Genomic DNA, 72,089 nt, shown 5'->3' with positions numbered 1-72,089 from the left:
GCATCTGTCATTGAAAATTATATTGTGATCAAGAGAATCAAATCCAAAGTTTTGGCTCTGATGTGAAAACAGAGGAATACCAAGTACGTGAGAGAATGCAGGATGCTGTTTTCCGTGAAGAAACTTGGATAGTTCATGAAATACGCGACAAGAAGAGAGGACATCGTAAATTATCACAGAAATTAAAAGAACTGACGCGACTATTCTCAAAACACAGAACGACTTTAAAAAGGAAATCTGTGGCCATCTTTCTGACTTTATGTCCGACAGTGCTGTTAACTATGAAGCACAAGAACACCTGTTACAAAGTCTTCAGGGCAGACCTAACAGAGCGGCATCTCGGAGTCTTCTAGTAGAGGCGACGATGATGATCTGGTAACCGCAGTTGCAGAGAGTCCCGAAAACAAAGCGCTGGGGCCCGATGGCTTTCCAACAGAGTTTTACAAGGTTTTCCAGGCGCAAATGAAATCTAAATTACTCCTTGTATGTAATGAACTAATGAGTTCTGACAGGGAATCTCAAAGGAATTTCTAGAAGGAAATGTAGAGCTAATTCCGAAACACACACACAGCGTGTCAATAAATAGCCTAAGTCCAATTGCTCATCTGAATAGTTATTACAAAATTATGGCGCTCATTCTTGCCCTAAGACTAAAAACGATAATTCATGAGAAATCGGCCCATATGGGACTTATGTGGGGAAAGATCTAAGCTGTTTGCGAATGTAGGGACATCATAGCGACGACAGACTTCTCAGACTTCAATGCGCTGTCTCGTGATCACCAGTGAGAGTGACGTGGAGAAAACGTTGCAGGTCATCGGAAAATGCGAACTTGCGTCAGGTGCGAAGCTAAGCAAAACTAAATCATGCATCATGCATGTAGGGCATGGAATATCTGGGCGAAACACGGAAGAACTAAATGTGGTCATCCATATGCAAATTCTAGGTATCCAATGCATGTCTAATGTAAAGTATGCTACAGCCGCAGACTCTAGGAAAATCCTTGCAAGCGTGCGAGCCAGCGTCAAAGAACATAGCGTGAGAAGATTTGATGACATCCAAAAGACCACCTTTTCAAATATGTGCATTGCCTCTAAAGTAAACTATGTGGCATAAGTTTTACCCATACCACGTGAAACAGCAGCAAGAATTCTCTAAGTTTTGGGTCATGTTGTAGCTAACGGTAACATTTTCAAAATGAAGTTTAACACATTGACCCTCTCAGCCGAAAACGGGGGACCAAACCCCTCTGACTTCGGTGAAAGTCACAAGCTTTATTCGTGTGTTCCACCTACAAGCTGTGGAAGAAGACACCCACTCTTCCTAGACGAAATTACTCCCACAGTCTTGAATCCACCCATGTACTTATACGTGCGGCACGTCCCCAAAGGCTTTTATCATTTCCAACTATTTTAACTTGAAATCAGTTATATCGAAACCAGAGTCCGTCCATCGACTATGATAAAACTGAAGGGCATATACATGAAATTAGTGGAAGACAAAAGGAGAAATGTGATTGAGCAAAAGTACCCAAAATACAATTGGAAGGTCACTCGAAAAAATTTCAGCAGCCATCACCTACCAAGGAATGTGTAAACTACTTGGTACAAGGCAGTAAACAGGAAAGTAGCATCCAAAGCGAAACTTCATGCCCTTCATCTGGGTGATTCGCCCACGTGTGAGAACTGCGGCCTAATAGACATCAAAGAACATACATAGGTTTGTGTGCACTAAAGTCAAGGACTTCTGGCAAATTATCATACAAATATTAGCCACCATAACACGAATATCTAGCCTGCCGATTGTTTGAATCCTAGTGATGTGCCATACCCACCCATAAAAAGAAGTGCTGTAAACTGGCTAAAAGGCCAAACATTACATCTCGTAACCGAAGAAAATAAAACCGAAGATGATTTCCGGATATATCTTTTCCTTCAGCATCATAACCTAATGAAGACAACATATTACAAGAAAAACTTCACAACATTTTTAGTAAATATAATTATGTGAATCTTTGTGTACGAAGTGAATAGAAAACGACTTAAACTCAAGAAAAAAATAACGTATTCTTGGTTTTGATTTCTTTTTTTCATACGGTGTATTTTTTGGGAAAGAAAACAAAGTTTACTGCGAAGGACACACGTCAAAAGCACCTTATTTTGTGTTGAAGCAATCGCAGAGGAAAACTTTATCCTTACGACAGAAGACGTTGTAATTTTTATGTTATTTTATTCCGTGTGTCAAAATCTCTTTTAACCAAAAGAATACCTTAATTTCTTCTGTTCTGCGATAAATCCATCGTCAACTGTAACATCCAAGATGACAGCTCGTAGCTTCCAGCTTGTGGTGTGCTCGCAAGCGAAAGAGGGAGCAGGTCGTGCGGTTGGCTCCCTGCGTCTTAGCAACAGGCACGAGATGCTACCCAGTGATGATGATAACCCTGAGCCAGCAGGGATACCTCTCCTGTTGGGCCTGCGGCCGATTTTTCTGCCCAGTCCGGACAAATACAGAGGGTGGGTATGCCAGTCATTGGGAGCTCCAATGTTAGGCGTGCGATGGAACTCCTCAGGGAGATAGCAGGTAAGGCGGGAAAGAATTCCAGTCTGCATTCGGTATGTTTGCCGGGAGGTCTCATCCGTGATATGGAGGAGGCCCTACCGGCGGCTATCTAGCGCACTGGGTGCAACCGGCTGCATGTAGTGGCACATGTCGGCACGAATGACGCCTGCCGCTTGGGTTCTGAGGCCATTCTCGGCTCCTTTTGGCGGCTGGCTGATTTGATGAAGGCAACTAGCAATGCACGCGGGATGCAGGCTAAGCTATTTGTAGCATCGTATCCAGGGTTGATCTCGGTCCTCTGGTTTGGAGCAGAGTGGAAGGTCTAAACCAGAGGCTCAGACCACTCTGCGACGGTATCGGATGCGAATTTCTCGACCTCCGCTATCGGGTTCAGAATTTCAGGGTTGCCCTTAATAGGTCAGTCGTGCACTACACACAGGAAGCGGCTATTAGGGTAGCGGAGTACGTGAGGTTAGAGAACCCCTCCCTTGGGATCAAAGATGATTTGCCTGTTAAATCAGACGCAGTGACCTCAGAAAATCTTGGTCCTCGCAGATCAGATAGAGAAAAGATTAATATGATTTTAGTAAACTGCAGGAGCATCCAAGGAACGGTCCCACAATTAGTAGCTCTTACTGAAGGTTATAATGCACAGCATTATTGGGAACAGAAAGCTGGTTGAAACCAGACGTCAACGACAACGCAATAAAGTTCAGATTGGAATGTTTATCGTAGGGATAGGTTAGTCGCCAATGGTGGCGCCGTGTTTATTGCAGTTAAAACTTCGATAAAATCTAGCGATGTTATGAAGGATTGCGATTGTGAATTAATCTGGGTGAAACTGAGTATCAAAGAATGGTCAAAAATGGTGATCGGATGTTTTTATATACCACTTGGGTCAGGATCTGTAGTTGTCGAGCGCTTCAGGCAGAACATGCAGAATATCATTAGTAATTTTCCTCATCATGTCGTTGTAAAAGGGGGTGACTTCAATTTGCCAGGTATAGACCGTCAAAACTAGTGCCAGAGACAGGGATTCGTGTGGCATTGTTCTGGATGTCTTGCCTGAAAATTACCTTGAACAGACTGCTTGGCAACAAACAGACCTGAACTTATCCATCAGTTAACGTAGAGGACAGCATCTATGACGACGGGACCTACAAGAAATGCTCAGCAAGGGTGACAGTATACAAATTTCAGAATATCTCAGCAGTCAGCATCAAATATTCAGTGATAAGGACGCAGATGTGGAGAACAACAGGAAAAAATTCAAAGGCATCGTCCAATATATCCTAGACAAGTATGTTCCGAATAAGGTTTTAACGGATGGAAAAGATCCACCACGGTTTAATAGCCGTCTTAGAAAAGCGCTACGTAAGCAAAGAGCACTTCATCTCAGATGCAAGAGAACTAAAAACGTAGCTGATTAACAAAAGCTGAACGAAACGATAATGAGCGTAAGGAGAGCAATGAGAGAAGCGTTCAATGATTTTGAAAGTAATACGTTTTCAACCGAACTGAGTGAAAGCCCTATGAGATTTTGGTCGTATGTAAAATCAGTAAGTGGGTCAAAATCATCTATTCATTCCCTCAGTGACCACACCGGCACCGAAACGGAAGATAACATAGCGAATGCTGACATACTGAATTCGGCCTTCCGAAGTTGTTTCACCGCGGAAGATCGTAACACTGTCCCTCCTTTCAATCGTCGTACGAACGTTTAAATGGCAGGTATTGAAAAGCAGCTACAATCGCTTAGTAGTTGAAAGGCATCCAGATGAGATACTTACAAGATTCTATGAAGATTATGCGGAAGAACTTGCTCCCCTTCTAGCAATAATCTATCGTAGGTCCTTGAACAACGAAAGGTACCTAACGACTGGAAAAATGTGCAGGTCATTCTTGTTTTTAAGAAAGGCTCTAAGATAGATCCACACAATTATAGACCTATATCGTTGACGCCAATCTGTTGTAGAATTATAGAACATGTTTTATGCTTAACAATTATGACATTTTTATAAAATGAACGTCTTCTCTATAAAAATCAACATGTATTCCACCAACAGAGAACCTGCGAAACTCAACTCGCTCTGTTCCTCCGTGAGATCCGCAGCACAGTGGACAACGGCTCTGAGGCTGATGCCGCGTTCCTTGGTTTCAGTAAGGCATCTGACACCGTCCCCCACTGCCGTCTAATGAGAAAAATGTGAGCTTGCGGAGTATCTGGGCAGACTTGCGATTGGATTCAAGACTTTCTTGCAGATAGAACTCAACACATCGCTCTTAACGGAACAAAATCGACAGATGTAATTTCCGGAGTACCAAAGGAAATGTGATAGGACCGTTGCCGTTAACAGTATATATAAGTGATCTAGTAGAAAGGCTATTCGCAGATGATGCAGTTGTCTATACCAAAGTAGCAACGCCAGAACGACCTGCAGAGAATTGATGAATGGTGCAGGCTCTGGCAGTTGACCCTGAACGTAAATAAATGTAACATATTGCACATACATAGGGAAATAAATCCACTACTGCACAGCTACACTGTTGATGACAAACAGCTGGAGACAGCGTCTGTCGTAAAATATCTGGGCGTAAATATCCAGAGCAACCTTAAGTGGAACGACCACATAAAACAGATAGTGGGAAAAGCAGACACCACACTCAGATTCATTGGAAGAAACTTAAGGAAATGTAACTCATCGACGAAAGAAGTGGCTTATAAGGCGCTTGTTCGCCCGATTCTTGAGTATTGTTCAGGTAGGACTGATAGAGGAAATAGAGAAGATCCAACGAAGAGCGGTGAGTTTCGACACGGGATCGTTTAGCTGGCGAGAGAGCGTTACGGAGATGCTAAACAACCTCCACTGGCAGACGTTACTAGAGAGGCGTTGTGCATCACAGAGAGATTTACTATTGAAATTTCGGCACAGCACTTTTCAGGAGTCGGACAACATATTACTTCTCCCCACATACATCTCGCGTACTGACCACGAGGAGAAAATGCGAGAAATTAGAGTCAATATAGAGGTTTACCGACAATCATTCTTCCCATGCTCTATTCGCGAGTGGTGGTACAGGGTTGGAGGGATGAGATAGTGGTACCGAAAGTACCCTCAGCCACACGCCATTAGGTAGCCTGCAGAGTATGATATAGATGTAGACGGGAAGGCCAATTCATCAAACAAATCTCGAGAAACCGATGCGTTGGATGACTCATAAAGATACTGCGGAATAAATTGGAAAACAAACCTTCGTGAAGTAGAACTTTGAAGTCGTCGCACTGCTGAGATAGTTCTTGTGCAGACATCCGTCTTTGGGTTAGGTAGAACAACATAGAGTGATTATTTATCTTACTATCAAAATATCAGTTTATCTCAACTTACACAAGTAGCATTGAAGCCAGGCCGAGAAGGCAAGTGCAATGAGGGGGGAAAAAGAAAAGAAAAAGAGGAAACAAAACAAAAAAAGGGGAGTTTGATTCTCAGTTAGGGTGCGAGAGGTTCCCAGTTCAAATCCCTAACGAGCCCTTATTTTTGCACAGTTATTGGATGTTCAAATGTGTGTTAATTCCTAAGGAACCAAACTGTTGAGGTCAACGGCCCCCAGACTTACACACTACTTAAACTAACTTACACCAAGAACAACATACACACCCACGCCCGAGGGAGGACTCGAACTTCCGGCGGGAGGGGCCGCACAATCCGTGACATGACGCCTGTAACCCCACGGCTGCTCCGCGCGGCAGTTCTTGGAGGCAAGTGAAATATACGCCTGTTGAAATAAAGTAGATATGCGGTGAGCTTTCCTTTCCGGAAAATTAACGTCTCTTCTCGATGACGTGGACTGTGAAAATCAACAGTCTGATTTAGCGAAACCGTAAGTAGATAACCTAAACACCCTCAAATAACAAAATTTGCGATAGCGTAATGAATAATGTTAAACACGATATTTTCGTTCTGTCGTTGCAACAACAAGAAGACGCGTGTTTTTTTTTCACCAGACGCGTTTCACTTTTTTGATAAAAGCATCATCAGTGTTTAAATTAAAGATATTTATAATTTGATTTCTTTTTCAATCGAAAAACCAACATATTGTTAACGTACTGTTTTTCGATCATACAAAGAAATCAAATATAAATATCTTTAACTACAGACCACTGGATGCTTTACCTCAATAAAGCGAATCAAGTCTGAGGAAGGGAAAAAAACAACACTCGCATCTTCTTGAAGTTGCAACGATAGAACGAAAATATCCTCAGGAATTGTAAAGCAGTATAGCCACACAAATGAAGAACGAATAATTTTTTTTGTAGTTATCGTCACCTCGTTTCTGTCAATATCTCTGGCCGAGGGAGACGAGATATCTAGTTCGGCCACTTTTTGCGTAAATTTTTATCCGTCTTGTAGTAGATCTTTGTTCTGAGTGTACAACCATCTCTTATCTAACACAGCATCATATGATGTCAGACGACGACAGGCTGTGTACTGAGAATGGAGTAAGATATGCAACAAATTATGTCTTAGAAAATTTCCACTTAATAAAGGACCACAATAAACAAATATACAAAATCGGTATTTAACCATTGAGAGACTATGCAAATTTCTGGGTTGTGGTTATTTACTTTGTACTCAGAAGTTATTTTGTCAGTTGTCTAAAGCAATTTCTTGCTGATAAAATCCCAAACGTAACACAACACTCTACATGTGAAAGTCTGCCACTTTATCCACACAGTGATCTATTTTGCCGACTGAACGAATAAGTAGTCTGCAGCAGTCAGCCCATCAATGCGCGAATGCTTCTTCATAACTTCTTAAACTAAGGGTTAATGTAAGCTATGTGTAAGTTATTACGTCTATTTACTTATGATACCAATGCTCTTCGTACAGAGGGACAATATCGAAGACTTTACAGAGATCAGTGTATAAGATGTTACGTGAATAACTGAAAATATGTCGGGAACGCAAATGTATTTACGTACAGTTTACTTTTTTTTATTTAGTCTAAGATGGAAACAACTTCTCAACCAAGATTTAAAAATTCAGCATTCATTTTATCTTCTCCCATTTCTGCAAGAAGCAATGAAGTGACCAGCACGTTTACATGCTACCAGAATTTTCTGATATTTTTGATATTTCTGCATGTAAGACTTAAAATTCAGATTTGTTGAGTGGCACACATATAACCTAGCTTATTATCTTTAATGTTCACTTGACTTTTCGTTTAAAAAGAGACTGGGATATTGCTCCCACCCTTCTTTTTCATTCAGAAGTTTCTGCCCTTGGTATTAAATTGAAACTCATCGTTGGCGACCATCGCAACCCTGGGTTCAAATCATCCCTAAATCGGTGCAGGAACAAACTGGGAAACACTGGTAAAAAGATCCTACCCATTCTTCTACTATTAGTTGTTCAACAGATTGTCTGAAATACTCAGTCTTCAAGCAGTTCTCTCTCTCTGACTGCTGTCCTCACCAATCCATTTTCTTTTTGTCCTTGTTTTGTACAAGTGGGAGTTATTTGTTCCATACATTGAAAAGCCTTGCCCTTGCTGCAGCTAGAAAATCGCATTTCAGTTAATGAAACGAATATTTATACACTTGCCGCAGAAAATGGCTTCAGCAAGAAACTTGTTAAGAGAAAGTTAATTTAAGTTTGAATTACGAAGGAACATTAACGGCACTTCCAGGCAAACCACAGTTGCAGGTTGTAACGACCCATTTAAAAACTTTCGTAAAGAACAACACACCTATGCAGTTATTAAAATTTAAGACCCTGCCAGGATTCGAACCTGGAATCTTCTGATCCGTAGTCAGACGCGTTATCCGTTGCGCCACAGGGCCTAGGTGGTGGTAGCAATTGATTGGTTATATAGAATAGCCAGTACTGTGTGTGTGTGTGTGTGTGTGTGTGTGTGTGTGTGTGTGTGTGTGTAAGAGAGAAGAGAGAGAGAGAGAGGGGGGGGGGGGGGAGTGAGAATAGGGGGGTGGCAAAGCCCTAGGACTGGGAAAAAGTTCACCATTCATTCATTTTATTTCATCATCATCATCTTCAAGGATTATGATTTTTTTGTCTGTAAAGCATCAAAGTTGTTCACACCATCATTTTATTTTACTTCACTTTATATATTTCATTTTATTTAACAAATATAATTACAACAAGTATTTTTACAGAAAGATTATTTACACAATTTAATTTGAAACGTGACAAGCCATTCATTTCACAATTGCTTTGATATTTGGTTCATTTTTTTGTCAATGTACAAGAACGAGCTTTGAGGGACGGGTCGCGGTCTGTGCATCGCTGACCTTGATCTATAATCATCTAGCGATTTCAGTGATACGCGGCTGAAGACAGTACGTAAGGACGCCGCAGTCCAGATACCTGCTGCGCAGCCTGTTTACCGGAATTGGGTGGTGTAAGCCGAGGAGGGGCAATTTAACATTTTAGCAGGCCTGCTGCGCCTGATTTTTTCATTTGCCACTTCGTCTAATATTTGGGTACATTTCCAGCGTCCTCATCAATACGTGACATATATTGAGATTCGTATCTGGACCTGTAGACTTCTTTTCTAGTTGTTGAAAGTTTTGAAGAGTTGGTAAAACGCATTGTTTACTGTATGTTTTGAAAGGTTGGCAACCAGAACTGAAGATGACACCACTTACTAGAGAGTGTGCGTACTGTCTGCGTCTGTGGTCCATTGTTCTATGTAGAAGTCAATAAAAATTCATTTACTTAAAGACTGTATATCTTACAATGTTCGTTACAAAGTGAACACCTAAAAGTAAAAACACAATAGCTCTAAAATAAGAAAGGCCAAAGCAGTGGACGAAACAACGTTAAAAGATTACGAAATCAATCAAAGAAACGTAAAAAATAGTCAAGAAACGTTGAAAGAAGAAGAAAAACACTGAAAAATGTCTCAAGAAAGCGATTAATTTTGTGATATACAAGTGCTCACGGACAGCAGTGCTTTTGCCATATAGGCCGTCAAAATCAGAAAATTGTTTACTGTGCAGATTCTATAGGATATTGTGGATGGAACTAAATCACTTGAAAAATGCGACAGAGAAGGGGGAAAAGGGGGGCAGCAACGGAGTGCAAGGCGAAGGCGAAACATTATATTTAGTAGATAACTAACAAGAAGGTAAAGCCACATACGTTGTGTTGACAAACGTCCAAGTCTGTGAATTATAAACTAAACTTACAGCTATATACAAAAGAGACACTTCCTCAAGAAATCAGCGATTGCTTCAAAACTTACAAAACTTAGTATTTGATAAAACTAAGGAATTGGCTAGTAACGTAAGTGCTCCATGCAATATAGCATTTGAAGTGAATCGTCTCAAATTAGAAATCATGTCAGATATTATGCTCATACCCAAGGTACTCTCGATTTTGCCAGATGAATTTAAGCCTTTTTCTCCGGCATGTGATTCAACACACAATGGTGAGACGACTATGAACATTTAATTGCAAGACTCATAAGTTAAGAGGAACGGTTGAGAGGTAATAACCAAGAACAAAATGCTGTCTTCGATGTTCATTTTAACCAAAGTAAATTAAGGATCTATTCTGTAACAATTGTGGTTGACATGGTAATTTCGCAAGAGGACATTGTTATATATACAAGAAAAATGATCACAGAGGAAAAGAGAAGAGTGCTACTTTAAAAATACAAATAAAATTCAATAACAAAAACTGAGGCCTTTCAAGCACTATCCTCTCTGCAAAATGACAAATCATAAAGAATAAGATTGTTATTTTAAGAACAAAGAAAGAAGGCACTGTACCTATTGAATATGAAAGCATCAAAAAAAGATTTCAGAAGCAGCTAATGACGAAGAAGATATGGTGACAGTTGTTGATAATCCACGTGCAGGACATACATGTAATGAAGTGCACAAGGTAACAAATGTGAAAGATTGTTATAGTGTTATAAAAGTTACCAAACAAGGTGAATCAGTGAAAATAATTGGAACAGGAAACTTTGTAGGTGAATACTGTATTCTCAAGATGTTATGTATGTTCCTGAACTGAGTAGAAATCTGATGTCTGTGCATGCTACTACTGAAGCAGATTGCACAGTTGTGTATAATAAAAATTCTGTTCAAATTTATGAAGATAAAACACTGGTTCTAAAGGGACCCAAAACAAGAAATATGAAGTGAACGTTAAACCAGGAATGCAATCACTAATGTCGGAAAAAAAAACAAGAATGGAATAAGGAGCTAGGTCATCCAAACACAAGATGTACTTCGAAGATCAAGAAAATGTGCAATGGAATTGCTAATAGTTTATTCCCAGCAAAAAAATTGTGTGGAGCTCGTGTGAGAACTAAGTTTACAAGAAACCAATTTTCTACTGAGGGAGAAAGAACAACAAGACAACTTGAAATAATACGTACTGATATCTGTGGAGAGACAGATCCCACAACATTTAATGGGTGCAGATGCTACATGACAGTATTAGATGATTTCACTCATTTTTGTGTAACCTGTTTTTAGGCTATAAGTTGGAGACTGTAAGATTCGTAAGAAATTATGTATTAGAAAGAGAAAATCTGTTCAGTCTGAAAATGTCAAAAATAAGATGACATAAAAGTGATGAATGCAGTAATCAGGAGTTTAAGAATTTGTGCGAATGAAAAGCAGTTGGGCTAGACTGTTGTATTCCGTATAGTTCTCAACGCAATAGGAAAGCAGAAGCTAAATCTGACAATAATGAACGTGGCAAGTCTGATGATCTTCAGTAACAAACTGAAGAAAGAGGAGAAACATTGCTTAAAGCTACAAATTTAATCGATAGAAGCCCCCATTGTCAATAAAAGTGTTACACCTGCAGGTAAGTGGTTTGGTAGAAGCCCAGATCTGTCAAAACTTTCAGATTTCTAGATCATGAATTTTTGTAACGAATCTTGGCTACTTGATGAAGCTACATGAAACGTATATGTCGTTGGGTATGCTTCCAACGGCTACAGACCATATGCTACAGAAAGAAGAAATACAGGGTGATTATAACCAAACTTTCGCAACTTGAGCCAGTTTAGACGGAAAACTATGCACCACATGGGTACCATACATTATAGGAATGATGCTCAGACTGTGTGCTGTAGGAATTGCGTAGTGTTAGTAGTATTACCGTCACGATTTGCCGCTCGACGCCTGTACTGGTATGCCGACGTAGTTTTATCGAAACAACAGCAGTAGTGCTCTGTTCTTCGCGAGTATCGACGCATTGAAGGAATGCGAAAAAATCCTCTTTCCGCACCAGGACTGAAGAACATGATTCGGAAGTTCGAATTAACTGGCGATTTGAGCATAGCTCATGGGACAGGCCGACGGCCAATTGGGCCATAAATTGTTGAAGAAGTTACTGTTGCCATGGCTGAGAATGCTGGACACAAAGTGCAATCTTCAAGCAGCGCAACAGCTGAATGTTCCATGGTCCACAGCTCGAAAAGTGCTGCGGGCAGTATTACGAAATGGAATCTGTAGTGCGTTTCCAGGCGGTCATGGATGCAGATGACCGTCACACTGAGCAACGTTTGTAACCTGGAGTGTAAACATGGTACCACTAATTACCAATGGTATCCTCCCGTGTGGAAATTAAAATTTGTTTCTCCCAATGGTTTATTCATTATTTCTCTTTCACCTGTCCTTACAAATGTCTCTACTGAGTTTCGTTGTCTTACGCTCACTCGTTTTCCCTGGGGTCCTAAAGTAGCGAAAGTTTAAGAATCACTACTCAGTATCGATGTGTCAAGGGATGTTGTATTTGAGCAGAGAGACAGAAAAAACTGTATAGAAAAATATTGCTATTGGTGCGATACTAAGCGACTTTAATAATAAGGTAAACGAGTTTGAAGATCAAGAAAATAAAGGAGAAGAAAGTCATGAAGAAAGCAGAAATTTCAATTTAAGGGATGGAAACAATCTGAAGAGTCCTTTTAAATATGAAGGTTATGAAACAGCCTTACTTTCATATGAAGAACGAGTGTATCCATGGTCATGATAAAGAAAATTGGATAAAACCCATAGAGGAAGAAAATCAATCACTTTATCATAATGACACAAGGAAGTTCGTGAATCCAAAGGAAGGAACAGGAAAAGGGACCTTTACAAGCAAATAGAGCTTTAAATTCGAGGATAATGGTCGATGTAAGACAAGGCTGTTTGTGAGAAGTTGTCAACAAGTAGACACAGATTTCAAGGAATTATTCAGCCCAGTAATAGATGTCTGTTCACTGAGCCTGTTGTTTGCCCTGGCAGCTGAGAAAAATTTCCGCATGAGAGCGTTTGATGTAAAAACAGCTTTTCCTCATTGGAAACTGGAGGAAGAGATTTTCATGAATATGCCTGAAGGATACGAAGAAGCCAGAGAATTTGTGTTTTGAAGAAAATTCTGTAAGAACGTTAACAACCTGCATACAGATGGAACCAAACTGACAGATTTCCAAAATATAGGAGTAATTCAGCTGAAGTCGAATCAATAGTATTTAAATATGCAACTGAAGAAACGTACAAGGCTATAGATAATGTTGATGTAAGTATAATTGGAAAAAGTCATCGAAAAAATTGATAATCTGTTGAAGAAACTTGAGAAAAATTTTGAAAGATCTGTAATAGAAAATCCAGAGATATACCTAGGGATACAAATAAAGAAAACGGAGGATGGAATATTTCTACATAGAGAACAATATGTGAAGAAAGAACTGGAAAAATTCAGTATGATACTATTCATCAAAATTTATATTATGATGCTGATTATGTTTTAAGAGAGAGGAAAAGTAGAGGTGCATACATTCGTCTTCATAACGGTGCCCACATTAGTTGGTGTTCCAAGCAAAGAAGTTTAATAGCTACTTTATCAACTGAAGCGGAATACATTTCAGCAGGAGAATCCACCAAAGAAATTAAATACATCAGGGACATACTACAAGAGCTATACAGCAGAGAAGTGAAGACCATGCTTCATGTACACAATCTAAGCGCTATCCAAATGATCAGATGAGGACAGTTGCATAAACAAACATGTTTGATGTGAAGTTCCACATATAGTGAACAATACAGAGAAGGTTTTTATGAAGCAGAGTATTGTAGTATAGAAAAACAATTGGCAGACATACCTAGTAAACCTCTGCAAATGTTGACGTTTTAGAAATTTAGAAATACTGTTATGAAACGATTACCGTAACTTCTTTGCTTGAAAAAAATTATGCAATAACTGTTTAATGTTTGTGTAACTAAAAATGTGAAACTTATGACTTTATAAAATACAATGTTTGCTGTGTGGTTTTGAAAAGGGTGACAACCAGCATAACAAGCAGAATGCGATTTACCTGAGAATGCACGTACTATCTGTGCGTGTTGTCTCTTGTATGACGAATGCAATTAAAATTTCATTTGGTTAAAGAGAGTGTACCCTATAATATTCGTAATAAAGTGAAAACAAAAGTAGTTTTACTGTCGTACAGCCATCTACAATATACGAAAAATGTTCGTGTTTACTTGCAAAATCACATTTACATGTCACGAGCATATTCTGTTTACAAATCTGCTGGCCAGTTTGCCATTACACATTTGCACAACGCTGGCTAGGTTCATGACATCTCGTATAGATATGATATAACTTACAAATCATAAAAAATGTAAAATATAATTCAGGTAAACAATGAGTTAATAACGAAATAGTTCACGAGTGAATGGCCGGATGTCAGTGTCCAGTGGGTACAATACATTGGGAAGCAGCCACGTTGCCATCATCAGGTGCAGTGAGAAGTGACTGCTTAGCGGCCGTCACGGCGCTTTTAATCTCTTCGGCTCCTATCTCCGATCCGACCCTCAGTCCACTGCCTCAGCCAGCACCTCTTCCCCTCTTCGTCACAGTGTCACGATGCTCCGTACTCCATTCGTACCCAAGTACACAAGCTGATGGCTGCTCTGCTATTGCTGCAGCAACCGTAGTAAGGCCTGGGAACCCGCAGTTAATCTGAATAAGGAGAGGAAGGGGATATCCCACAACGAACTAACTTCGGGGGCAGGTGGAGGAACAGCAGGGATACCATCGGCATGTGTACCCGGAGTGTCGGTGGAAGGAGAGGCGTAGAAGACGCCGGCCGAAGACGATGAACAGAGTGGCAGATCAGAGGGAAGGGAGAGGGGGGAGGGGGCTGAGATAAAAGCGCCACGCTGGCCACTAAGCAATCATTTCGTCCGTTGCACGTGATGATGGCAACTGACATCCAGCCGTTCATCCGTGAACTATGTCGTCATGAACTACGACGGGAGAGGTTGAAGAATCACAACAAGTTACTTAAGTTCCATTAACATCTTGTCTACATAGTTAATTACATCACCAAGTCAGAGAAGCAGTTCTTCTGGTAAACATTAACTGCTGAAATTTACTGTATTCTTTGGATGAAATCCGAAATAAATGATTGTATGTGATTGACGTCTAGATTCCGCAAATTTCTAATGTTATGATCGGTTTTGATTCCATGAAACCATCTTTTGATCTGTGGAGATAAGAAAAATAAAATGAGTGACCATCAGTAACCAACGATACGTGACACTGAAGCCAAACGCACCAAAACATACCCAAACATATGGACTGCAGGAGTAACCCATTAATTTCTAGAACTAATATACGTGACATGTCGTAGAACAATACAATACTATCGTAGCATTCGCGTAGTTAGTAGAAGCCTGCAACGGAAATGCCATTAGGCGGCGTGATTGCTTCAGATCAGACTCCCGCATTACGTCTGGTACATACGTTCAGTATAATTGAAAGTACTTGGAGACTTTACTGATAAACATTTCTTCGGAATAAATGAAAATGAAAATGTTGAAAATTTACTTTGAGGGAATCTATTATTACGATGGACACATAATATACATCTTAATGCAATAAAAGCTTCAAGAATACCGAAATGTGTGTCCATGATAAAAAAATGGACACTCACAAAAACCACGACAGGAATGCCAGACGGTGTCCTTGATCACGATGTTACCGTAGGCTTGTCGCCGTGCTGGCGTGCTCCCTCCCGTGGGCGCTTTTGGTCCCAGGTGTCGCGATCCCCACAGTCGCCTGCCAACTGCTGTCGTAGTCAGAGGGCAGTGCTGGAGACCTTTCCTCCCTAACTAATCCGAACATAGCACACACGTTTTCCCTATCCAACCACACAGTCCTTCCTCTCCACCCATCTCCTTCGAAACAAATGCTGTCTAGTCCAGCAATAAAATATGTTTCCTGCAGACTTCTTTCTTTGCTCGTTCCTTCTGCACACACACACACACACACACACACACACACACACACACACACACACACACACACAATTACAATAAATAAACTTTACATTATCTGATGTGCGCAATGCAGCTTGGTTACCTTAATTAACAATATACCTCATTCAGCATCTTGACCAGAGACCCATGTCGACGCCCGCGGACTGCGTCCCGCTCGCGACCGTACTCGACTACTGCTGCCGACATACTACTACAGACTGCACTGGCCTACTGCTACCGACAGACTACCCACACAACTGCACTGGGGTGCTACTACCGACAGACTACCCACAGACTACTGCTCGCAACACTCGCGCGGTCAAGCGCAGACTAGGAATGACAAATAGCTCTCTGGTCAGAGACTCTGCAATGCCTCGCCATCGCCGCCACACAACATACGTGTTTCATAACCCTCCACTGGGGGGGCAAAAATTTGGCAGCGATGGTGAGTCATTTGGACTTGCCAAGCGCGGCAAAATTTTTTCTTTAATTAATCAACTTCTACAATTTACAGAATATTTAGATGTAGTACATGAATTAAATGTTGTGCACATGCACCGAGTACAAAACATTTCAGACAAAGACAAAATGTGAGTACAAAACATAGTACCAAATCAGAAAACTGTATATACAAATTATTTGACAGATAACAAAGTGCACACGCACTGAAAAAATTCTTTAGCATTTTCAGAACAAATAAACAGAATGGCAAAAAAACATGTTGACAAGTGACATGAGTGCACATGCACTGCAGTTGAGAACATATCAGCAAATGACGAAATGTATATACAATGGGTAACAAATGACATAAGTGCATACGCACTGAAGTAATGAACATATCAGGAAATCATAAAAGGTATACAGAATGAGTACAAATCATATTGAAAAATGAGAAAAGTGCACAGGCACTGAAGTTCAGTAGAAAGCATATTAACACATGACATAAGTGCACATGTACTGTAGTTTAGAACATATCATCAAATCAAAAAAATGTATAGGTCATGAATATAAATGATGTTAGCAAAAAATGATCTTCACTATGTGACAAGAATTAGGATAGGAAAGGGAAGGATTGCATCATGGTTGTAGCACTTCAGAATGCACATAGCTGCTCTGAAAGTCCATATCTTTCCACAGAAGTACAACACCAAGTGACATAATTTGAAGTTCTTTTTCCATTAGTATTTATCAGCGTAGCCAAGACACTGAAATGTCGTAGTAATCTTCCATGTTATCGTTTTGGCGGTACATCAGGTACACCAAACAGTGGGACCATCATAACGTCTCCATCGCTCACGGTGGTGGACAGCATGTCGTGTCAACACCACGCTCTTACAAGGCACACCAACGTAGAATTAGTGCAAAAACCAAATATAGTGCTCCATGATCATGAGGATGGACAAGACAAACGGATAATACAGTAATTCCAGGTAGTTAGGTCAGAAGGTGAAGGACATTAAGTCACAGACTAGTCTTGATTAGTAATTACATTAGTATTTTGCGGCATTCATAGCCCAGTTATTGAACATTTCTGTACCATGTATTTAGTATTAGAGAATAATGTTCATAAAATTAAATTATTGGCATCATGGGTAATCGTATTACAATAAACAGCGGCAGTCTTTGGCCAGTTACAAAGCATATTTAGTATGACAGAATAATGTTCATCAGAAGTCTTCATTGAAAAAAAAAATCAATTATCGGCCTAGCATCAACATAATACATTGAGTTATACAAATTATTGGCACTCACTGGCCAGTTATAGAACATGAAAAATCATCATTGAAAACAGGAGCTAATTAATGGCATAATTAATAACATAATTCATTTAGTGACATTAATTATTGGCACTCAGTGGCCAGTTAGCAAAATATGAAAAGTCATAATTCATTTAGTTATATTAATTATTGGCACTCAGTGGCCAGCAAGTATTCAATAGAATAAAACATTGTTCATCATTCAGTATTATTCAGATCATTAAGAAGTCATTATTAAAAATCAGTTAATTACAATCATAGCATTAATAATCATGGGCATTATAAGTAGTCTCATTACAATAAACAGTGGCAGTTATTAGCCAGGTACAAAGCATTATATATATATATATATATATATATATATATATATATATATATATATTTGTATCATTAAGAAGTCATTACTGAAGTGACATACTATTCAGAGCTGATCAGTATTATTCAGAATTCTCTTAAACTAGTAACATTATTTGGGACTGGTAATACAATTTTTTTTGTTTATGTGCTTGACTGTTAGCAATGCATTGCTTTGGGTAATTATAAGGGAAAGCAAGAAGAATAAAAAGAAAAAAAAATTGCTTCTAGGTTGTTCCTGTAAATGAAAAATGTGTAACATCATTCGTCATGAGTCGGCTGTAGCAAGGTTGTGACACAAGTGGGTAAAAAAAAATGCAAGTACTAGTATAGGCTTAATAAGTAACAAGTTTAATAACTATCATGAAAGGCTTCTCCTAGAAAAAATACAAAATGGATTATTGAGCTGAAAGAAGAAACGCATACTATGCTGAAAAGTAGTGAAGTTCGAATTAACAGGTAGTGAAATGTGTATAAAATGTGTTCCATAGCTGTCCTTTCCAAAACCTTCAGTCATCATACCATACGATATAAAACATACTGTCAAAACAAACTGCAACAAATACTTAAATAACTACTTAGCGTAAATATATAAACTTCAACATCATTCTCATCTGTAAAGAAAAACTTCATTATTCATAGTAGCATATTCTTCATCATTACTCTTCATCAGCATTCATTGTCATCTGCAAAAAAATCACTTCATTATTCATTACACAACTATTCCTTATCTCTAGCATATTTCATCACTTAAAACTAAGATGTGTAGTTCTGTCTGACAGCCTGCATCAATCGCCTTGTATTCTGAAAGAAAAAATTAGTTAAGACTGCTATTCTACGATGTGTATAGTATATTCTTGTTAATGCTTGTTAATTCTGATCCATATACTCTTCCTCATAAAGTTATTGCATCTTCTTTCGTAGGTGAAGTTCCCATTTCTGTGTAATTTATTTCCTTTACATGTTATTTTTTTCTGAAAATGATGAACAGAGATTAATATCGTTCATTTACATCATATACTCACTAAATAATGACTGGTTTAAGGTAACATAATTAAGCATACAGCATAACATGACAGAAAACGTAATATGTCAAAGACATTGACAGTGTTCAAATGCAAAAATGTACACAGAATATCACAATGCAGCAGCAAAAAATGTAAAACAGTCACGATCTTGAGATGTCATAAGGCAAAAAATGTCAAAGTCTACTGGTGTTTGCTATGTCTTCACCATTTCATAATGCATACGAACAAAACATGAAATAATCGTATATATATAAGAAAGAAAAAAAATGTGATGTTCGTTGTGTTCAGCTTGTATGTAGTGTAGTTAAGAGAGGCGATAATTAAAGACTTCAATGGAGAGAGAATTTAATAAAATTAATACGTCACTACATAGAATTGCATAATTATTCATAAAATGCGTAAGTTCATCTGGAAAATATGCACGGTCTAATGTGTAACGACAAGAAAAGCGACCTGCTAACCTTACCTTGCCAAGAAAAAAATACGATAATCATCAGTAATTAGTCATGTGAATATAATCGCATAAGTGGTCATAAAGATTAGTAAAAGGCATCATAACATGTTACATCATAAAGTGGTTTCATTCAATAAACGGTTTAATGTTTGAGATATGGTGATTGCCTTTCGATTTTCTGGTTCTCAAAGTTTCGACGTGTACAACATTGGGGTGAGGGATGCTGCGAATCCGATATGGACCTGCGTATAGAAGTTCAAATTTACTGCACTTACCTTTTATTCTGCTGGATAAATAGTGTGTACGTACTAATATCTTCTGTCCAACGTGAAAGTCTCGGCGCGTACAAACCTGTTTTTGTTGTCTTCTCCGGCGCTCTGCGGCACGTTTGATGTTGTTCAGCGCAATGTCAATTATTTCGTGGTGTCTTAGTCGACGACAGGTAGGGAAGTTTACTAATTCTTTAATTTTGTTTGGTGGTTCAACGTTTTTCAGTATAACAGACAGAGATAGCATAGTGGATTCATTTGGAATGGAATTAATTACATCTTGGAATGAGAATATGTGTGTATCCCAATTAATATGTCTTTTGTGGCAGTATATTCTACACAGTTTACCAATTTCTTTCATTAATCGTTCACAAGGGTTCGAAGAAGCGTGGTACTTGGATATATAGATCGGAGAAATGTTTCTAGCTCGTAACATGAGTGTCCATATTGCAGAACGAAATTGTGATCCATTATCTGAAATTACTCTCATCACATGCCCTACATGAAATAGAAAATGTTTTACAAATGCTTTGGAGACAGTTTTAGCAGTAGCTTTGCGTAACGGAGTGAAAGTAACAAATTTTGAAGTGAGTTCAACAGCGACAAAGATGTAGCAAAAACCTCTGTTAGTTCTCGGAATCGGACCAAAAATGTCTACTGCGGCCATATGTCTTAATTTAACAGGTATAATGGGATATAATGGAGGAATGTGTGAAGTGGTGTCTGACTTAGCTTTCTGGCAAATTTTACATGACGCTGAAACTCGTCGTATACGTTTTTCCTTGTTGGCAAAATAACAGTTCTGTCTCAGTATAAGAAAACATTTTCTGGCTCCGTAATGTGCGTAACTTAATTGAGTGTACCAGATTAATTTGTTGACCAGTTCGTCAGGAATGCATAATAACCAATTGTTGCTGTCTGGATGAGAGCGGCGAAACAATGTCATTGCGTACAGTGTAGTGGTTCCTAATCGTAACATTATTCCTATCTTGTCAAAGCTGTTTAATTTCTTTCCACACGTTGTCTTTATTTTGTTCTTGTGCTATGTCCTGTAATGACGACGAAATAAAATTTTCAAATGCAACTTGTTGAATGTACATAACGCTAAAATTTGCTTTGCAGAAGTTGGTTGCTACGTCTTGCTGATTATTGCTCAGAGAACGCGATAGTGCGTCTGCTATAACATTTTGTGTGCCGGGAATGTGAACAATCGTAAAATTAAATTCCTGTAAATACAGTTTCCATCTACTTAACCTGTCGTGGGTAAATTTAGCTGAAAGTAAAAATTGTATAGCTCTGTGGTCTGTGTAGACGGTGGTATGTCTGCCATAAAGAAAATGCCTAAATCTCGTAAAAGCCCATACAACACATAACGTTTCCAATTCTGTGACGGAATAATTTCGTTCAGCAGGTGACAGAATGCGGCTTGCAAATGCGATGTTTTTAATTACTGTAGAGCCATCTTCTTCAATTTCCTGGAAAATGTGTACGCCTAAAGCGGTGTTAGAACTGTCGGTGGCAATGGAAAAATTTCTGGTAAGATCTGGGTGCGATAAAAGTGGAGCATTCTACAAAGCATGTTTCAGGTTCACGAATTCAGAATGTGCTTGCTTATACCATGACCAAATACTGTTTTTACCTGTTAGTTGGCATAATCTAGGTGTGTCTAAAGCAGAGTGATGAATAAATTTACAAAAAAAGTTAATTAAGCCCAAAAAACTGCGTAGTTGCTTTTTCGTTGTAGGAATAGTAATGTCACGTAGAGCTTGAAGTTTTTCCGGGTCAGGCGCAATGCCTTCTGCTGAAATTACATGTCCAAGAAATTTTATGGAAGTTTTGCCAAAGTGCGATTTACTGAGATTACCTGTGAGTCCTTGAGCATGAAAAGTTTGCAACAGTTGTTCAAGAACCATATTGTGTTCAGACCAGTTAGCTTCTGCGATAAGAATGTCGTCTACGTACGTCGTGATTCTGTCCTTAAGTTCTGTCGGAAGTATTGTGTTCAAACCGCGAATAAAAGCTGCAGAAGAAATAGTTAACCCGAATGGTAATTTACAAAATTGATAACAGTCGCCAAAACAGAGAAAAGCTGTATATTTTCTACAGTTCGGATGAAGCTGAATTTGCCAAAATCCCGATTTCAAATCTAATGTGGAATAAATAGCTGTACCGTGAAATTTCTGTAGAAGTTCCTCTAGTGTCTGTGGTCGATCTGTTTCATTAATAATAATGTCATTAATGTGACGTGAATGAAGTACAAGGCGAAGTCAGCCATCTTTTTTCTTAACAATATGCAGCGGGTTTATGTACGGACTAACTGCCGGTTCCATAATTCCTTGGTCAAGCATATCCTGCAATTCTTTTTTAACTTGTTCTCTGTGGATATATGGAATGGGATAATGCTTTGCTTTAAATGTGTCGTGCTGTTTCATTTGAAATTCATACATAAAGCCGGACATAGTACCAGGAATGTTGTCGAAAACTGGAGCTTGCTGTAAAAGAATTTTGCGTAGTTGCGTGCGTTCGTCGTCTGTATTTGCACTGCTTTGTCTAACTTTATCGGAAATCATCTGCATTACGTCGTAGTCAGTTTCGTCTGGAGTATTATAGTTGTGTACGTACGTATCCGTGAACAATGTGGAATTACAGTCAATGTTACGTGTTGCGGAAATGACCTCTGTGCGGTTAATTGTTTGTTCTTCCGCAGATAGTGAGTGCTGAAATTCTAAAGCTAGTTGTAAATTTTCATCCTTTAACATTAAATAAGAATTCTGAAAATCAACCACTGCATCGTGTTGTACGAGAAAATTAGTACCTAAAATTACGTCTGTTGTCAATAAAGGAACAATCCAAAAATTTGAGTGAAAAGTATGACATCCAATACAAAATGATAAATGCGTCTGTAATTTCACATGCACTCCTTTACTCGATACTGCTCCTTTCACTTTCGTTTTGCCTAAAGGTAATGTGGGATAGGTATTCTCTTTGTTACACTCATTAAAAGTTTCTTCATTTATTACTGACATAGGTGATCCGGAATCGATTACTGCTAAAAATTTCGATGAACCTATTTTAATTTCGATGACAGGGTGTGAAATGGATTTCTGAACAACTGGTCTTTCCTGTAAAAGAGTGTCTCGGATGTCGTCGAAAGTAATAACATTTTCGTGAACAACATTTTGCGTGTCAAAAGTAGTGCTTGTGTTACTTGAAGATGCGGTCTTTACTGTATCTAGTCAAATTCTATCAGACGTGTTATTATTATCAGGACGATGTTGTGGCATTTCTACAATTTGAACAGTTCTATTACTTCTTCCAGACGTATTACGCTCTGGATGATACCTACTGTCGGGTTCATTCATGAGAATAGGTTCTTGTGGATAATTTTGCTGTTGGTATGACCGACTGTTGTTAGATGTACGCTGAAAATTGTCGTCATTATTTTTACGTCTGTCGTAATAGTCATTCCTATACGGTGCATTGCGATAGGAATTGAAATACTGTCTTCTCTGTACGTAGTTATTTCCTTGCTGCCGTGCGTTACTATTTGTTGGATCTGGGACTATACGTGCACGCGGCGAAACATTGAAGTTGGGTTGACCTTGTGTATTACATTGTTGGTTAGGTATGCTAACCGGCTGGTTTTGTTGCTGTTATTGTGAAAAACTTCTATTATTACTAAAATATGGTTCCTGTCGCACATAATTTTGACGATACCGATAATTAGAATTTTGTCTGTTACCAAAGTTCTGGTAGTTGTCGTTTCTAAAGCGACTGTTACTTTTCCTATTGAAATTACGTGACTGATCGTAATTACTGTAAGTTTGTTGGCCATGGTTATTATATGAAAAATTTTTGTTTATAAAAGAATAATCAGATTGTTGTACTTCCAAGAGCTGTAACAGATCTCTGAATGCTGAAATATTTTCTTTTTGTTGACTCGTTAGAAGTGACACTCTTAATGATCGTGGTAATTTAGAGATACATAATTGAATGAGTGCAGATTCACTATAGGGTTCACTTAAATACTGATTTTGCTGGACCATATGCTCAAAAAATTGCGTGACACTAGGAAAATTTGAGTTCTCATAATTTGGTAAGCTAATTAACTGATTTTTATCTCCGCGCTGTGTCGTTTTCGACCAATACGCTGACAGAAAAGCATTTTGAAATTCTTCTACTGAATAACATTGCCTCGCGATCGGTCTCATACGAGTTGCCGGCTCGCCTTCCAAAAAACTACAATTAAATTCAAGTTTATGCGTAACGGGCCAAGTCGGTGGAAAAGCAAAGCTAAATTGTTGTATCCAATCCAGTGGGTGAATCTGTGTTCTGTCGTTTTTAAACACTTTAAACTTTCTCACTGACAGAAAATGTTTGTAATCAAAATTATCGTCTCTGTGTGATGGAACAGGTTCAGGATTGTAAGAGAATCTATTGAACTGTGGTTGTTCGGAATCTAAGTCCCGTACTCTCTGTAGATTACCCAAATTATACGCGTTGCGCGAGTCTGACAAATGTTCGCAAAGTGGCATGTGCTGTGATGTGTTATTAACTGAAATACTTTTCATCTCTGTTACTTCTTGTTGTAAACTTGACAACTTTCTAAGCAACGTGTTATTAGACGAATCGATCTCATTAATTGTCTGCTGTAAATTTTGAAATTCAGGTGTTTGATTAAATGAAACCGGTGAAGTATCGTCTGATTTATTGTCATTAGTACTTTCGATGACGTCAATACGACTGGCCAGTTCATCACATTTTTCAGTCAGTATTTTTACCTGATCATCGGTTTTAGTGTCAGTAGCATTAATCTGTTTTTGCAATTTACTTGTAGTTTCGTTCAGTTTTTTAACGTCAGCTTGAATTACATCGGAATCGTGTGTTAGTTCTAATTGTTCGAGTCTGTCGGTCACTGTTTGAAAATCGGTTGTGTATGTGTCTGTTTTCGATTTAAGATCCGAAATTTCGTCACGTAATTCTGTGTTCGACTGTTTGATGGTATTAATTTTGTCGGACACTGCGGCAATATTACTGTCTACATACGTTTTTGTCTTCGCAAACATTTTACGTTTGTCTTCCTGTCTCTGAGCAGTGATTGTTTCCATTACTTGACGTTTGACTTTATTTTGATCCTGAATAAATTTGCGGAAACGGGTATCACTGTTCTGTATGTGGAGATTAAAGCGTTCGTCAATCTGAGTGTTCTGTTTTTCGAATTTCGCGTCTATCTTTGCGTCCATTGTGCGCGAAAGTTCTACCGTCATTGCTTTAAACTCGTCCCGTAATTGTATAGCTTTTTCAGAGCATTGTTTAGCGACTCCGCTAATTTCGTCTCTGAGTGTTTCTGTTGCAGCTGTTTGCAATTCCCTTAATTCCTGAGCAACAGACTTAATTTCTTCGCTACTTTTTCTTGAACAAGCCTCAATTTCCTCGCGTAACTGTTCCTTAGTGTCATGGCACTGCGCGGCAACGGCTCTAATTTGTTCACTAAGCTGTCTGGAATTGTTGTCTAATTTTTCATTTAACTGTCTGGAATTGTTGTCTAATTTTTCATTTAACTGTCTGGAATTGTTGTCTAATTTTTCGTTGAACTGTTTGATATCTTCACTCTGTTGTCTGACCTGTTCACTAAGTTGTTTGTTATCTTCTTTGAATTGTTTGTTATCTTCATTAAGGTTGTCTAATTTTTCATTCATTTGTAGCAAAAATGCCATAATTGGATTCGACACAAAATTATCATTTCTATTCTTCGTGTTGTTTAGTGGTGTACCTGGAATTGTCTCGCTTTCCGTAACCATTTGGTTATTCTGAGACTCACAAAAAGGTTTGTCAGTCGGATGTACACTGTCAGACATTATTTCGGAATTAAATAAATCCGTCGTACTCTGTGTATCCTGTTCATTTTTATTAGAGAAATTTGTGTGTTCATCACGTAAATTTAGTAAACCGGTTGTGTTAGGCTGGCAGCACTCATTACAATAGAGCTCCCCGCGTCATCAATTGTCGTCAAATTAACAGAGGAGACAATTGAGTTCGTATGTTCATCATTAAGACAAAGATCATTATTAGTAGTTGGAACACACTGATTGTCAGTGAACGCACGATTGTCATCATTACACTGCGTGTCACTAGTACCATTGGTGAAGTTGTTTGAGTCGGTAATTTCATTCATAATACCTCGCGATACACTATTCACAGTCTTTCGCGGCATTTTTACAATAGTCACAATTATTCACAAAACAAATAAGCACAATGCAAAAACAACACACAAATACAACAGAGCAACGAATTGCCGTTGACCTGTAGAAAGAAAGTCACAAGATTAGTAAAAGCGTTGCGCCAAATCCTAATTATATCTAAGCAAATAAGAGCAGATATCTGACTGTTTTTCAAAAGATTCTCAACGAAATACGATCCTGGACTGGGTGTCGCCAAGTGTAACCTCCCCACAGAAATTTTGAAAGACACAAAAAATAATAAATGGGAGCCAAGCGTAACCTCCCTAGCAATTAAATTTAATGACAATAAAAATGAGAATCGCAATCTGACTCAAGGTGTAAGCTTTCACGAAAATAATGAAAAACAATTCAATGCTAATGAGACTTCAGTGACAATGTAAACTCAATTAAACCGAAATATCGGTCTTTGGCCCTGTGCAAAAAAATCATAATTAATTTCTTACCTCATTCGAAACTGCATGTCAAAGTTCTGCTCTTATTGTTGGCCACGGCTTGGAGGAAATGCATTGCAAGTATTATTTTTTTTTTATTTTTGAAATTTAACTGCAACTTTTCTTTAAAGGAAATGGAAGGAAATCGTTGGTTCAATTAAATGGTTCTTTTGTTAAAAATTGCTTTGAAATCAAAATTATTATTGGGGCACTTGTTGAAAATTAATTACAATAAATAAACTTTACATTATCTGATGTGCGCAATGCAGCTTGGTTACCTTAATTAACAATATACCTCATTCAGCATCTTGACCAGAGACCCATGTCGACGCCCGCGGACTGCGTCCCGCTCGCGACCGTACTCGACTACTGCTGCCGACATACTACTACAGACTGCACTGGCCTACTGCTACCGACAGACTACCCACACAACTGCACTGGGGTGCTACTACCGACAGACTACCCACAGACTACTGCTCGCAACACTCGCGCGGTCAAGCGCAGACTAGGAATGACAAATAGCTCTCTGGTCAGAGACTCTGCAATGCCTCGCCATCGCCGCCACACAACATACGTGTTTCAATATCAATTATTTTGTTACATTGTAATTTGGTCATGATGGTCTAGAGGCCCTGAATATGCCCAGTTCAAGCCCAGACGGGGGCAGGGGTTTATCCTCGTTCTTGTCCCTCCAGGATGACCCCAGGCCCACCCGACCTGCTACCAGATGAGTGCGGGGGTCTTCCTCAGGGTTAAAAGGCGGCCAGCCACCCTCCCCCTCCCAGTGCCGCAGGGAAGAAACACTGCACTCCACACGCAGCCAGACCACAGGATTTGCCTTTTCTACATTAATATATACGAAAAACTCAAGTCATCCCTTCTTATTCTTTGCAAATCACATGATGACTGCATCAGTCAATATATCATAGCGTGATTGTGTATGTGTGTGTTTTCCGTCTAATTCTGACGAAGGCCTTACTGGCCGAAAGCTATATTTGGAACAGTCTTTTTGTTGTGCCTATCTGCGACTCATCATCTCAGCTGTATGGTGAGTAGCAACTTTCATTTTCACAATATTGTTTGATTTAATATCAAAATCCCGGTGGATCTGAAAGAAAGCAAGACAGGTGAGTCGCTCTTCTCGTATGACTGCTCTAAACCAACTTTTGAGGAGACGAAGGGTTGAGAACGTATGTTCTGGTAACAGGAAGAGTGACTAGAATTTTTAGAATAGTACCAATATAAGGATTCAGTTCATTGTCGCACGTCTCGGTGATGTCGAGCAGAGACTCCAGAATTTTAACACCGGCCACAACGTGGAGGTTCCATCTAGCCACTAGGGCTGTTAACAAGATATCGATATATCGATACTTCTTCAAAACATATAGATATATGTAGCTATATTTTCTCCGAGGGTAACGCAAGACATATAGACACATATCGCTATACCTTTCCCGACGATATATTGATATCAAAATGGCAGTATCGAGTGTCGATACTTTTATTTTGTATTATAATTATCACAATTATCAGTAAATATTTGAAGTTGTTCTTTTGAAATTGTTATAGAACATATTTTCACTTTTATTGTGTGAAGAAGTCTTACTACTTTTTGAGCTTCGACCGCGTCGAGTTTTTCTCTTTGACTGTGTGAAGTAAGTGTTGGTGGTACAAAAGAAGGAGTCCGATTGCACGGGGGCGGGGGGTTGGCGGTGTGATTGGAATACGATTTCCAATATGAAGAAATACCACAGCATGTGAAGAAATAGCGTTAAAATAGTTTTTAACTCAAATAGTGTGCTATTTCTTCACATCGGCGTTCTTCAGAAACATTTGCTGAAAACGATAAACAAAAACCTAAATGACAACAAGATTGGTTTGCGGTGGACGGAGACATATGAGAGGAAATGCTGACGTAGCCGGCGCTCGGCGCTTCCAGCAGAAACTGTAACGTTTAACTGCGCCATGCAATTTTGACACTACAACTTTGGCGTTGACAGGAACGAAAAACCAGAGTAGTTGACATGAAGTGTTCCGGACAAATCCGAAGAGTGACGAAACCGAACGACGGACCCATCGGATACCTTTTATTGTGCCACTTACATGCAGTTACCATTACTAGCAAAGTGCTTATCGCCAATCGTGTAATTGCATCGTTTTCCTTTAAGTCCTTACTCAAAGGGGGATAGGCAGACTACTAGCTTCTTAATGTACAGAATATCTAATAATAAATCGACACTTAAATATACAGCTCTAAATGTGCAGCCGATATTTTTATTGGCCGGTACGTCGATATTTTTCCCGTCTATATACCGATACTGTTTTCGGCATACCGAAAGACGATGATATTCTTTTGAACACCGATGTATCGGATTCCCGATTTTTTAAAATATCAACAGACCTACTAGTCAACCACAGTCTGAATTCCTGCACTATATAGGAGACAGGAATACCCAGAAACTGCTTGTAAGCCTGCGTTCTTTGTTTCACACTTACAATACGTGGCAGAAAAAATCTTAAATTGAAAAGATTCATCACATTTCGGGAGAGCCCCTCCTTTAGATCAGATTTGACATTCTCTTACACGGAGGATGCGCAAGACCCTTTTCGGTGGACTGAGCAATCAAATCATTATCTGCGTATAGCTGTTGAGGAACATTACACTGTGCTTTTACTTCCACATTCAACCCGCAGTTTCTTAAGCTTCGTGGAGTAGCTGCCGGGAAGCAAAATCCACATTTTGTCTCTTCTGCTTTAGGACGGGTTTTGTGCCCTTGTTGTTTTAAAGTGTATAGTTGTTGGTTGATGAAAACGGCTGAGCGACGAAGTTACCCTAATATTACGAGGAAAAAAACTTGAAAAATGAATAAAATAAAAATATAATAATTTGTGCCCTAAAAGTTAAGTAAAAGGAAAGATAAAACAGGTGAGTACATTTCATAATTTACCTAATACGTCCTCCAAGCAGACGGCCGAGGGAATGAATTCAAGGCCGTGTAAAGCCTGTCTAAAGCATTGTTCTTGGGACGTCATTGTACAGTCGCGCCACAGAGATATGTTTCAGAGGGTTTTTTTTCGGTGGCTTGTCATCATGAAACTGCAGAATTCCGCTGCATTGCTACTCCACCGAAAGCGTCCTCAAAGACTCCATGTCTTTTTGCAGAGGTATTAGAAAATGCTACAATCTTCTTTAGAGTTGCGATACGTTGCGACAAACAGTGAACTTGGAAACATTAGCAAAAATGCTGTTCAACAAACGATTGCTACAAAGGCAATGTTTTGCGTAATGGTTGTCTCGACAAGCTCTGAATGGCACCTTTGACTCACAAACCATACAGAACAGCTGTCAGTGCAAATCTCAACACACATTTCCAGAACGGTAATAAATTTCTCGCAGAGTTGTTTAGCTTTATGAGCAAGCGCGATTTCTGTTCAACAACGGTCTTCGTTTGTATCTTCGTGCCGAATCTTCTAATATCCATTACAGTTCTCCCTTGTGAAGGTAAGGGGAAGATAAACACTACTGTTAAATCTGAGAAATGTTGGTGGTTTCATGAAACAGAATGGAAAAATATTTTGCTTTTCTAACCCTAGATTAAATCTTGTCTTTAAGTTCGTTTTTTGTGCGTACGTCGGCGAGATGACTTTGTGTGGCTTTGTTTATATGTCTTGCATTCGCAGATTTATGTCAAAATGGTGACGTGGATTTGAATCACCCGAATCAACTATGAAGCTTAAAAACGCTTTGAAAATCTCGTCATTGTCACTTACAAGATTATCTGTCTTATGAACAGAAGAATTAGTTTTTTTGAGTACCTCAGATGGTAGAGCACTTGCCCGCGAAAAGCAAAGGTCCCGAGTTCGAGTCTCGGTCCGGCACAAAGTTTTAATCTGCCAGGAAGTTTCATTAGTTTTTTTTTTTTGTTAGAATTGCGTTGGCACAAAACCCCGTCGTCTCTGTGGCCACGTAAAGAATCACATCAATGCGACCACCTGTCAAAAGTCTGAACAACGCAGTTTTTGCAACGGAAACGTGCAGACAGTGTGTCAGTGAGGTTCTGGAATGTACCGACTGAAATCCATGGGGCTTGGTGGCAAGGGGAGTACGATAAACACATCCTGATGCTCTTCGGACTACGCATGTACCCTGCAACCGGTGTGGCACATTGCACTGTCCTGCTGGTAGATGCCTTCATGCAGAGGAAAAACAAACTGTAAACAGGGGTGACCATCGTCGCCGAGGACAGATGCAAACTTGTGTTGATCCATCGTACGTTCCAAAATGATGAGATCACCCACGGAATGTCACGAAAACATTCTCCAGACCATAACGGTGCCAGGGCCCTAGCGACGATTGTTGAGCCGTACACACCAACGACCATCAGTCCGATGCTGTATAAAACGTGGTTCATCTGAAAAGGTTACCTATCGCCACTCGGTGAACGTCTTATTGCGGTGTTGGCGTGCAAATTCCAGCCCTCGTCGCCGATGGACAGCAGTCAGCATGGGTGTATGGACCAGGCGCCTGCTGCGGAGGTCCATATGCAACAACGTTCGCTGAACTCCCCTTGGTTACTACTGAGCGGTCACTTGCTCAGCAGTTGCAAATCTGTTTCCCCGTACACATCCCTGCAGTCATCGTTCACACCTGTCAGCTATGACTGTCATGCGCAACAGTTCTCTCGGCGCCGGTTTTGGATAGCGCCGTTTTGCCAAGCGCGGTATAATGTAACCACGGCGGCGCGCAACAGTTTACAAAATTGGTCATTTCGGAAAATCTCCCACCCGTGGCGCGAAAGCCAATGATCGTGCCCTTTTGGAAGTCAGGTAATAACTCCGCTTCTGCATTATGACAACGACTGCACTCTTGTCTCCCATCCCCTTACCCGAACGCTTTATATTTCTTCCACTGCTAGTGATGCCACTAGCCGTCTGTGATTGGTTACTGCACGTTGACGGTGACCATAGGCAACGGTCAGATTACTGTGACTTGACAGAGGATTTTGACTTCCATAGGAGATAATATTGTTGATAACTGGGCGAAATCTCTCTGGAGTCGTCTTAAGTTGAAAATATCTTGGAAAAAAAAAACTGGTTAGTGCCGTCAAATCGAGGACAGTGAAAATTAAGAAGAAATTTCTTGCCTGTTTCAAGAGCCCACTGACAGTTTTGTTCTGCTCATGAGGCAGAAGGATTTATTTATCTCCAGAGGAGTAAAAAGACTACCACAGCTTACGGTAAAAAGAGCGCAATATTTGAAGTAAGTTCTTTACCTTCGTGTAACAGTAATGGCCAGTGGGATTTTACGAAATGTGATTTCTGAGCATACTTTTTTGCTTTTTCCCCTTTTTTGGTAACGACACAGTAAGAGAATTAGTGATCTGCAGAATGTGAGAATTCATACTCTGTAGTATTAGCTATACAGGGTGAGTCACTAACTATTGCCACCTAGAATAATTCCGAAAGTATGATAGGAGCTGAAAAGTGTGTGGGACAAAAGTTGCATGGGACAACGGGGGCCATAATATAACGTTGGTTTTTTGTTGCTAGGTGGGTTCGCTTCAGAGATATGAAGGTCAACCTTTTTTTTTTTAATGGGATGCTATAGTTCGGTACTTATTTTCTGATAGCGTCTATCGAGACGAATCCAATGACGTGTAACAGTAAGGGCTTTGAAGGTCAACGAAGATCAGAAAGGTGGCATGAACGTCCATTTACAGAAGTTGTTCGAAGTGATGATCATTATCACATAGGCACTTAACGAAGCACATGCTCTGACAATTCTCTCTCGTACATCGTGCAAATAGTAAATATTCCCGAATACGCCGTATCCATCTAACGTACCATTGTCATGTAAACACCAAACGACGTTTTCGCAATACAACACTAATAGGAACGGTAAGACTAATATCGTCGAATCAAACGAATGTGAATGATGTATACCTTCGAAGAACAAGTCGATATACTGCTCATTTACGGAGAATGCCAACGAAATTCACTGAGAGCTAGAGACTTATGCGCTGACAGATATCGTCAGTGTACTCACCCTACATGTCGTACATTTAAATATATGTATGATAAATAGAGAACAACTGGCTCTATAATGCATCGGAAACATATCCGACAAAGGAAAGTTACTAACGAGGAAACGGAAATTGTTACTCTTGCCACTGTGGTTCGGAAACCTTGTCTTAGTTCGCGTCAAATCGCAAGCGAATCTGCCATGAGCCAGAGCAGCGTTGTTCGTGTTCTGCATCGCCATAAATATCATCCTTACCACATCAGTCCCCACCAAGAATTAACTAGTACGGATTGTATGCGTCGCCTTGAATTCCGCCGATGAGCTCAACTTCAGATTCAGAGGGATGACACATTTATTAATTTGCATAACATGCAGTATTGGGCAACTGAAAATCCATGTTGGCTGCGGCAAGTTGCACACCAAAAAGCGAGGTCGCTGAATGTATGTGTGAGATCCTGGAGGACAGAATTATAGGCTCTTATTTCATCGAAGGAAAGCTTAATGGTAGGAACTACACCACATTCCTGCAAGAAACATGAGGTGGGTTATTGGAAGAAATACCGTTAGGGACAAGGAACAGAATGTGGTATCAACACGATGGGTATCCGGCACATTTCTCGCTGATGGCTAGAAATGAGTTGCAGCGACAATTCCCAAATGGTTGGATTTGACGCGGAGGAGATGTGTCGTGGCCGGCTCGTTCGCCAGACTTGACGCCTCTGGATTTTTCTTGTAGGGAGTCGTAAAAGACATTGTTTATAAAGACGTTCCAACTACACCTGAAGATATGCGAGAGAGAACTGTCAGAGCATGTGCTTCGATAAGTGCAGATGTGATAAGGAATACTACTCAATCCATGATAAGAAGATTGCACCACTGCATTGATACCAATTATCATCACTTTGAACACCCTCTGTTAATGGACGTTCATGCCACTTTTGTGACCTTCCTTGACCTTCAAAGACCTTAATATTACACATCATTGGATACGTCTCGTAGCCGCTATCAGAAAATAAGTACCAAACTATAGCATCCAATTTAAAAAAAAAAACAAAGTTGACCTTCATATCTCTGTAGCGACCCCACCTAGCAACAAAAAACCAAAGTCATATTATGGCCCCCGTTGTCCCATGCAACTTTTGTCCCACAAACTTTTCAGCTCTGTCATACTTTCAGGGTTATTCTTGGTGACAATAGTTAGTGACTCGCCCTGTATAGTCTTAGTGAAGCCACTTGTATCAGACTGACGCATCTGACGATACTGAAAAGTGAAACCGTTGTTGCAAAGGTTACCATCACTGTTCACTTTTGACAAATGTGGAACCTCCCCAATATTCGCTGCTGACAGCGACCCATTGTAATAAGAATTTACATACAATTAAAACAGTTTTTAAAATTGCATGTCACACATAAATAAACATTTTGTTATATTCACAGATGGCATGCCGTAGTTACAAAAAAAAAGTTTTTTTTTGTTAGTACAACATTGCACAACATTCATGGAAAACACTGGAAAAAAAATAACAAGTGCGTAGTACTTCACTTTAACATATCTTCCAAGAAACAGCCATTCAGAGCAATTTATCACTTGGAAACCATTCGTTCGAAAATTTGAGAAGTATGTTTGTCACGTAGTTAATAAAAGCGACAAACTCTCACAACTCTGACGTCGCCATAAATTACACAATATAATATGGAAATTTGCCCTGGGCATTATCAATGTTTCATTTCACACTACGATCGTGAACACGGATCAGCACACTACTGCTAATTGGGCGTGTGAACGCAGGCTCTTTCTCTCGTTCGTTTCCGCTTAAGTTCGGGAAAAGTCAATCTTTCTGTAATTTTTTGCTTAGCGATGGGTTTTTCCCTTCCCGTCTTGCGTAACTCAATTTCCCGCGATCAGCGGCTTTTGCATGTGGACTTGGGAACAGTGCCGGGTGTGTTGTTTTGTCAGCAGGTAGGCCTGCACTGTGCCGCTGCATCCTGGCGTGTAGCCAGCCGGTCAGGTTGGGAGACCATCCACGTTAGCCAGAAGTCAGGCGGCCAACAGAGAAGTGTCCTGTGGTAAACACAATCCTCTGGTAGTCCTTGCTTTCGAGGTCACAGTTCTTTTACTACTTTATCGTACGGAACTGGCTGGTAAATTTGCAAATTGGTAGGAGCACACGGGGTATAATAGGATAGTGGGGCACAACAGTATCGTGCTGTTTTCTAGACTGGAGATCGCTGCGGTCTATCGTAGTGACGTATTGCTATGTTTCTGAATCGAAGGAAAGGTGCGGCAGACAGTTTTACTCGGATTAGAGTGTGAATTGTAAGGGAGCGGTTGTCGTTCACTTTTCCAGCTGAGCTTTTATAACGTATGGTGACTTTCAACTAGAGGTAAGCCGTTAATTGTTTATTGTACGCCTCTGAATGATAAGTAATCTTAAAGTGCCTTCTGTCCCTATACGTTAGTTATATAATATGTTTAAATCCGTCAGTTATTAGTCCCCATAGAAGTTGTTAACGTGAAATGTGCTCTTGAAGCTGAAGTGGACGGGGCGGAGCTGTATAGTGTTCCGTTCTGCTCAGCCATTTTTGATGCAAGTGGATTTCGAACTACGTGTTTCTTGTTTTTCCCTAGCCTTTCCAGATGGTGTGAACTTACATTTAAAAGCTGATAGGCAGGAATGGGATACTAATTCAACGGAAATGGCAGTTTCAGCTGTTGTCTGAAATGGGAGTTTTAAAAAAAAGAATCAAAGGAGTCTAATGTACCCAAATCAACTGTGGAAAGATCAGGTTTAACAAAGAAAATCGTCTAACTGAGCGGGACTGTGTTACATGATTTATTACTAGGCAGCCTACGTTGTCTATTCGTAAGCCTGAAAAATACATTTGCAGCATGTTCAAAATGTTCAACTGTGTGTGAATCCCTAAGGGACCAAACTGCTGAGGTAATCGGTCCCCAGACCTACACGCTACTTAAACGAACTTACGGTAAGAACAACACAGACACACCCATGCCCGTGGGAGGGCTCAAACCTCCGGCGGGGGGCCGCGCAATCCGTGACATGGTGCCTGAGACCGCTCGGCCATTCCGCGCAGCTTTCCTGCATGAGTAATGTCATTCAATGAAGTAACAGTAACTTGGTCTTAAGCGTTAAAAGTATTGAACATTTATTAAAATGACATTAATGATTTTTTTGAAGATACCATATTCCTCAGCCCAAATTGTTCATTAAACCATATTATGTCTTAGTTTTGATATTGTGTTCCTAATAATTTCAACGTTTATGAACGTGAATTTCATAAAAATTGCCTTATCCCATTCTGCCCCGTGTTGAAAAATTAAGTACTCTTTCTGCCCCGCCGGCCGAAGTGGCCGTGCGGTTCTGGGCGCTGCAGTCTGGAACCGAGCGACCGCTACGGTCGCAGGTTCGAATCCTGCCTCGGGCATGGATGTGTGTGATGTCCTTAGGTCAGTTAGGTTTAATTAGTTCTAAGTTCTAGGCGACTGATGACCTCAGAAGTTAAGTCGCATAGTGCTCAGAGCCACTCCTTCTGCCCCGAGTTCCACTATGGCAAAAACAAGAATGCTTTGACCAGACTTTCACTCCGTGACTCCCTCCGTCGCCCCTCACCCGCCGCACTGGATCCACGCCTTTACGTACAAACCGCTCTGGCAGCAGAGAGCAAGAGCGCCCATACACAGGGACAAGGCGAAAGGAAAAATGTAGTGTAGTAAGGTAGTTTCCTTTAAAGAAAATTTAAAAGCCGGTATAATCCAGGTTTTTAAGTGGGTTGGAACTAGATGTTTTTTATAGTTACTTATAACTCGTCATTCGTCTTCCAAAATATTAAAAATACCCCATACACACGGTCCAGCCACCCACTGTCTCCACCCACCACAAACATCGTATGAGTGCCCTTGGCAGAGAAGTCAGTGTACAAAGCCATGTTCCCTATCCAAGGGGTTGCCTAGTAGCTGGCTCAGACCTCTTCAGCTTCAATGATCTGTAGCGGTGTTAGGTGACAGTTCTTACTTGAACCAAGATCGGTGTTAATATTCGTACAGTAGATTATTCTGTATTTCTCTGCTGTCACAAAAAAGTACTCATTTAATTGAAAACAATCAATAAGTAGATACGTATTTAGTACTTCTATTTTTCTCATTTGGTATGGTACGACATCTGACATTCCTAATTTTCATGCCTCAAAATATCGTTATCTGCAGGAAAACAAAGCATTTTAAAATTATTTGATGACTAAATTGGCGTCACAACTCGAAGCAAATTTGTTTAATATTGAGGTGGTCTAGGCGGTATTTCAGGTGAATGATGCGTTGGAATATAAATGTCGTATTATGTTCATTTCTTAAAGAAACCTTAACTTTCTTAGTGTTTCGTATTTCTAAAGTAAATAAAATACAACTGTCACGCAAAAGGTAATTAAAAGCAGTGTCATACCTACTGTCGTCCGTGCCAGATAATATGAAAGCAAATTATGATTTTAAGATGTCAGTAACCGTAGTTGTCGTTCAGGAAACACTCGTATCACTTTGAAAGTGTGCAACTGCATTACTCAGAGTTTGCTTGTGGATACTACATTATCCCCTGCGTATCGACAGTATGAGTGTGCTCATAAAGTGATATCCTTGAATGCCAGAATGTTGTAGTCCGATTGAGCAGACGTACTAGAATCCCACAAACTTAACCTTCGACCGCGATACAAAAATTCCTCAAATACGGTAGAGAGTAGAGAGGAGAAATGATGCTTCCTTCGGAACAGAATGATATTGATTTACGCGGCTCCAAAGAGTCAATAGTAATTGAATCATTCGACAGCTGGTGTCTTTGAAAGTCATGTTTTGTTAAAGACCTCACTCGGCTGGAAACCAGACAACCTTATATCACAACAACTCGTTAGGAAAGGCAAGTTTACCAGGATCAACTAGTATGTGAGCGGACGTGAACCGCCTATACGGAAAACAGTGCAAATCGTGCGGCATGAACTGATGCGATGGCTAAACTGGTCACGAGATAGCACTTTTCTGCACCGTGTGATCTACTTCTATCTCTTTATATCTTCGAGAAACTTTCACAGTGTGGCTCGTTGGTCTAGGGGTATGATTCTCGCTTCGGGTGCGAGAGGTCCCGGGTTCAAATCCCGGACGAGCCCACATGCTTTTTGCTTTGGTCCACCCCTTTCAAGGCCTGAAGGGGACGCGCGAGTTGTGCGGGAAATTGGATCCTGTCTCGTCTCCCAGAGTCTGCGCAAGCACGAGAGTCCAAACTGCTAGAAAGGAACGAGTGCTCCAATTTAAGGGCAAAGCAACGTCGAAGTCACTAGAAATAAAACACAAGCATACAATTCCATTTTGTTCTAGCTACAATCTTTAAAGACTTTTCGTATGGTAGGTGGCTCCAAATTAACTGTAGAAGGATGTTAGTTTTAATATTTGGGTGCTGCGCCATGCAGCCAGCGTAATTCATTAACGGAGAATAACATACTCAAAGTCACCCTAGCAGTATTTTTTTCTTTCTTTATAGCTTAATTACGTTAAAGCACCACATATAGCGTTAAAGCTGGATCTAGTATTCCGAAAGAATACTGGAATTACCCAACTAATTAAATATCTACTTACATACATTAAAGATACCATTAACGTTAAATCTAACGAGATATCGCTGTTTTGCGAAGATATTTAAAAAAAAGGAATAAATGAAAAAATGGAAAGCAGATAGATCATAAGTTAGATAAAGAGATAGCCAAAAAAATTACTTTTTGACTTGCAAGCAGAGGTGGACAAATTCTCCAGCCAGCCTGCCCCTATGTCCGCCGCAAACATTAAAGCAGTCAGCCTTCCGCAACAGAAAAAAGAGTGTGCCTGTGTACCGAGGTACAGTGGTTCAAGCAGGCCAGCTTGGACCCATTCAGTCTGCTGAATCTGACGACAGGTTGCAGAGTAGCCACGTATATGTTTGCGTAGGCAGTTTTAATACAGTTCAGCTATCATAATAGTGAGAGCAGCAAAATGAACGAACCAAACTTAAAGGAGTTTGAGGAGAAGTTAAGAATTGGGGAATATATACTAGTCGCGAAACAGAGCACACGTGTTGTTGTTGTTGTGGTCTTCAGTCCTGAGACTGGTTTGATGCAGCTCTCCATGCTACTCTATCCTGTGCAAGCTTTTTCATCTCCCAGTACCTACTGCAACCTACATCCTTCTGAATCTGCTTAGTGTATTCATCTCTTGGTCTCCCTCTACGATTTTTACCCTCCACGCTGCCCTCCAATACTAAATTGGTGATCCCTTGATGCCTCAGAACATGTCCTACCAACCGATCCCTTCTTCTGGTCAAGTTGTGCCACAAACTTCTCTTCTCCCCAATCCTATTCAATACTTCCTCATTAGTTATGTGATCTACCCATCTTTAGCATTCTTCTGTAGCACCACATTTCGAAAGCTTCTATTCTCTTCTTGTCCAAACTATTTATCGTCCATGTTTCACTTCCATACATGGCTACACTCCATACGAATACTTTCAGAAATGACTTCCTGACACTTAAATCAATACTGGATGTTAACAAATTTCTCTTCTTCAGAAACGCTTTCCTTGCCATTGCCAGCCTACATTTTATATCCTCTCTACTTCGACCATCATCAGTTATTTTGCTCCCCAAATAGCAAAACTCCTTTACTACTTTAAGTGCCTCATTTCCTAATCTAATTCCCTCAGCATCACCCGACTTAATTAGACTACATTCCATTATCCTTGTTTTGCTTTTGTTGATGTTCATCTTATATCCTCCTTTCAAGACACTGTCCATTCCATTCAACTGCTCTTCCAAGTCCTTTGCTGTCTCTGACAGAATTACAATGTCATCAGCGAACCTCAAAGTTTTTATTTCTTCTCCATGAATTTTAATACCTACTCCGAATTTTTCTTTTGTTTCCTTTACTGCTTGCTCAATATACAGATTGAACAACATCGGGGAGAGGCTACAACCCTGTCTTACTCCCTTCCCAACCACTGCTTCCCTTTCATGCCCCTCGACTCTTATAACTGCCATCTGGTTTCTGTACAAATTGTAAATAGCCTTTCGCTCCCTGTATTTTACCCGTGCCACCTTTAGAATTTGAAAGAGAGTATTCCAGTCAACATTGTCAAAAGCTTTCTCTAAGTCTACAAATGCTAGAAACGTAAGTTTGCCTTTCCTTAATCTTTCTTCTAAGATAAGTCGTAAGGTCAGTATTGCCTCACGTGTTCCAGTGTTTCTACGGAATCCAAACTGATCTTCCCCGAGGTTGGCTTCTACTAGTTTTTCCATTCGTCTGTAAAGAATTCGTGTTAGTATTTTGCAGCTGTGACTTATTAAGCTGATAGTTCGGTAATTTTCACATCTGTCAACACCTGCTTTCTTTGGGATTGGAATTATTATATTCTTCTTGAAGTCTGAGGGTATTTCGCCTGTTTCATACATCTTGCTCAGCAGATGGTAGAGTTTTGTCTGGACTGGCTCTCCCACGGCCGTCAGTAGTTCCAATGGAATATTGTCTACTCCGGGAGCCTTGTTTCGACTCAGGTCTTTCAGTGCTCTGTCAAACTCTTCACGCAGTATCATATCTCCCATTTCATCTTCATCTACATCCTCTTCCATTTCCATAATATTGTCCTCAAGTACATCGCCCTTGTATAGACCCTCTATATACTCTTTCCACCTTTCTGCTTTCCCTTCTTTGCTTAGAACTGGGTTTCCATCTGAGCTCTTGATATTCATACAAGTCGTTCTCTTATCTCCAAAGGTCTCTTTAATTTTCCTGTAGGCGGTATCTATCTTACCCCTAGTGAGATAGGCCTCTACATCCTTACATTTGTCCTCTAGCCATCCCTGCTTAGCCATTTTGCACTTCCTGTCGATCTCATTTTTGAGACGTTTGTATTCCTTTTTGCCTGTTTCACTTACTGCATTTTTATATTTTCTCCTTTCATCAATTAAATTCAATATTTCTTCTGTTACCCAAGGATTTCTACTAGCCCTCGTCTTTTTACCTACTTGATCCTCTGCTGCCTTCACTACTTCATTCCTCAAAGCTACCCATTCTTCTTCTACGGTATTTAATTCCCCCATTCCTGTCAATTGCTCCCTTATGCTCTCCCTGAATCTCTGTACAACCTCTGGTTCTTTTAGTTTATCCAGGTCCCATCTCCTTAAATTCCCACCTTTTTGCAGTTTCTTCAGTTTTAATCTACAGGTCATAACCAATAGATTGTGGTCAGAGTCCACATCTGCCCCTGGAAATGTCTTACAATTTAAAACCTGGTTCCTAAATCTCTGTCTTACCATTATATAATCTATCTGATACCTTTTAGTATCTCCAGGGTTCTTCCATGTATACAACCTTCTTTCATGATTCTTAAACCAAGTGTTAGCTATGATTATGTTGTGCTCTGTGCAAAATTCTACCAGGCGGCTTCCTCTTTCATTTCTGTCCCCCAATCCATATTCACCTACTATGTTTCCTTCTCTCCCTTTTCCTACACTCGAATTCCAGTCACCCATGACTATTAAATTTTCGTCTCCCTTCACAATCTGAATAATTTCTTTTATTTCATCATACATTTCTTCAATTTCTTCGTCATCTGCAGAGCTAGTTGGCATATAAACTTGTACTACTGTAGTAGGTGTGGGCTTCGTATCTATCTTGGCCACAATAATGCGTTCACTATGCTGTTTGTAGTAGCTTACCCGCATTCCTATTTTCCTATTCATTATTAAACCTACTCCTGCATTACCCCTATTTGATTTTGTGTTTATAACCCTGTAGTCACCTGACCAGAAGTCTTGTTCCTCCTGCCACCGAACTTCACTAATTCCCACTATATCTAACTTCAACCTATCCATTTCCCTTTTTAAATTTTCTAACCTACCTGCCCGATTAAGGGATCTGACATTCCACGCTCCGATCCGTAGAACGCCAGTTTTCTTTCTCCTGATAATGACATCCTCTTGAGTAGTCCCCGCCCGGAGATCCGAATGGGGGACTATTTTACCTCCGGAATATTTTACCCAAGAGGACGCCATCATCATGTAATCATAGAGTAAAGCTGCATGCCCTCGGGAAAAATTACGGCTGTAGTTTCCCCTTGCTTTCAGCCGTTCGCAGTACCAGCACAGCAAGGCCGTTTTGGTTATTGTTACAAGGCCACATCAGTCAATCATCCAGACTGTTGCCCTTGCAACTACTGAAAAGGCTGCTGCCCCTCTTCAGGAACCACACGTTTGTCTGGCCTCTCAACAGATACCCCTCCGTTGTGGTTGCACCTACGGTACGGCTATCTGTATCGCTGAGGCACGCAAGCCTCCCCACCAACGGCAAGGTCCATGGTTCATGGGGGGGAGAGCACACGTACAGCAGAGAAAAAGTTGTCGCATGTTTACTAGGCAACTTCAAATAAATCGGTAGGTGTCTCGAATTGCAACCAGAGTAAAAAGTTACTAAAAGACATTCGGGAACCTCGAGTAAGTTGCGACATGTCTGTAAATTTTACAAGCAGTTTCCTTACTCCATTAATATTTTGAAAGAGGACATAGACTTAGTGGCTGACAAATATATGAAAATGTTTAATAGGGACTTCAGGCCTTTGGCGGTAAATAGGTTCTCTAAATTTAGAGCAAAGACCGATTGAAACAGGAAAAACAAATTCGCTGAGTCGATATTAAAGAGTGCGTACTGGTGGTATGCAACGTAGTACGAAGAAAGCTTTGTACGAATGAAAAGCTTCTTCCAGACATTTATTTTTTTAGGTTAACATAAAAAGAAAAATGAACTACGCGTTTGTTAAAATACATTTGGGGAATTTAGAATGAACAATTTTGGCCACTTAGAATGCATTCAGCGAACCCGAAATACACAACCTCTAAAAAAGTAACTAACATTGTTATAACTCTGTTAATATTTGGCTGAAACATGCTAAGGTTACAGAAACTGAACTATCATTGTATTGTATTATAATAGACATGTTCAGGCTTTTAGGTGCAAAGGACCTCGACTTCAAGAGATGTTTCTGCTTACTACGGGAGACAAGTATTAGGGGTAATGATGACGGTTCGAATCGAGAATAGCCAGTACTAGTCCAAATAAGATGAAATTGCAGAGAAAACCGTTCGTATCTAAAATAAGTAAATAAGTGAACCCGAAAAACGCCGAAGAGAAAAAGAAAAGAGAACTAAAATCCATAATTTTCCAGCCTACAATGACCCAAAATGGTTCAAATGGCTCTGAGGACCATGGGACTTAACATCTGACAAGGGAACCTCCCCATCGCACCCCCCTCAGATTTAGTTATAAGTTGGCACAGTGGATAGGCTTTGAAAAACTGAACACAAATCAATCGAGAAAACTGGAAGAAGTTGTGTGGAACTATGAAAAAAATAAGCAAAATATACAAACTGTGTAGTCCAAGCGTAAGATATGCAACATCAAGGGTATAATCAGGTCTGAAGCGCCGTGGTCCCGTGGTTAGCGTGAGGAGCTGCCGAAGGAGAGGTCCTTGGTTCAAGTCTTCTCTCGAGTGAATATTTTAATTTTTTATTTTCAGGTCATGTGACAAACTGTTATGTTTTCATCACTTTTTTGCGAGTGATTACCGCATCCACAAGAAAACCTAAATCGGGCAAGGTAGAAGAATCTTTTTACCCGTTCGCCAAGTGTACAAGTTAGGTGGGTCGACAACATATTCCTGTCATGTGACGCACATGCCGTCACCAGTGTCGTATAGAATATATCAGACGTGTTTTCCTATGGAGGAATCGGCTAACCTATGACATTACGATCAAATGTTTTCGGTTCCCATTGGAGAGGCACGTCCTTTCGTCTATTAATCGCACGGTTTTGCGGTGCGGTCGCAAAACACAGACACTAAACTTATTACAGTGAACGGAGACGTCAATGAACGAACGGACAGATCATAACTTTGCCAAAATAAAGTAAGTAAACTTTTCATTCTAGGGAAGGCTTGCACCAAGAACCTCTCCTTCCGCAGCTCCTCACGCTAACCACGGGACCACGGCGTTACTGTCCTCACATTACCCTTGATGTTGCCTATCTTACACATGGACTATTCAGCTTGTATATTTTGGTTATTTTTTTCATAGTTCCACACGACTTCTTCCTGTTTTCTCGATTGATCAGTGTTCAGTTTTTCAAGGCCTATCCACTGTGCCAACGTATAACTAAATCTGAGGGGGGTGCAATGGGGAGGTTCCCTTGTGAGGTCATCAGTCCCCTAGAACTTAGAACTACGTAAACCTAATTAACTTAAGGACAACACCCACATCGATGCCCGAGGCAGGATTCGAACCTGCGACCGTTGCAGTCGCGCGGTTCCAGAATGAAGCGCCTAGAACCGCTCGGCCACAGTGGCTGGCAATGACCCAAAACATTGAGCGTCGTCTTGTAATACTCGGTTAAAAAAGACTTTTCATAAACTTCCGAATCCTGCTCGTAACACAACATTGAAAGCGTACAGAATAAACTGCCACGTAGCGTACCACAGCGGGGAGACGGGCAGGCAAGCAACACTCCTTTAGCCTGCTTAGCTTAGCTTGGCTTGGCTTGGATGGGAGTAGAGCAGCTTGCCCGTTCAGCTGAGACAGTGCCTGCCTGGCTCCTGACAGGCAAGCGTGGGCAGGTTAATGGCGGTACGTGTACACCTCTGCTTGTGAGTCACTGTTTAGTCTGTACGTCGGAACAAGCCCCAAAGCAACATACTGTGCCATTTCACATTCTACTTCCTTCGAAGGTCCATCTCCATTTAGTCAGGTTGCACCGTTCTGCTTCATACTGTAGTACTACACCATATGTGGTGGAATTAAATGACCACTCAGTTAACACTCGACCACACTGTTATTGCGTCTGGTAGTAAGGACACCTCAGACGCCTAATCGTGAGTCAGCGGGTAATTGTGATTGATATCACATGCACAACACTGACTGTGCGATGCTTTTTGCTTGGCCAGCGTTATGCTTGTTTACTGTAACGGCAACGCGTGTATCCGATAACGGCCAAGCGCAATAATATCGTGGTTGAGTAATACTGACAGCTGCGACCGATACAGTCCTCGGCGAGGCAGGAGGAGGAAGAAATGGGCCACGCTGTGGTGTAAGTGTGAAGCTCTCGGGTGTGGCTTTTGGAAAACGAGGTGTCCCAGGGCCGTCCCGTCTATGGTGGTTGCCACTCTGTACAGCACAGCACGCACTGCGGCCGCCTGCACTGTCCTGTCTGTCTGACTCCGGGGATCACTAGTGCCAGTACCGGTACACTCTGCCGAAGTTTGTACGAGATGCTCTTCTAATTCTGAATGTCATCAGCGTAACGTCACATGTACGGGCATCAAAAACATTTGAGTATGATACTTCCAGGAGTATCAGCATCGGATTGGCATTGTTCGAACGATATTACTTCTATTCCGAAGAAAGCAGCGGGGCAAATGGAACATTGTGACCGAACAAAGTTGTTCTTATAACGGAATCGAGGTGGAGTTCAGAGTTACCTTCTTTTGTTGATTCGCTTTGCATGCAGAAAGTTCTGGGTTATTAGCACAGTTCATCCAAAAGAACTTCTCAGTGTTGTTACAATAAGTTATTTACATTCTACTTTCAATTTTGATACAATATATTACCAAGCAATTATAACAGAAACAAAATCTTGCAATATAGATCCAGTAAAAGCTGTAGCTTCACGAGTATCAAAACGAATCAGAATGATGGTAAAATCACATACGATGAGTTGGTTGGTTTAGCGAGTACTTCAATCGAATTCGGACGCCATCAGATCTTCGCAAAAAGATGAGGCTTGCAAAACTCAAAGGAGGCGATAAGTGCCGTATAGGATCGTAGTTTGTGACTGGCGACGAGTTGAAGTTTTACAGTCACGATACGTATCTGCGTGAAAATTATTCAACTCGGGGAACTTTGTTTTCTGAGTTCGCATTAGCTTTAGACACTGAAACTAGAACTTCGTGCTCAATTTTATAATTTTTTATGATTTCATACATACCGAAACAATGGTCACAAGAGAGGAATGCAGACTCTGATTTTGTCCAGGTAGCAGTAACAGTCGCTCTTCGCCTTTGTTAGGTGCTCCAGCTGATGCATACACAGTTTTCTTCGCCGTTGTCCACTATTCTACACACAATTACACTCTAAAACAAAACAAAAACCGCACCATGGAGGAATTATCCGAATGGAACGGAAATCAGTGGATGCGATATACATGTACAGACAAACAAATGATTACAATTTCAAAAAAATGGATAATTTATTTAATAGATAGAGCGTCACAAAATTTAGCAAGTCAATAATGGGTTGGTCCACCTCTGGCTTTTCTGCAAGCAGTTATTTGGCTTGGGATGGATTGATACAGTTGGTGGATGTCTTCCTGAGGAATATCATGCCAAATTCTGTCCAATAGGAGCGTTAGATCAACAAAATTCCGAGATGGTAGGAGGGCCCTGCCCATAATGCACTAAACGTTCTCATCTGGAGAGAGAGCTGGCGACTACGCTGGCCGAGGTAGGGTTTGGCAAACACGGAGACAAGCGGTAGAAACTCTCACCGGTAGTGCGGGCATCATCTTGCTGACATGTAATACCGGCGTAGCTTGCCATGAAGGGCAACAAAACGTGGCGTCGGATATCGTCGACATACCGCTGTGCTGTAATCGGCTGGGCGACAGTGAGGCTTGTATCCCGCCGCTGTCTGGAGTCTATCCAGTCACGTCTTTGCTGGTCGTTGGAGCTCAGTTCGACTTGGGATTAATCACTGAAGACAATTCTACTCCAGTAAATGAGATTCCAGGCCGAAAAGGAGTCTGGAGACGCCCAGGACGGCGATGGGATACCAATAGTAAGCCATTCGGGTCTTACATTTCAGCAAGATAATGCCCAACCGAACACGGCGAGAGGTTCTACTGGTTGTATTTGTGCTTGCTAAACCTTACCTTGGCCACCAAAGGCGCTGGACTTCTCCCCAATTGAGTCGTTTGGAGTATTATGGGCAGAGCCATTCAACCATCTCGGGCTTTTGACGATCTGACGCGCCAATTGGGCAGAATCTGGCAATATGTCCGTCAGGAGGGCATCCAACAACTCAGCCAATTAGCGCGAAGCTGAATGACTGCGTGCTTAATGGCCAGGGGTGGGACAACGCCTTATGACTTGCTCAATTTGTGCAGCTGTTTCTCTTGAATAAATCATCCATTTTTTCTGAAACTGTAATCATTTGTTTGTCTCTGCATGCACATCACATCTACCGATTTCCGGGCCATTCGGATAATTGCTTCGCACTGCGTCTTTTTTTTTCCTGTTAGAGTGTATTTTGGCTCTCATTATTATTCGAATACGTTATTACAGGTTCCCCAACACTGCGATGTTACTTTAGGTTGTAGGTTTGGTGAATCACACTGATGGAGGAAATTTGTAGCTCTGACGTGTGAAAGTATTTGATTCTTTCTGCAAACTACTAGCTGCGGCAAGGAAATGGAAAGCGTATGTACCAAAAACGCACAACTTCACGCATATATAATCACATATTTTCACGAAATATCTTCTCCAGTAGTCATATTCGCCAACCATGATGATCTCTCTTTACGCCAAGGTGATGGCTGATACTCATAATCTTCCAACTTTGTCGCATCTGCTGCATCTACAATCTCAAGAGTAAAAATAGTTGGCGTTTGTAATGTGCAAAGTTTTGTCCCATATTATTGAGAACTAAAGTTTCAAATGATAATATTTATGTTAGATCTCATCTAGTTAATGACCTACATCATTATTACTTAATCGAGAGATATCAACTTGTTTTCGTTTAACTGCCAAATGATTTGAAGGAATGCAAATGTGCTGCCTGAAGATTTGATGGAAAAGCACCGGATGGCTAGTTTGCAAAGTAAATATTGATTTTTCTGAAATATTACATGATCTGGGCTTAATTAACAATTTGTTCGGAGCATAGTAGTGGCAGTTAGCATGTGATTGCTGTGCCAAATTCCGGTGATGCCTAACGGTTGTACCATCTAGTAAATACTTCTCTGTGTATCTAAAGTTAACCAAAGGAACTTTAGCTGTGATGAAAACAGTAAATGATGAAAATGACAAATGTTCTAACTTGTCGCTTCCCTTTTCGTCACACTACTAGGAAATCCCTCAATTTTTTGACAACATAAGAGATCTTCTTTCCGATGCGATTTCTCCGTTCCTTACGTGTCTTCCTTCACATCAACAATACGGGCTAAAGAAAGTAGGCTGTCCGCACAACTTAGTTGGCGAAGGGGTGGCGGACTCTTTGCTCCAAGAGGTAGACCTGTTGGCGAAGAGTGTAATATTCAGATAAACTAACGTATGTCAAATGTGATTTATTTCACGGATGACGTGTATAATACACAAATTACGAAAAAAATACTAACTTGTTTTGTGACATACGCAGATAGTACTCCCGCAGTGATTGCACCGTAAGATCTCGCACCTCAGTCTCTGTTCCTCCACCATTTCCGTCAACACAACTAGGAAAAACCCGTTCCTTCTGACACTTTCGCTGCAGTGATAGAATGAATGTTTTATAATAACAGGGCACTTGTTAGTGAGCGATCCGTAGTTTAACAACAACAACGACGGCCGGCGGCCGACCGTTGCTCCCCAGTGATGGAGAAAAGATATCGCCAGGACGTGTGACACTGCAAGAGCACTATATACGCACGCCGCTGACTCGCGCTCGCGCTCGGTCGAAGAACGGGCCACGTGCTACTCTGCTGCGAGGCAGTTCTTATCTGGGTCAAAAGCGAATCCAGTCTGTACGCTCCTTCGGTAGCTCAGTTGGTAGAGCGGTGGACTGTAGTGGTCACTCTGGCAGATATCCATAGGTCGCTGGTTCAAATCCGGCCCGAAGGAATATTTTAAATTTTCTGTTTGTCAGACTTTTCCCTTGTGCGTATAGTTGGACTTGACTGTCGCAGCAGTTTTGAAGGCGCCGAAAAACGAAATGGGATGGAATGAGCTACACGTGTCGACATCCACATAATATGTAATCTGCAAGTCAATGTACTATGCACGACGGCGGAAACTGTCCCATTCCTGCGAGGGAAAATGACTGTCTCTATGTCTCTGCAGGCGTTCTAATCTCCCTTGCCTTATTCCCATCATCCCTACGCCAGGTATACAGCGCTAGCAGCGGAACTGTCAAACAGTTCTCTTCGAATATACCTTCTGTCAGTTTACCCAACACAGTTTCGTGACAACTATTTCGTCTTTCTTCCAAAGATTCCCATTTACTGTATAATTCCCCCCCCCCCCCCCCCCCCTATTCTAAGGCCCTGGTACGGCAACCTTATTGATGTATTTTCAGTAGCAAAAACAGTCTAGATTCCAGAGACAGCAGAAACTTTACTGGCGTGTGGGTAGCGTATTAGTCATAAATAGCTAAAACTTTGGTATGGGTTCATCGAAGTCGCATCCCAAAGTTTTGGCTATTTATGACTAATACTGTACCAGCAGTTCCTGAGCAAATTCTGAAGATGTCTCAAAAATGCGAAACACTTCAGTAAACTTCCCGTCATAGCAATCCAGATTGTTTTTCTTACGGAAAAGATTCTCCGAGAATTTACATTCCACTTTCGTATGATCTATATCGACATGTTACCGTTCGAGCAGCGCGTGACTGAATTCTTTCGATGCCCGTTGTGATGCCTACTTAATAAGGACTCCAAACGCTGGAACAATACTCTAGACTTCCAATATATCTAAGTCATCCATTCACCTTCCTAATAGTGATTTTACGGAATCGTCCCATTTCGAGGAAGCAAGGTTAGGGTTTAACGTCCCGTCAACAACGAGGTCATTACAAACGGAGCGCAGGCTAGGTTAAGGAAATGATGGGGAAGGAAACTGGCCATCCACTTTTAAAAAGAAGCATCCCGAAATTTGCCTGAGGCGATTTTAGAGAAATCGTAGGAAATGCAAATCTGGATGGTCGAACAGGGATTTGAACCGTCGTCCTCTCGAATGCAATCCACAATGCTAACCACTCCGCCATCTCGCTCGGTCGTCCCATTTCATATCGTATGTTAATAATACCACTAGATAGTTGCAAGACATGATGTACTCAATATGTCGACCACCGACCTTGTAATCGGATCCTATCGGCTTCTTTATTACGGATATATAGCATGCATTTTCCCACGGCTGAGGAGACCTGCAATCCACTACATCAAGCGCCAATTTTGCCCAAGTATTTGCGCATTTCCAACGATGAAACCTTGGTGTAGACAACAACATTGCCAGCGAACAGTCGAATATTTATACGGATACTATCAACCTCTTCGTGAGAGCCGTCTGTAGCAAAATGTCAACTGTTAATACTATAGCCATTTTTATGTATAACTACCACAATCTTTATTGTTGTTTTGCATATAATGTCGATAGGGCGTTATCGTCAGGCAGCTTATAAAATTTAGCAGTAGTATATATCGCGTGTCTATAATTTTAACGTATATTATTCGTCTGTTTATCGCTGTGGAAGACGATGTGCCAAAACAGATGCACTGATGACCGTGTGACAGCTGCCCACTGCCAGACTGTATGCCGCATGGTGGTGATGCAGGCACGGAACACAGTGAGACGAATGTATAAGCGGGGCAGAGGTCACCCTAGCGACGAGACCAATTGACATCAGAGACATAAAGAGAAGATTTTTGTGGCCCGAGCATCTCGTACACGGCATACTGCTTCACGTGCTACTGTCGGAAGCATCTATGAAAAATGCTTGAAGGGCGGTGAGACCATACGTGGGCGACTAGATGTTTGACGTCCGCACCTCATCACAGAATGTGGATGTCGGAGACTTGCTCACTTTATAGAGCAAGATAAGCGGTGATCTGTGGACGATCTGTGGACAGAGTACAGAGCTAGGCAGGCACAGGTTTCGAACCGTACAGCTCAGCGCACATTGTTGAACACGGGGCTCTGCAGCAGACGACCTCTACTCGCTCCCATGTTGACCCAGTGACTTCGACTGTTCCGGTTGCAGTGGGTGGGGACTATCGAAATTATATCGTGGATCAATGGAATCATGCCGCTTGATCAGATGAATCACGTTTCTTGTCACATCAGGCCGATGGTCGTGTCCAGACACAACGTCATCCAGGCGAAGCTTTCAGAAACTGTAGAGAGTGAGAACCGCCATTTTTCTCGCCAGCCACGCCACAGAAGAAAGTTCATTTAAAATCGTAGCAACAGGCTAAATAGCTCATAATATTCATTCTGTAGAGTGCGCGATTTCTCATATGTGACTGCTATTGATTCGTCAGCTTCAGAATCCTGCCAGGGAATGGGAGAGGTTTCCTGCCTTCCTCCCCATGCCACGGTATCAGTGCTGAATCATAAGTAAATCCGCAAGAGCAGGAGTTCAACTTATTTAAAAAACAATTTCTGGACAAAAAACGCAAGGTCTGCTGCAATTTGCCGGCGAGATTTCCACACTGGCAGAAACAGCGGAGTTTCAGAGGCTTGACTCCGAGAATACTTGTTGTTATGCGACCGATGAGTAAACATTTGCTGCGGGGAGATGGAAGAGCAAAGACTTGTTGCCGATGAGACGAGCCTTGCTGTCATACAGGAGGACGTCTCCACTTCAATATTGAATACAGAGGTCCATTACCGCCGCCACGTTTCGCATTCACGCTGTAAGAGAGTCGTAAGAATGAGTCGCCAGTACACTCACCGGTTCGATAGGGACACAATGCTGATTAACTTTCTCCAGGGACTAATTGCATAGTTTTAACATTCGGTGCTAGTTAGTTGCTTCATACATGTATTCATACTTATTTTTTCGTGTTCTTCCTGTAAACCAATAACCTCTTTGGCATTCATAAACCATATCCACGATTTATTCTCATGATTATGCTTTTATTGTGCTCACCCAATTGTGTCAAGGCTAGAGTTGATAATTAAAATCCGTTTTCCATTTATTAAATGCTCACTTACTTTTCTCAGTGGATAATTAATATGTTGATGCCTTACGGTAATAAACCTGATAATTACAGTGACTGGGTTGTCTTGTTTCTTTTACAGATAAATGATTCATCCTCTCACTAATACATCCATGTGTGTTGTACCCATATTTTCACGGTGGTTGACAAGCCCTGTTATCTTTCAATAAGATGTTTCCATTGTGTGACACCATTGTTTCCTTAAAATCTGAATGATCTTAGGGGAAGTTCTCTTCCCCGTAGGTCACCAGGGATTGGGCTTGTAGCAACTTAGCGGTATGCTACACAGCTCAACCAGCACCCCACAATGTGATAAATTTTCGAAATGCGATTGATTAACAAAAATAAAGAGCTGAATGATAAGTAACTTGCAACAACTTGTGACAAATGACCTTACACGTGAGTATGAGAGGTGGCATGAGCCCCCTCTCATATTTCTATCTTACGATTTTCCTCTCTAATTGCATGCAGTGAAAAGTCGCTATTCCTTCACACGCGGACTTCCCACGCAACGTCTATCGTCACCCGGGTGGTCCGGTGACAGGCGGTCTATGTTGATCTGGAGAGGGTTAAGCCGACGGCTGTGAGGAAGTCGAGTGAATGCTTTGCAGACGCCGACATTGTCAAAAGACACACCCGGAGGGGTCTGAAGTAGCGGCTGGGCTAGAGGTTCCGTTACTTCGCAGAATCTTAGCGAAAACACTTTCTGGCGGGCTACACTCGAGGCGTGGGAATGACTTGTGTACCCAGGCAGTTGTGGCGGGAAAATTCCCGCGCTTTCTGCAAAATAGTAACAGTGATTGGCTTACTCAGGGCATAGCTCCATGACGTAGCAAAATCAGCGCAGAAATTGGCGCCAAGAATCTCCATTGGTGGAATGGTAGTGCTCCGGCAATGGAGTGGAATTTTCCGCCGGTTTTCGAGTTGCTGATTGGAACGTTTAACCACGGCCACTGTCGTGGGGGCGGGAATGTTGTGTGTTCGGCCTGTACAGGTGCTCTAGGTAGTCGGCTCTCGCCTTTCGGTAGAGGACGTCGAAGCAACCAGCCATCGCCTCCGGTACGCCAGATCGTGTTCTGGCAGTTAAGAAGACAGTTTGGTAATGTATGTCCGCAGCACTGGTAGATAGGGATTTTCCTAGGTGATAATCAGAGCTCAGCAGAGCGCGCCTGTTCGTCTTTTTCTAACTTTGTTCTGTCTTGGGTAGCAGCAATTAATGTTGGGTTGGCTATGTGTTTTCTCTAAAGATTTGAGTTGCAAGGAATTGGCTCCACATACCACTTCGTCATAATCCTCACAATCTAGTTTAGGGACAACTTCACATTCACAACGTTTGTTTGAGTATCCAATTTGAGCCAATTTGATGTATTGTAAATGTTTCATGTGTTTTTGTTTATTATTTTGTGTTTAGTCTTAATAAATCATATTGTTATTTTGGACAGAACTTTCATTCTGTTAATCGGTAGAGCAACCCTACCATTCCTCACTATGTTAATGAAACTTTCTTTTATTTAAGTTATTTATCAAATTAAATTATTGCAGGTGCCAAACTCTCTTCTACTCCACTGGCAGGGTTGATTAGAGTCAGTTCGCGTTTTTTTTTTTAATCCTTGTGCAACAGCAAAAGTCGGAGTTAGAATAGGGGGGGCTTAGAGCATCATTTACATATGTAGATTCTACAAGAATTTAGTGTTAAATACACTTCTAGCCCCAGCACCTCGCAAGTAAATTCAACAAGGTGTGTTCTGGCGCGATGTACTACCAGCATATAAAATCTACACTGAAGAGTCAAAGAAACTGGGACACCTGCCTAATATCGGGGGATCGGTGGTGGTGGGAGGGGGGAACTCCGCAAACACGCGAAAGTGCCGCAACGCGACTTGGAGTGGATTCAGTGGATTCAAATAATGTCTCAATTAGTACTGGAGGGAATTGACACTATGAATCCTGCAGCACTGCCCATAAATTCGTAAGAGTACGAGGGACTGGAGATCTTTTTTGAACAGCACGTAGCAAGACATCCCAGATATGCTCAATAATTTTCGTGTCTGGGGAGTTTGGTAGCCAGTGGTAGTGTTAAAAGTAAGAAGAGTGTTCCTGGAGCCACTCTGTAGCAATCCTGGACGTATGGGGTGTCGTATTGTCCTGCTGGAGTTGCCCAGGTCCGTCGGAATTCACAGTGGACATGAATGGATGTAGGTGATCAGACAGGATGCTTACGTACGTCAGAGTCGTATCTAGAAGTATCAGGGATCCCACATCACTCCAACTGCACACTCCCCACACCACTACAGAGCCCCCACCGGCTTGAAGAGTCACCCACTGACATGCGGGGTCCATGGATTATGAGGTTGTCTCCATACCTATACACGTCCATCCGCTCGATATAATTTGATACGCGACTTGTCCGACCAGGCAACATGTTTCCAGTCATGAACAGTCTAATGTCGGTGTTGAGCGGCCTTGGTGAGGCTTAACGCTTTGTGTCGTGCATTCATTAAGGGTACACGAGTGAGCCTTCGGCTCCGAAAGCTCACACCGATGATGTTTCGTAGAATGCTTCGCACGCTGACACTTGTTGATGGACCAGCACTGAAATCTGCAGCAATTTGCGGAAGGGTTGTACGCCGCACGGGGTAGCCGCGTGGTCTTGGCGCCTAGCCACGGATCGCGCGGCTCGCCTCATCGCAGGTTCAAGTCCTCCCTCGAGCATGGGTGTGTGTGTGTTGTCCTTAGCGTAAGTTAATGTAAGTCAGATTAAATAGTGTATAGGCCTAGGGACCGATGACCTCAGCAGTTTGGTCCCATAGGAACTTACCACAAATTTCCAAAAAAAGGGTTGCACTTATGTTCGTTGAACGATTTTCTTCAGTCGTTGTTGGTGCCGTTCTTGCAGGACCTTTTTCCGGCCGCGGCGATGTTTCACCGGATTCCTGATATTCGGGGTACGTTCGTGAAATGGTCGTACGGGAAAATCCTCACTTCATCGCTGCCTCGGAGATACTGTGTACCATCGCTCGTACTGTTTCTCATCCATATTTCACTTCCATACATGGCTACGCTCCATACAAATACTTTCAGAAAAGACTTTGTGACACTTAAATCTATATTCGAAGTTAAATAATTTATCTTATTCAGAAGTGTTCTTCTTCCCATTGTTAGGCTACATTTTATATCCTCTCTACTTCTCCTTCATTAGTTATTTTGCTGCCCGGATAGTAAAACTCATCTACAGTACTGGCCATTAAAATTGCTACACCAAGAAGAAATGCAGATGATAAACGGGTATTCATTGGACAAATATATTATACTGGAGCTGGCATGTGATTACATTTTCACGCAATCTGGGTGCATAGATCCTGAGAAATCAGTACCCAGAACAACCACCTCTGGCCGTAATAACGGCCTTGATACGCCTGGGCTTTGAGTCAAACAGAGCCTGGATGGCGTGTACAGGTACAGCTGCCCATGCAGCCTCAACACGATACCATAGTTAATCACCAGTAGTGGCTGGCGTATTGTGACGAGCCATTTGCTCGGCCACCATTGACCAGACGTTTTCAATTGGTGAGAGATCTGGAGAATGTGCTGGCCGAGGCAGCAGTCGAACATTTCCTGTAGCCAGAAATGCCCGTACGGGACCTGCAACATGCAGTCGTGCTTTATCCTGCTGAAATGTAGGGTTTCGCAGGGATCGAATGAAGGGTAGAGCCACGTGTCGTAACACATCTGAAATGTAACGTCCACTGTTCAAAGTGCCGTCAATGCGAAAAAGAGGTGACCGAGACGTGTAACCAATGGCACTCCATACTATCACGCCGGGTCATACGCCAGTACGGCGATGACGAATACACGCTTCCAATGTGCGTTCACCGCGATGTCGCCAAACACGGATGCGACCATCATGATGCTGTAAACAGAACCTGGATTCATCCGAAAAAATTACGTTTTGCCGTTGGTGCACCCAGGTTTGTCGTTGAGTACACCATCTCCAAGCTGATAGTCCATGCTGCTGCAAACGTCGTCGAACTGTTCGTGCAGATGGTTGTTGGCTTGCAAACGTCCCCATCTGTTGACTCAGGGATCGAGACGTGGCTGCACGATCCGTTACAGCCATGCAGATAAGATGCCTGTCATCTCGACTGCTAGTGATACAAGGCCGTTGGGATCCAGCACGGCGTTCCGTATTACCCTCCTGAACCCACCGATTCCATATTGTGCTAACAATCATTGGATCTCGACCGACGCGAGCAGCAATGTCGCGATACGATAAACTGCAATCGCGATAGGCTACAATCCAACCAAGTCGGAAACGTGATGGTACGCATTTCTGCTCCTTACACGAAGCATCACAATAACGTTACACCAGGCAACGCCGGTCAACTTGTAAGTAGGCTGTTTAGGTTTTTTTATTGGTAACGCCACCTCTGTATGAAAATCACTGGCTGTGCTGTCTGCAGTCTGTGGCTGCTTTGCATTGTTGTAATACTCGTCATTGTAGTGTTGGGCAGCGGCAGCTGGATGTGAACAGCGCGTAGCGTTGCGCAGTTGGAGGTGAGCCGCCAGCAGTGGTGGATGAGGGGAGAGAGATGGCGGAGTTTTGAAATTTGTCATGAACTGCTATGTTTATATATGATGATATCAAGGTAAATACATTGTTTATTCTCTATTAATATCTTTCATTTGCTAACTATCCCTATCAGTAGTTAGTGCCTTCCATAGTTTGAATCTTTTATTTAAGCTGGCAGTAGTGGCGCTCGCTGTATTGCAGTAGCTTGAGCAGTGAAGATTTTTGTGAGGTAAGTGATTTGTGAAAGGTATAGTTTAATGTTAGTCAGAGCCATTCTTTTGTAGGGATTATTGAAAGTCAGATTGCGTTGCGCTAACAAAATATTGTGTGTCAGGTTAAGCACAGTCATGTATAAATTGTTCAAAAGGGGACGTTTCATATGTCGACCCTTAGCCGAGGATACCTCACTGGAATCTTCTGATTTTTTCCTGTAGTTTGTGTAATTAGTGTAGCTTTTGTTTATTGCTAGCGCGTAATTGTAGAGAGAATCTCCTTTGTAGTTGCAGTCTTTCATTGTGGTACAGTAAAACAGTTGTAGCATGCATGCAGTTTTACACCAAGTATTTCTCAGCAGCGCGTGCAATTAACTAGATATTTTTTCAGTGCTATGTTAATGTGTTCTCTTATTTTTGCTCTTCAAATTGTGCTTTCCTGTGTTATCGTGTGAAATATTGTGGCAATAATGGCGTGTGAAAAACGTAACACTAGGCTCCAAAGTAAACTGAGAAATAATAGTGACGACGAGCGTAGCTTATCAGCGTCGCCGAGTAATGAATTTACTAATGTTCAAAGTAGTAATTTGGTAACTGTGCATAGGGAAATGGAGCGGGCGTTAGATAATGGTGTAGACAGTGAAACAGGTAGTGAACAGGGAAGCATTATCGATCGGTCGGTCGGCAACAGCTCGCCTCGGGAATCGGGAATGACAGAACACAATATTGCAAATACTGTAGACTCAGGTTTTGGGTTCTCACCGTTTTCTCAAATGAGTCAAGACACATTTTCCGCTTGTCAAAATGTGAATGTTGCCGGTGCAAATTCACTGCCGAAAAGCACTGAGGAACATGTTTCAGACACCAATGCATTGTTATTACAATTAATACAACAAATGGGACAAACACAGCAAAAGCTTCAGAAGTTAGACACAATGGAACAAAATCAGAGACAAACACAGCAAAAGCTTCAAAAGTTAGACACAATGGAACAACACCAGAGACAAACACAGCAACAGTTAGACGCAATGGAACAAAATCTTCACACCACGCTTGAACAAACACGTGAAGATTTAACTACTGAGTTACATAACATCGAATCGAAATGTCAAAAAGTCTGTAATGACGTAAAAACACAAATTTGTGAGCATTTCCAACCTATTTTTTCGCGTCATGAAAATGCATTACAGAATCATGAAGCAGCCATAAAAGAACTGCAAACTATTGTTCATGAAAATCACAACACCTTGCAAGTTAAAATTGACTCAGTTGCATCTACCGATTCGGTTACGCAACTTGCAAAAACTCAAGAAAACTTAAAGGACACAGTAGATACGATTTCAACACAAATGGACACTCTGAAACTTGGTTCAGAAAAACACACTGAGGAAATAAGTACACTATTGGAGAAAGTAGCCGAACTTTCGGATCAGGTCACTAATCTATCTACGAAGGTAGATGATAATCTGAATGACACAGAAGAGTGCAAACAAATTAGGAAATTCAAACAAAATCAGAATCAGATTAATACGCAACACCAAAGAGAAATCCAGGAAGTACAAGATCAGCTGACACAGGTAATACAAGAATTACGTATTTCAGAGGATACTCGCGCCCCAATACGGGAAGAGGGACACAGAAATACGGAACAGCCACAAAATAATAACACAGGGCATTTCGGAAGTTATGAAAGAAATTGGCAATGTGCACCGAATTTTGAGATGGAACGGCCGATACGACCTAACAATGACCGATGTGCGACTCGCCGACATGATTACTACACGTAAATTCAAAACATTTAAGAATTCTGGCAACGACATTCATCCACAAGCGTGGCTCCATCAATTCTCTCATTGTTTTCCTCCCAACTGGTCATTGGAGCACAGGTTAGAATTTATGTGTGGCTACTTGGAGAATGAACCAGCTGTAAGAATGCGATCGGTCATTCACGATTGTCACAGTGAAGGAGAGTTTTACCATGCCTTCCTCTCAGCATATTGGTCTCAAGCCACACAAGACCGAGTAAAACATAGCATCATAATGATGAAACGTTTCGAACAATCTGAATTTTCCAGTCTTATGAAATATTTTGAGGACATGTTGCATAAAAATCAGTATCTTTCAAACCCATACAGCCCCTCATAACTCATCCGCATTTGCTTAATCAAACTGCCTGAACATTTACGACATATTATTTTGGCAGGACGTTGCAAAGACGACATTGAAGCATTTCAGGGACTCTTACAAGAATTAGAAATTGACACTGACAATCGCGGAACGCGAAACCAGGAACACAACAATTACAGGTCACATCCGTCGCAATTCCGCGATGAAAGAAGTAATAACTTGACACGACAAGGCTATTCTCACAACACAAATCGTGACCGAAACAGACACCACCCGTATTACAACCGTTGGCAGAGTAGTAATAACTACAGGGAAAGATCACCTCTCCGTGGCAATGACTATCACAGAGACAATAAGAGAAACAGACAATATGGGAACCAGAATAAATACTATCAAGAGAGACAGAATAACTTTAGACGCAACGGACCAGCGTGCAGTTACGATTCAGGGAGAAATTCTCCACCACGTGACGGACAAGGAAGAAACTACGGAATCTACCGACATGACGACAGACGATATATTCGTAACGACAGACCTGAATTGCATCAGAACTGGCGGGATTCAAACAGAGCAGGGCACTTTCGACAACGTGAATTTGTAGAAGTTAGGTCTCCTAAACCCAATAACGACGCGCGCCAACAAAGGGACAGACAATGACTCGCACCGCAGGCAGCCGCTTGCGCCGGCTGGCTCAGATAAAAATGACATAGACGCTAACCTTAAGAAAAATTCCAGTATTGTTTAACGACGTATACCGCATGATAATTGCGTTGAAGTTGAAACTCTGCGTACTAGGAAGAGTAAAGGTTTACACCACATTTCACATGTAAAACCGTTTATTGAAAGATAATCTGCTTTTTAACTTTGTCATTGCCATAAAACTTTTCACTTTACATTACTAGTATGCTTGTCAGACTTAGAATCTGTTAACATGCAACAATGTATGAAGTTAAATATCCAGTCAAGAACCAAGAGAACTTACTGAAACAGAAATGACGAATGCATTGTTATAGTGAACAGACGTCACAGTGTTATTGTGTGTGTACATTCTTGCTTGTTAGTTGCACGATTATGGAACGACTATAAGGCTTACATACTTAGAACATTTACCAGTACTGCTAATGAGATTTTAATGCAACATTTTGGTTTACTTGAAAATACATTCTGGATTTAAAGTATTTTCTGTGGAATTAATGATGACTTAGCATTTGGTTTCTTTGACAGATACACGATTATATCACGACGCTACTAATGAGTGACAATTTACAATGTTGCTTTTGCGGTGTCTCTGTTTTATATCCGCACAGTTTTTCTGAATTCTTCTGGAAAGCAAAACATGTTTTAGTAGTAAGCTACAATGTGAGGGCCTTTTTCGTAGCACAACAATACTTTACAGTATAGTATTTTCTTGATCACGGTAATGTACATAATAATTACGATATCTATACACAAAGCATTTCACTTTCGTTTATGATGGGGTAAGTACATTGACTTCTGCAGAACTTAGCTTTCGGAGGACGATAATTACGACACTTCCACAGAATTATCTTACAGCAAGACGCACATTTAGCGCTACAGGACACGCATTTGAGTGATTAATTTTGTACTTAAAACATTTATTTTTAAAGATTTTTGAATTACAAAGAAAGTTTTCCGTGATACATTTCATTCCATTGCTGTAATCTGTAACACCTGAGGGTATAATTACATTAATCCTCAGGGGGGTACACGCTTACTTTGTGTACCATGTGTGTGGCAACCACAAGGAATCCTAGCTAATATGGTATTTGCTTATACAACTTTACACATCGGTACCATATTTCTCTAACACACAAATTACACAGCTATCTGATCATTTAACTGAGAGATAAACATTTTTTTACTACATCAGTGACACATGTTTACGCAATTACACAGTTGGGTAACTTCACACTTATGAAACTGTATTTTGTCTGTACTTTGTAAACTGTTCATATTTTTTCGGAACCATTGTGATACTATGAGAGCTTTGAATGATATATTTGGTAAGGGAGCATGATTTTAAAGTACGTTTGAGGTAGATGACACTATTGAAATGAGCAGAGAATTTTTTTTAGGTTTTGAAATTATTACAGAAAGCTACGACGTTTTTGAGATTTGACTGAGGTGTTATGAAGTTATTATTAGGACGACGATGTGTACTATGCTGTTGAGATATGTTTATGATCAATAAGATGATGCTACCGTATATGAGGAATAAGAAGTATGTTGGAAACCAAGAATCGTACTTTAAGAGTTATGAAATGTGCGTAAATGCGTGACTGTATCACAATGCTGACGAATATTTTATTTGGACACTTATATTTATAGGATTTTCTTTCTACAGATTTGCAACGCTAATTCTTGACCTGTGCAATATTTTTATGTGAGACTGTCACTATAGTGGAAACTGCTGTCGTGAATATTTCTGTAAGAAAGTTAAGTGACCACCTGCACGTAATGCGTCGCGGGCACCCACCTGGGCGACAGCCGCCCGAAAAAAAAAGCCATTAGCCTTTCAGCGGCACAGGTAGAAAAAAAGAAAGGGGAGGCCATTGTCCTCGCTATTGACATTTCCTTGTTGAAAGCATACTGTGGAGCTCGTAATTTATGCTATTTACTAAAATGCCTAATGAAATGATTAGAAACATTTTACATCTATTGTCTTTGTAGTTAAGAGATTGCTCATTTTGTTTAATATCTGGTTTCCAGCTGTGTTGCAGCATTGGTTTTATAAAATAAACTTAAATGCATCTGCTAATGGGAACACTTTCTGTCAACAGATTTATTAAATAATTATTTTCTGATCCACATTCTTCGAAAAAGGAGCTCTTGGAATGGAGAGAACAATAAGAAGGGACTAATAACAGTAACTGCATCTATAATTTTCTTTTCAAGTACTTGGTAATTTCTTTTGTAGAATAATTTGTGGTGCACCACTTTAATTACTTAGGCATTAAGATGTGATTATACATTTCGCTTATCTGCATTGTTATCTTTAGTGTACTATTTTTTCTGCTTGAGCTGTGTCATGTTTAGGCATTTCATTTGCTTCTACTGTTTGCCAGACATAGTGCTACTGAACTTTAATTTGTGTTACTCTGCTAAGCCAGATTTATTTTTTTGGTTGCTGCGCATTGCCTCATATTAGTTGTAATGTTGAATTGCTTGGTAATTTAGATTTACTGTAGCTTGCTTTGCGATTTTCCATTTTTTTTCATTGCTGTTTATATTAGTTGTTTTAGGTGCTGCTGCATTGCCTCGTTCCTTAGTTTAGCATCTGAGCTCAGTAGATTTAAGTTTGCTTAAGAGGGGGTAGACTATATAAGAAACTGACTATGGAGAATAGGTAAAGAATGCATTGCGAAGTTATATGAAAAAGATTTGGGCCCAAATGAGTATTGTACAATCAGAAATAATTATTTTGAAAGAAATATGAACAGAATACAGAAAGCAGGCTTAGATAGGACTTTTTGGGAATAATGATGAACAAAGGGAGATCTCCATGCAAAATACTGCAGTAAAACAAACCCTGTCCTTTCCCTTTTGTGTTATCCCACTATATGTTTGTGTACCCCTGTGTATTTGTTTTCTTCCTGTCTCTGTGTAGTTTCATAGAATTTTTTCTTCTTTTAATATTAAGCTACATTCACTATGATGAGGAATACTGTTATCCTCGAATATAATTGGCATTAATAATATGTTATTTACTTTGTAAAGATGTTAGACATTATTAATTCTGTTCTGTTTAATACTCATGTGTGAAGTTGATGTTTCAAAAGTTATTGTGATCTTTTATGTATGTACTCATGTCATAATTCCACTGATGTATATGTTAGTTCGATTCTTTTGTAAAGCCTGTACTACAAATGTTATCTGTATTGTTATGTCTTTAATGATGTATTTTGTACCTTTGTAATTGTATTCTCATGTTATAAAATTGTAATTGACACCAGTTTATCAAACTAAGTAACTTGTAAGCATTCATTTCACTGCACACATTTCCGTTGGTCATAGTATATGGACAATATGTGAGAAGTAGGGACTGATAGTGTTTGCACGTGTGTTAATAATTCAGCAAGGGACTGGATAACAGCATTGCTGGTTCTAAGGACATTTCAAACAAATTTTTTGTGAGTGGACAAGTGGTGGTTTATGGACTTGCTATATTCTCCCCAAGACTCTTTGATGGTGATTGTGCACCTGCACAGTCGTACCAAGTGGCTGCTGGCCATTTATACAAGGACTACAGTGGGTCTACACTTTTGCTGACTCACCAATACCATTAATTCTACAAGGACTGCAGTTGGTCTGCACCTCTGGTGGCCCACCAATACCATTATCTCTACAAGGACTACAGTGGGTCTGCATCTATGATGACCCACCAACGCCATTATTTCTACAAGGACTGCAGTGGGTCTGCACCTCTGGTGGCCCACCAATACCACAATCTCTACCAGGACTCCAGTGGGTCTGCTCTGTGATGACCTACCTACCAATATTCTTCAAAACTTCGAATGACTCTGCTGTGGGTTTGCTCCATTGTGGCCCATTACCTGTCAGCATGTCAAGAGTCAGCACTGTCTTTCTGTTGGAAGGACAACACTACTTCTTCAAGACTGCATGGAAATCCACTACTTCTGTGTGCAATTTCTATTACTAATGAGACTTTGTAAAAAAAAACCTGTAATTACTATTATGATGAATGATCAGGACTGTCTTTATAGACTGTGAGAAAATTTGAGCTTTTGACCAACATAGTATCAATAAGTGTGTGCATTTGATTTCTTTGTTATTGTAATTATGAAAAATTTTATCAATCATTATTGGCCACTGCCCAAAAAAAAAATTTGTAAAATTTTTTGTGGGGAGCATGGGGGCTATGTAAGTAGGCTGTTTAGGTTTTTTTATTGGTAACGCCTCCTCTGTATGAAAATCACTGGCTGTGCTGTGTGCAGTCTGTGGCTGCTTTGCATTGTTGTAATACTCGTCATTGTAGTGTTGGGCAGCGGCAGCTGGATGTGAACAGCGCGTAGCGTTGCGCAGTTGGAGGTGAGCCGCCAGCAGTGGTGGATGTGGGGAGAGAGATGGCGGAGTTTTGAAATTTGTCATGAACTGCTATATTTATATATGATGATATCAAGGTAAATACATTGTTTGTTCTCTATTAATATCTTTCATTTGCTAACTATCCCTATCAGTAGTTAGTGCCTTCCATAGTTTGAATCTTTTATTTAGCCGGCAGTAGTGGCGCTCGCTGTATTGCAGTAGCTTGAGCAGTGAAGATTTTTGTGAGGTAAGTGATTTGTGAAAGGTATAGTTTAATGTTAGTCAGGGCCATTCTTTTGTAGGGATTATTGAAAGTCAGATTGCGTTGCGCTAACAAAATATTGTGTGTCAGGTTAAGCACAGTCATTTGTAATTGTTCAAAAGGGGACGTTTCAAACTGCTGTTTGTGTATGAGAAATGGGTTGGAAACTTTCCTCATGTCAGCACGTTGTAGGTGTCGCCACCGGCGCCAACCTTGTGTGAATGCTCTGAAAATCTAATCATTTGCATATCACAGCATCTTCTTCCTGTCGGTTAAATTTTGCGTCTCTAGCACGTCATCTTCGTGGTGTAGCAATTTTAATGTCCAATAGTGTACTACTTTAAGTGTCTCATTTCCTAATGTAATTCCCTCCGCATCGTTTGATTTAATTCGATTACATTGTATTATCGTCGTTTTGCTTTTGTTGATGTTCATCTTATATCCTACTTTCAAGACACTGTCCATTCCATTGAACTGTTCTTCCAAGGCCTTTACTATCTCTGACGTAATTAGAAGTCGTCGGAAAACCTCAAGGTTTTTGTTTCTTCTCCCTGGATTTTAATTCCTAATCCAAATTTTTCTTTAGTTTTCTTTGCTGCTTGTCCAGTATACAGATTGAATAACATAGGGGATAGGCTACAACCCTGTTTCATTCCCTTATCAACTGATGCATCCCTCTCGTACCCCTCGACTCTTATAACTGCCTTCTGGTTTCTGTATAAATTGTAAATAACCTATCGCTCCCTGTATTTTACCCCTGCCACCTTCAGAATTTGAAAGAGTGTATTCCAGCCAACACTGTCAAAAGCTTTCGCTAAGTCTACAAATGCTATAAACATTTTTCCAGTCTTCAGTATAGAATTTCTTTTAGTATTTTGCAACCATTACTTTTCTTGAAGTCTGAGGGCCTGTCTCATAATTCTTGCACACCAGATGGATGAGTTTTCTCATGGTTGCTCTCCCAAGGCTATCGATAGTTCTTATGGAATGTCGTCTAATCTGGGGGCCTTGTTTCGACTTCAGTCTTTCAGTGCTCTGTCAAATTCTTCTCGTAGTATCATGTCTCCCTCTCACCTTCATCTACGCCCTCTTCCGTTTCTGTAATGTTGCCTGCAAGTTCATCTGCCTTTTACAGATCCTCTAGGTGAGCTCCTTCCACCTTTCAGCTTTCCCTTCTTTACTTAGGACTGGTTTTTCATCTGAGCTCTTGATGTTCATACAGCTGTTTCTCTTTCTCTTTTCTCCAGAGGCCTCTTTAATTTTCCTGTAGTCGGTATCTATCTTTCCCATTGTGATATACGCTTCTAAATCATTACGTGTGTTCTCTAGCTATTCCTGCTTCTATCTGATCAAAAACGAAGGAGGGTCCTAATAAATTGTTAAGCTATACCGAAGATATCAACGGGAAAAATAGTTATAAATATTTGTTAGTTTAGAGGCATAAGAAGAAAGAAAACGATTCTTGACAGTACTAATTCATGCTTTTTTGTGTGCTCGGCAAAACAATGAAAAAATTAACAACAAATTACTAGCTGAGAGTGTGTGGTACTTTGTGCCGCATTTAGTGCATGCTTATGAGTGCTGACTGAATTCAGAGTATTCAGAAAATTAAAATAACATTTTTGTGAAGTTTCCTACTCTACACTACACTGCCGCTATAGTATTCCACTAGTCCTTTCTCTCGTTTAAATGGTGATTATAGGCCGTGTTCAGAGGTGAGAGGGTGTAGTCTGTGGTGGCGGAGCTTCATGTCAATTCTGCGAGAATGGTTTTTCTTGAAGTCTTTTGCAGGGGAATAGGCAGATATTTTCTGACACCTATAGGAAGGCTGAATGTTCTTATGCAACTATGAGAGGTACTGTATTTTGTCTTACAGCCTACTACCTATTACTGCATGTACTGTTTGTCCTAATTTGCACAGCAATGTCTGTCTTTCCTAACGTGAGTACGTCTTTAGATCTGGCACAGTCAGCGAATCGACATTCATCGCACATCCGTTCTGTTTATTAACTTCATTGTTTCTTTGCAGTTACGTCAGACTTTCGGTCTCCCTCAACATTTGACCCGGTATTCACTGAGTACATAGCATTGCAGCTGCTGCAGTTTGTCAGAAACGATATGGCAATAAGTCCGGTTGGCATGGCATCGTTTATCACTTTGTAGTACGTCGGTTGCCCCTTGATTGGAATCGCGGAATCTGTGACGTTTTACCACGCCTGCCTCTAGCAGAGATCCAGGAACTACGGTTCCATCTTGTTTTCGACGTTCCCTGTACAGCGTACATGCAGTGCATGCAGTACTCTACAGATGCTTCTTCTGACGTCGCGTGATCGCAGTCGCCGTGATACTGTTATGATTCATTCTGCCGACGCCAGTGAATATGTGTGCTTGCAAAGTATCTCATCTCCGCCACTCGCGGACTACACCCAGCCCTTCTTCTATTTCTTCCAGCGAGAAAAGATGCCCTCTATTTTGGAGATCTCGTGTCTCCGTGTGAGCCGGTCCACTCTGCCATCCACTGCCCGTTTCATTAGGCACGTTGATGAGTTGCGTCAGGAACTGTACACCCTCTGGTATAGGGTCTGTTCTGTCTTCATAGAACAAATTTGTATTTTTATTAAAATCCATGGATGGTGAGTTACGGTAATCCTATTGTCAGAACACAAAGAAGTATATTCTGGGAGAAATAGGCATACAATATCTCGTCGGCTGTGTGCTTCCTTGGACAAACCTAAATGCCAAAGTAGTTTGCCAGTTACTTTCCTACAGGAAATTTTTCCCTGGAAGAAACAGGTTTACATCTACAATTTTTTAGTTATTTATTTGTTCGATCCAAGTTTCGATGTCATTTGAGAACGCGGCTGCGTCCCATAAATTAGTAGTGAACAGAGAAATAATAAAAAGAGCGCAGATATAGAACTGTTATTTCCGGGGAAAAATACTCTATCAGCAGCAGACCCACAAATCAAAATTCTCTTTCTAAAATGCTTTCAATATAATTTCGAAGTGGACCTCCTGAACGAAAAGTAATCAGGAAACTTTAGGTTCAAATTATATTGAAGAAAAAATATAGTTTACAAAGAGCAAATAAAGAAATTCAAAAGTATGCCGCCATTAATTCGGATGCGAAAAAAGTGGGCTAAAAGTACTAAGGGCATCTTGAAAGAATTAACCATCGGGGCACAGGTTATGGAATTATACGAAAGTCGCAGTAAAGCTTCAAAAAATAAAGTGTAGGAGAACAGTAAAAGAAGACCTAATGGAAACAGGACTAACACAATTAGATATGTTAGACGGAAAAAAATAGACAGAAAATTCACAACTCGGTCGTTGGACAAGCAGAAAAATTGAAGAGTACAGCAAACAACTTGGAATGACAAGTGGAAAAGATCCCACTGTGAGAGAATGAAAGTACTATGGCCACAAAGAAAAAGTAAAACAAAGAAAAAAGTTCTGAAAATGCCCCCTTTCCTACATCTCGTGTACCAGAAGGGCTCAAATAATAATGATAATAATTATAACAATAGTAATAGTAATAATGGAAATAATGAAAAACAGGGAAAGTCCGACGAGTTACTATGTATCTCGGAGAAAATCTGTTCGTTTTTTATGATCCGGCAACGCGTCGTATACGCACTTCAATCAGTATAAAAAGTTGCGCGATCTATCCCAACAACACGGTCGCGAACTCCATCGCCGCAGATCGAGTATGCCAGTGGTACTTGCATGCAGAAGCCGTCTTATCCTGTGCACTGTGTGTCGCCTGTTTTGTGCAGAGATTTTCGTCAAGTCTAGTTGTATCCTGTGCTGCATGACGTGTGTTCTTCTGTTATGTTTATTTTTCCTTTTTTTTGTATTCAGGAAGAGAATAGTTTTGCGCGCAACTTATTTTCACTCTGATCACTTCTTCATGACTATTGATACATTCTACAGATCTGCTCCAGCTTGGAGCTTTTTAACGCCCACGCCACCAGCGTGCGCTTTGCTCGTACCTGACGCGCTGTGCGGTTTTACACCTCGCACATCCACCGGCTGACTCTTACAGCAATAACGCTCCTCCCTTTGCTTTTTAAGTTCAGAAGGTTCGACATTAAACGTCTGAATCGTGAGTAGACGCTTTCGATAGCCGCAACAGGAGCAGTGAACGCTTCTTTCAGACTGTAAAAGAGCAGAAGTCGATACGACATGCCTCCTTTATACCGCCACGGCGCGCTGCTTCTCTAGGCTTCGCGTACAAGATCCATCACCGTGGAGGTCAATGATCTGTTCTACACTCCAAACAGTCTGCAACGTTTTATTGATCACGAAATACTGCGACCGACGTATGGCTGGTGTTTAGCTTCCAGGATCCTCTGGATTTGGACGATTTCACTAGCGGCGAAGTTTCGTGACAGAGCTGGCTAGCTATGGTTCCGATAAAAATACTGAGACCCATCAACAGTCTCTAGTCATATATGCTATGTAATCAAGTTCTTCTGGCGTTATAGTAAGTGATATCTGTGGTGGTCGAGTACGAGACCTATCATACGATGGTGAGCTTCAATTTCTTAATTAGCTCATGTAGCTAGGCATATTTGTTTGGAACTTTTAGTTTATCTTCGTTCTCAACGATGCAGTTCAAGTCGTTTGTAATGAAAGGATTTACGTTCCGTTTGTCCAAAAAACCACCGATTTCTTGGTTAAAGTCTCTAAGTCTTGCATCTATATTTTCACAGTCGGTCAGTACATGTATAAATAACTTGTTAGGTAATTGCTGAGATGCTACGGCGGCTGTGTAACTTTTGCACATTCATGGCTTTTGTCTCGCTCATTATCATTGTTACGGCGCCACGTTTTGAATCGTGATCATCTTAATAAAGAGCTTCCTGTAATTTGGTATCTGCTGGGTGCCGTCCATTTCGACTTCTTTTGACCCCCGCTGCTCTACGCATGGGATTATCCTCTCGCCCTGGATTGTTATTATTATTATTATTTTCTTATTGTTACTACTAAAATTTTCTTTTGTTGAAGGTTCTTAAATTCTGCCAAAGTTATTGCTATAAAACATTGTCCATGGTTTGTAATGAAACATATTTCCAATTTTGATTTGCTTTATAGATCTAAAATCTGTTCTTTGTAAGAGATATGGAGATGTGATTGTTTAGTTGCGGCATTTTATGTCCAATTTTTGCTTATATGAGGAAGTGCCACCTTCTTCCGCATTTTTGAGATAGTAATTCGTTTAACACTAATGTTGTGCTTGCCTGCTGTCATTTGGATTTGCAGAACTACCCATCTATTAATTGAAATATGAGACAAGATAGCATCAATAGTGTCTGTTTGCATACTCCTGGGTAAACGAACCTAATCGTGTTGCCAACAGGAACGATAGTTTTGGGTTTTACTTGATCTACTTTCAACAATTATATTGTGATACTCTTTCACATAATTAGCTAGAATAATACCCCAACTACAGTCAATATGACAAAAAACCGGAAAAATTAATGATACTGCAGACTACTAAAAACTAGAAGTCTTTAATATAGCTAAATCAAGACTCCACTATCAATAAACGAAAATAAGAGCAAAAAATGTGAAAACTATTGCAAATTGGAAAATTAATAAGACTGGTGTTCATTTATTGATAGTGGAGTGTTGATTTAGTTATATTAAAGATTTTTAGTTTTTAGTAGTCTGCAGTATCATAAATTTTTCTGGTTTTTTGTCATAGTGACTGTAGTATTATTTTAGCTAATTATGGGAAAGAGTATCACAATAGTGATAAAAGACAAAAAATTGAAACAATTTAAAACAAGTTTAAAAAAGGAATATGAAAGGACATGTATATGAATAGTTAAGGAGAAAACGTTTCATTATGTAAGACAATAAAACATCCATGTGAAACATAAGCTGAAAACATACTACATTTCGGCACACGAAACATATGTAATGGATATCAATGTGTCAATGACATATATAATGTGGCATATTAATAAGAGAGAGAGAGACAGAGAAGTAGTAACATTTTCACTCGGAGGATCGTTGCGAACTTAGTTGTCTGAACGGATATTGAAATTTACAAAATTTTCCTTCGGGCCGGATTTGAACCAGCGACCTATGGATATCTGTGTACGAGCCCGCTACAGTCCACCGCTCTACCAACTGAGCTACCGAAGGAATGTGCCGCTTTTGCTGCCTCGTGGCCCAGTTGCGTGAAAGTGACGACGCGGTCCGTGGCTGACCGCCAATGACGCTCTCCCGTTATCTGCAGTTCTCGCGGAGAGGAGCACAAGAGGTAATGACGTCACTTAACGATCTGAGTGTGAATAGCTGTGATAGAACTCTCCGCGCCGGCCTCTTTCTCGTCAAATTACCGGCTGACAGTGTCAACACTCAGTCTTACACAGGGTTAGATGAGTGATAAGAATCTAGAAAATGAGAGAAATAGACCGTACAATCGCGATGTGCATTTTTTATGATGCTTCGAAGTTCGTAGGGTTTCTACGAAAGGTAAATGTAAACACTTCCGGAAGCGAGACAGCAACTCGTGGGTATTTTGAATATAAATTAAAACACTGTAAGTTGAAATGATTCAGTAACTGTGTAGAAACCCACAAAATACTAGTTGTTTCGTGAGAGTGAAAATTACAGCTGTTCCTCCCAGTATTCCACAAATAGCCACTTTTTTCAGGAAGACACACGTAAAAAGTATTAATCAATCATCACGTCGCGATAATTTAAGAAAACACTTGGATAATTAGAGCTAAAAATTTTTATTTAACTTCAAATATGCAACAGGCCCACGTTTCACTTAAACGAACTATTCATCCGTAATGTTAGTGTGTGATACGACTATCAGATCCCCTGACACTGTAAGGCTATATTGAACTTGTAAAAATAAGCTAGAAATACTTATACAGAGAAAGGTATGGCGTCGTTAATATCCCACACCCTATGCCAGGGGAGCACACCCGTGTATAAGTGACCCACGACTCTGCACGCGCCTAGGACACAGACGTCACTTCCGGCACACGTCCGTCGCCGCCGCTGTTGTGTTCCTGCCGTTGCCCCGCATTTCAGGGCGCAAACTGCTGCCGCTGTCAGGGTAACTCAAGTAATTCCAACGTCTGTATTTAAGCAATCAACCCATAATGTAGTGTCCTCTTGGCGCTGCGAAGAGTACTGCTGCGATGTGCTGCTTACATCTTCTGCCAAGCGCCTAAACGGCCCGGGATATCTTACCACGACGCACTGGTCTCGCCTGAAATTCGAGAACTAAAAACCGTCCCCTCCGCCGATCATACAGGTATGTGCACCGTGTGGAACACGGTCTTCTGCATATACGCGGCTCCCACCTGCCCCCACGCACTCACTCCCCCACCCACCCACACACCCACCCACTCACAGAAGTGCCGCTACAAGCCACCTGCAGCGTTCAGGGACGTATCAAGCTGTTGCGTGTCTTTAAATGAACTGTGAGATGGCGGCCTATATTATAAAACCTCTTTTATTCATGGAACTAATTCGTGCGTATCGTGAATATGCGTTACAGTGGTGTCACCCACTAATAGTGTGGATGAACGGTTCGTGTAAGTGAAACGCCGACCTGGCACCTATCTGTTGTTAAATAAAAATTGTTTAATACTGAATAGCCGTGTAATACGTTAAGGTATCGTGATGTAATGATTGATTGACCCATACTTATTACGTGTCTCTTCCTGGAGAAAGTGGCCATTTGACGAGTATTGGGAACAAAATCGGTAAAACCGTACATAGCAGTGGTGTGTTTACAGAAGGTATGTAGCGGGAGTTTCTTTGTTGTTAAATAACGCACTGTGGAAATTTTTATACATTCCCATTCCAGTATTTACGTGCGTGTTGTTGAAAAATCCGCAAAATTACCCCAAAACCATAAGTAGCGTCATGTGCTGCAGAAAATAGCAGTGGGTGCGATATTCTGCTCGAAATTTGCGAAAACTAAGTCAGACCCACAGGGTGCAATACTATGCTGCAAATTTCTGAACATCACCCGAATTTATTGCTGCTGCTGCAGCAGATGCTCGACGGAGGTACAGACTGGGAATGCCACTCCCCTCTCATGATGCTGAGGACATTAAGGGGGTGGTGGTGGGGGCTGGACAAATAGGAGCGCACTGCACTAGTGGCGGAGGAGAGCCACAATTTTCGAGTCATAAATTACCATTTTTATCATGACAGTTATCACAGACTAAAATATTTGATCATTAGCTAACACCTCAGTAAACATGAGGGCAAGTACACTATTTGGTCGCCATGTTGCCTATTAATAATGACAATTATAATGAGAGTCATAGACCAGTAATCGTAATTATAAATCCCGTGGCCAGGGAACTATACTTTTCACCTTTCTGGCCCTTTCTCCGAGATACATGTCGTCCCGGATATCACCGCAA

The 72,089-nt window shown here is 40.8% G+C and overlaps 4 non-coding genes across 4 annotated transcripts; 2 read left to right on the top strand and 2 right to left on the bottom strand.

Moving 5' to 3' along the window:
* Positions 1-8,328: 8,328 nt before the first annotated feature.
* Positions 8,329-8,401, bottom strand: Trnar-acg (transfer RNA arginine (anticodon ACG)). Its single transcript has one exon. It is a non-coding gene; the product is annotated as a tRNA-Arg (tRNA).
* Positions 8,402-37,501: 29,100 nt separating this feature from the next.
* Positions 37,502-37,573, top strand: Trnap-cgg (transfer RNA proline (anticodon CGG)). The gene has a single exon. It is a non-coding gene; the product is annotated as a tRNA-Pro (tRNA).
* A 10,682-nt stretch (positions 37,574-48,255) lies between these two features.
* On the top strand, positions 48,256-48,345 carry Trnay-gua (transfer RNA tyrosine (anticodon GUA)). Its single transcript is given in 2 exon segments — positions 48,256-48,292; positions 48,310-48,345. It is a non-coding gene; the product is annotated as a tRNA-Tyr (tRNA).
* A 21,399-nt stretch (positions 48,346-69,744) lies between these two features.
* Positions 69,745-69,834, bottom strand: Trnay-gua (transfer RNA tyrosine (anticodon GUA)). The gene is given in 2 exon segments: positions 69,745-69,780; positions 69,798-69,834. It is a non-coding gene; the product is annotated as a tRNA-Tyr (tRNA).
* Positions 69,835-72,089: the final 2,255 nt, after the last annotated feature.

The sequence above is a fragment of the Schistocerca serialis genome, chromosome 2 (assembly GCF_023864345.2).
Source record: "Schistocerca serialis cubense isolate TAMUIC-IGC-003099 chromosome 2, iqSchSeri2.2, whole genome shotgun sequence".
Lineage (NCBI taxonomy): Eukaryota > Metazoa > Arthropoda > Insecta > Orthoptera > Acrididae > Schistocerca > Schistocerca serialis.
The sequence above is the reverse complement of the archived record's forward strand: the minus strand, read 5'-3'. Positions and strand labels throughout refer to the sequence as shown.